The 72,089-nt window shown below is 41.3% G+C and overlaps 1 protein-coding gene across 7 annotated transcripts; it reads right to left on the bottom strand.

Annotated features, from left to right (window-relative positions):
- Nucleotides 1-31,271: 31,271 nt before the first annotated feature.
- Nucleotides 31,272-61,738, bottom strand: DDX6 (DEAD-box helicase 6). Of its 7 annotated transcripts, none has more exons than XM_065883327.1 (14): nt 61,672-61,738; nt 58,405-58,879; nt 55,046-55,109; nt 53,977-54,081; nt 43,813-43,942; nt 42,763-42,909; nt 41,539-41,633; nt 39,959-40,081; nt 39,347-39,475; nt 37,860-37,976; nt 34,616-34,679; nt 33,717-33,818; nt 33,054-33,236; nt 31,272-31,995 (listed from the first exon to the last, which is right to left on the bottom strand). In XM_065883327.1, the coding sequence occupies exons 2-13, from the start codon at nt 58,602-58,604 to the stop codon at nt 33,061-33,063; spliced, it is 1,452 nt and encodes a 483-aa protein (XP_065739399.1). In that variant the 5' UTR covers nt 58,605-58,879; nt 61,672-61,738; the 3' UTR covers nt 31,272-31,995; nt 33,054-33,060. The 7 variants fall into 7 exon arrangements, with proteins under 7 accessions (XP_065739399.1, XP_065739400.1, XP_065739398.1 ...); XM_065883328.1 differs by having other exon boundaries at nt 33,058-33,236; nt 61,672-61,717; XM_065883326.1 differs by lacking the exon at nt 61,672-61,738 and adding an exon at nt 61,456-61,516 and having other exon boundaries at nt 33,058-33,236.
- Nucleotides 61,739-72,089: the final 10,351 nt, after the last annotated feature.

Genomic DNA, 72,089 nt, shown 5'->3' with positions numbered 1-72,089 from the left:
CCACCATGAAACTAAGTTCAGTTGCCCCACTGGACAGAGGAAGAGGGGGCCTGGAGGATGAAAGATGACCAAGGGCAAGAGAGGCCCACAAGCCACCTGCCATTCCCATCCTTTCCACTGAGGACCATGCGTGTGAGTGAAGCTACCTTGTTTCCTCCAGTCCCAGATGAGCCATCCCAGCCAACACCACACAGAACGTAAATGAGCCGTCCCCACTCAGCCCTGCCAAATTACAGAACTGTGAGCAAATATACAGTGGTGGTTGCTTTAAGCCACTACATTTTGGAGAGGTTTGTTATGCAGCAGTAGGTAACTGGAGCCCTCCTGAGTGGTATTTTAGGGGAGTTTGAACTCTGGGGTGAGTTAATTTTTGTCAGCACTTTGAATGTAGAATGCGTCTGACTTATTTCTTCTGTGGCTACTGTTGAGAAGTCAGCTACGAATTGTTCTCCTTTGTAGGTAATCTGTCAGGTGACTTTTAAGATAATCTGTTTGTCTTTACTGTTCTGCAGTTTCTCTAAAACATATCTGGTATAGGTTCCTTTTTATTCTTCCTGCTCAGAAATTGTGCTGATACTACTTCTGCCTTCTCCTCCTTTTTACTCCTACAAATATTTTTTGAGTGCCTATTATGTGCTAAATACTATTCTAAGGGTCGGGGACTAAACAGTGAACAAAAAAGAGAGACTCTATCCTCACGGGGAGGCTATGTCCCCCCTTTAAGTGAGGGACAGAGCGTAAGAATGAAGCTAACGTGCAGAAAAGCAGAGATGAGCTTCGGGAAAAGTAGATCCTGAATGCATGGTTGAAACCTGCCTCATGCCCCACCTAAAAGCAGCCCTACTCATTATATTTTCAGTAATGTTAGCACTGATTGCTCCTTGTTTCTTAAGACAGTTTAAAATGGATTTTTATGTCATTTACAAGTGAAATGGTACTAACTGATATGTATCCCAGCCCAGCCTGACATAGATGTCTGTGAAACTTTACATTCATACCTTCATTTAGTTTATTTTAAAATTAATTCATTTAATATTTTGTTTCTATTTGATCTTGTTCCAAAAAAGATTTAAGACCATTTACAAAGATGGATAAAACACAAAGTAACATAATTTAGAAGTGTTACTGTGCTTATTAAACCTGAAGAGGCATATCTTTCATTAATTTTGAAAAATTCTCAACCGTTATCTCTCAATAGTGCCTCAGCCACTCTCTCTTCTGAAATTCCTGTTAGACAAATGGTGGATCTTCTCATGTTATTCTTTGTGTCACTTAACCTGTTTTTCATAATTTCTATTTCTTCTTTCTCTGGGTAATTTTCTTAGATCAGTGTTCCAGTTCACTATTTCTCTCTTCATTTGTGTTGAATCTGCTGTTTAGCCTTTTTTTTTTTTGAACTTTAAATTTCAGTTACCATTTTTTCATTTTTAGAAGTTCTATTTTGTTCTTTTTCACACTTGTCTATTCACAGTATTTTATTCTTTTCTTATGCTTTTAATGCCTTACATGCATCCAGGCATTTTAATTATATCTATTCTACAATATCTTTAGAGTCTTCATATAACATCTGAAGTTCTTGGGAGTCTAATTTTGAGGTTAAGTTTGCTAACTCTTGCTCATAATGATGGCTTATTTCCTCCTTCCTTCCTTGCTTCCTCCCTCCCTCCTTCTTTTCTTTCTTCCTTCCTTCCTTCCTTTCTTTCTCTCTCTTTCTCTCTTTTCCTCCCTCCCTCCTTCTTTTCTTCCTTCCTTTCTTTCTCTTTCTTTTCCTCCCTCCCTCTTCTTTTCTTTTTCTTTCTTCCTTCCTTCCTTCCTTCCTTCCTTCCTTCTTTCTTTCTTTCTTTCTTTCTTTCTTTCTTCCTTCCTTCCTTCCTTCCTTCCTTCCTTCCTTCTTTCTTTCTTTCTTTCTTCTTTCTTTCTTCTTTCTCTCTTTCTTTTCCTCCCTCCCTCTTCTTTTCTTTTTCTTCCTTCCTTCCTTCCTTCTTTCTTTCTTTCTTTCTTTCTTTCTTTCTTTCTTTCTTTCTTTCTTTTTCTTTCTTTCTTCCTTTCTTCCTTCCTTCTTTCTTTCTTTCTTTCTTTCTTTTTCTTTCTTTCTTCCTTTCTTTCCTCCCTTTCTCCTTTGTTTTGTTTATTTTTTTGTAACTATGGATTGCAATCTTATGTTCAGTAGGGCTTTATCCTTTGGAATCCCATGTGATCTGGGTTGAGAGCATGATATTCCAAAGTTATTTTGTGATTTTGCTTCTTTCAAGGACCCCAACAGTATCACACACTATGAAAAGTTTTTTTATCTTATTCCCTTGATGCTGGATCCCATTTAAATAACCATGGTAGTAGTGTAAATTCAAGTCCCAAACATGAAGCACAGAACTGTGTTTAGAAATTCTAAAAGGGAGAATTTCATTTCCTACCCAGAGCCCAAGCTGAGACATACTTCTTTGCAGTTTTCCTGGGCTAGGGAAAAGGTGCTTCCCTAGATCACCTTTTCACTGAGGCTGTAACTCTTTGAGGATTCTGGATCTAGGTGAGGACTCACCTCCACCTTTCCACTTCACAGCCCTTGGGTAGTATTAATTACTACCCTGCAGGATAATTTTATTTCTGTCCCTTGGTGAATCCTCCTTTCTCATGAGATCGGGTATATATTTAAAAGGATCTTTGTATTTATATGTGGAATCTAAAAACAAAAACAAAAACCTCACTGTGAGATCATGGAAAATTTATATATTGATCTCTGCCCCCAGTTCTTGGCACATGGCTCCTAAAACCTTTGTAATTTCCTAAGTGATAAAAGCACTAGAAGCATCTTTTGTTCCATTAAAATGCCCCTGAATGGGTTCCTGGAGGCTCCTGGATGGGGGTTGGTCATCAGAAAGACCAATCAATGATTAGAAGCTTGGAATTTTCAGCCCCACCATCATCCTCCAGAAAGGAGACAGGGGCTGGAAATGAAGTTAGTAGTTGATCATTCCTACATGAGTATTCCTCCATAAAATCCCAATAGTAGGGGGCCTGGAGAGCTTCCAGTTGGTGAACACACTGGGAGGTTCTTTAGCAAATTAATTAAACCCAAGGCGGGGTGGTCATTGGAACCTCATATCTATAGCCAGTTGGTTGGAAGCACTTGCCTCTGAAGTGTGTGTGTGTGTGTGTGTGTGTGTGTGTGTGTGTGTGTGTGTGGTGGGAGCAGTCTTGTGGGACTGAGCCCTTAACCTGTGGGATCTGATGAGGGGCAGTGGGCAGAATCAGTGAAAGGGATAAAAAAAGTACGAACTGGGGGCTTCCCTGGTGGTGCAGTGGTTGAGAGTCCGCCTGCCGATGCAGGGGACACGGGTTCGTGCCCCGGTCTGGGAGGATCCCACAAAAAAAAAAAAAAAAAAAAGTATGAACTTCCAGTTATAAAATAAATAAATCATGGGGATGTAATGTATAGCACAGTGACTATAGTTAATAATACTGTATATCTGAAAGTTGCTAAGAGTGTAGATCTTAAAAGTTCTCATCACAAGAAAAAAAATTGTAAGTATGAGTGGTGATGAGCATTAACTAGACTTATTGTGATGATCATTTCCCAATATATACATATATTGATTCATTATGTTGTATACCTGAAATTAATATAATGCTATAGGTCAGTTATCTCAGTGGGAAAAAAAAAGGATCCTTGTTACATTTTATCCAAAGCTTTAGGCAATTGTTGTGGGAGTGTTGTGTTTTTTTGTTTTTGTTTTTTTTTCAGTACATGGGCCTCTCACTGTTGTGGCCTCTCCTATTGCGGAGCACAGACTCCAGACGCGCAGGCTCAGCGGCCATGGCTCACAGGCCCAGCCACTCCGCGGCATGTGGGGTCTTCCCGGACGGGGGCACGAACCCGTGTCCCCTGCATCGGCAGGCGGACTCTCAACCACTGCGCCACCAGGGAAGCCCTGTGGAAGTGTTTTTGATATTTTCCAAAACAGAAGTCTAGATTTTTTTTTAACTCCATTGTCTATCATTCCATTTTTAAAAAGTAATGAAAAATATTAATTTCATTTACTGATATTCTTCTTCTCTTTAAAAATAACTCCTTACATGTTCATTGTAGGAAATTTAGAAACATTTAAATAGACAAAATGAAAATATGCTATAATAATACTTCTATCTTGAGGCAATGTTTTGTTATTTCAGGCTTTTTTCTAAGCAGATATCAAGATCTCATTATTTTATAATCTGCTTTTTTTTCATGTAACAACACGTGACGTGTGTTAGTTTTCTACTGCTGTGTAATAAAGTACCACAAAGTTCGTGGCTTAAAACAACACACATTATCTCATAGTTTCTGTAAGTCATAAGTTTGGACACAGCTTACCCGGGTTCTCTGTTTCAGGTGTTGGCTGGGGCTGTGGTCCCATCAGAGGCTCAACTGGAGAAACATTCCCTTCTAAGCTCCCTCAGGTTGTTGGCTTATGGTTGTAGGGTCCCCATTTTTTGCTGGTTGTCAGCCAGGTGGCACTCAGCTCCTTGAGAGTCCTGGTGGTCCTTGCCACATGGCCCTTTCACAACGTGGAAGCTTCAAAACCAGCACTAGAGAGAGAGTCTCCAACCCTGAGATGGCCTAGACGCTCTTTCGAAGGCTTTCGACTGGTTTGGTCAGGCCCATCCATCCACGATAACTTCCCTTTGGACTACTTCAGAATCAACTGATTTGGGACCTTAATTACATCTGCAAAATCCCTTCACCTTTGTCACATTCTATTGGCTACAAGCAAGTCACAGGACCTACTCAAGGGGAGCGGATTACACAGGGTGCGAACATCAGGGGGTAGGAAACATGAGGCCCACCCTAGGGTCTGTCCACCACAATGTGTTTAACTTTCCATGTCATTATGTATTCTACTTCCAAGTAATGTTAACAGCCCCGCGACATTCTATTATATGGATGTACCGTAACTTATTCAACCAATGCTTTATCACCAGACACTTAACAAACATAAACATTTAAATTCATTCTTTTTTTTTATAACAAACAATGCTAGAGAGAACGCCTTTGTACTGATATCATTATAAACAGTAGTATTCTTTCCTCAGAGTAAATTCCTCAACATGGAATCGGAGGGTCAAAGAATTCACCAAAGGTTAGGCTTTTGATACAAATGAACTCACCTTCTGTATAGCAGAGGACAATTCCCATGCTGTAAAGTGAAGCAGCAGTGGTTAGTGGTGGTAATGGCCTGGGTGCGGTACTCGTTCTCACTTGAAAGTCAAATAATGCCCACGCTCTGGAAAGTGTGTGCTTGTGGTTGCACGACCTGCCTCGTAGAAGCTGGGGAAGGGTTTGTGTCTACGGTCTCACACATTCACGTGTCTTGATTGTGGGCGAAGCTGAGACTGAGAGCTCTTGGTGGCAACAGCTGCAGCTACGCGACTGTCCCCAGCACAGTTCACATCTGCCCGAGGCCCCTGGTTTGTCTATATTCACCCAGAACGCATGTGACTTCCAGTGGTGCGAGCTGCCCTGTAAGGTGCCCCAAAGAGCATTCCACCTGTCCCAGAGAGGAGCCCAAATGTAATAACTTCCCAGCAGGCTGGGTCCCCAGATTTTGTGGGGCCTGAAGCTTAAACAATTTGGAGTCCTTCTTTAAGAAAAAGAATCAAATTATGAATACAAAGCTAGGTGCAGAGCTGTTGAGGGGCCCTGGGGTAACATGTCATTGACTTGGCAGGAAATCCACCGCTGCTGACCACGACTAGGTTTGCCCTGCCTGGAGTCCAGTTTTGTTTATTTCCAAACATCTTAAATGAGACATGTTTCTTTCTTGCCTTTTGTAGGTGTATTAAAATTTAAGAATTGAGCAGGACTTCAATAAAATAGTCATTGGGGGCAAAATTTCTCTAGTTTTACCCTTCTCTACTCAAATCACTAACATTCACGGCAGGAACACAAAAGTTTTTCAAACCACACTAGCCTTGTTTGCAGTGCGGAGTCTGGTGTGATGGGGAGGGTGAAGGGGCAGTGGGAGGGGAGAGGGATTCTTCTAGCATTTATTGAGCCTGTACCAATCACTGTTCTAGGTGATTACATTGTCTTATTTCACCCTTTTGCCTGCCATGGTGCAGACACACTTGGGGGCTCAGAGCAGCTCCTATTTAACGGAAAAAGATGCCAGGACACCACAAGTTGAAGTTCAACCATGAAACTGTTAGCAGAGGAATTTTGGCATAAAACCCGCTGCACCAGTCAGTCTCCCAACAGGAAACAGATGGCACATTCAAAATAGGATAATTTGAGGAGGGTTTATTTACAAAAAAAGACATGGGTGTTGGGGAACCACAAGGATAGGGCAGTAACCCAAGTTTAGCAGCAGCCAAGTATTGCCATCGAGACTGGAAGGGAGGTTGGGGGGAATAGCTGCTGGTGTCCACAGGGAGAGAGCTGTGCCTCAAGGCCACGGGGAGAGAAGACGTGGTCATTGGTTGTGGAACACAGCCAGCTCACAGAGAGGAAATAAATAACCTGACCTCAGCTCCTCTCTCTCTCTCTCTGATCTCCTGTGGGGCTCCACCAGGACACTCAAGACACAGGATGTGGACCACACAGATCAGCCTCCTGGGCCAGAGGCAATGTCAGGGGGTGGGTAGGGGGTTCTGGATGAGCAAACAAAAGGTAAATGTCACAGTCCACCCTTTTGGCCCTTAGCATCCACTCTAGACCTTTGTTCATGGGAAAGGCTTGTCTCTCCAACACAAGGGACTCATAAAGTCCCACCAGCTACTGTATCATCATGGGATGACACCAGCTAGTCATGCTCTAGCTGAAATCACTGGTGTTCTTCAGATAAGGTAAGAAAAAGAAACAGTTGAGGTTCATCAAATGTCCTGCTACATCCCCATCTCTATAGCTGACCCCAAGGCCAAGGTAATCTTAGCTACCTTCTTACACCTTCCATTCTCTGTTTTCCTTAACCTCTGCTGGCACCTTTCTTGACAGGGTTCTTTACCTGATGTGATGACCGAAATCTTCATTCTTGCAGATTCTGAGTCCCTGGCTACCTTATTTTGGGGGTTGCCACAGTTTTCCATTGACTAGGACTATTGGATGAAGGGGTCCTTCAGTGGTGCCTCTCATTCCAGACACTGTCTTCCCTGCCCCGATTCAGTAGCAGCCACTCCATTTCACCCCAGTAGCCAGGATCAATCACTCCACCCAGTACTGTGACCCCTTTCTTGCCTGTTGGTTCAGTGACATGTGGAGCACCAGATGAGATGGGGTGGTTTCAGTCTCTGATTCATCAGAATCATGACTGTGTTCCTTGGTAATGGCTTTTCTTCTCTGGGTACCAGGCTCACCAATCTCAAGATTGTGGGGAGACAGGAAGCAAACATTTTTCTAGTGGGTTATTAGGAATAATAGTGAAAGGGGAAAAAAAGGGGGGGAATTCCCTGGCGGTCCTGCGGTTAAGACTCCATGCTCCCAATGCAGGGGGCACGGGTTCGACCCCTGGCAGGGGAACTAAGATCCCGCATGCCACACGGTGAAGCCAAATAAAATAATAGTGGAAGGGGCCGTTCTCACATCCACCCTTGGTTCTTAGACCCACGCATCTTGCCTACAGGGAAATGGCCCCATATATTGGCCACAAGTTTAAGGCATATACTGTATCTTGCAGGATGGCATCCTACTCTTGGAGGATGCTGTCTCTCAGCAGATAATTCCACCATCTCATCAAGGCAGACTCTTCCAGGGTGCTCAATGAGACCAGGTGCAAATCATGAATCTCACTGTAATCAATAAACAAGGCTGGCAGTCAGTGCAAACCTCCCTGAAAGTCATCAGAACCATGGTCATAAAGCAACACAATTAATCATGTCAAGGAAGAAAAATGCACAACCCAAAAATTGCAAGATATGCTTTATTCGGGGACCTTATTGAGGGCTATAGCCTTTCAGATAGCTTGGAGGAACTGCTCCGAAGAGATGAGGGAGATATAGGCGTTTTTGCTGAAAAGACAACAACAACAGCATGTAGTTGAACATAAAAATATTACTGTTGGGCTTCCCTGGTGGCGCAGTGGTTGAGAGTCTGCCTGCCGATGCAGGGGACACGGGTTCGTGCCCCAGTCTGGGAAGATCCCACAGGCCGCGGAGCGGCTGGGCCCATGAGCCATGGCCGCTGAGCCTGCGTGTCTGGAGCCTGTGCTCCGCAACGGGAGAGGCCACACAGTGAGAGGCCCACGTACCGCAAAAAAACAAAAAAAAAAACCACAAAAAAAAACCCCAAAAATATTACTGTTAATCACAGAAAACAGCCATCTCAATGATTTTAGTGCTTTTCTCTATATGGGAAGATGCAAGAGTCTGGGCTTATGGAAATTATTCCTTACTTATGCATCTTAACTGTCTAAGGTCATGTAGGGTCAGGCCATTCATGTATGGCTCTTCTCTTGCTCTCTGTACATCTCCTGCTCGACCAGTCCCTGCTTCACTCACATGACTATCCAATCCTATTAATTATAGAGCTTAATCAGTAAGTATCTACATGCTTGCCCCCTGCCCCAGCCTCTGGTTTCCCTGGTAACTGACGAGCCAATCTTACGTCAATTCCCCTTATAAATGGTAGCCTCCTTCTCCCCCGAGTGTTGAGGATTACAGCTATGGCCTGCCTCCTGCCTGCCTCCTGCCTGCCTCCTGCCTGCCTCCTGCCTGCCTCCTGCCTGCCTCCGGCCTGCCTCCGGCCTGCCTGCCTGCCTGCCTGCCTGCCGTACACAGTAGGGTGTCACTCCAGGACTTTTGCTTCAAACATGTAAGATCCCTTATCCAATAAACCATTGATGTCTCTGTCGCTGTCTCCGGGTTCTTTCTTCGGTCTGCAGGCTGGGCGACTACAAGGCTTGCAAGCCTGCAGTGTGGAGCCCAACAATTGGCAAGTCAGCCTGGAGGCCGAGGAAACTCCCTTGAGCACTGAGATGTCAGGAAATAGGGACGGGGAACAGAAAGTTGCGGGGACAATCCCATCCACTAGTACGCGGTGCCCTGTGGCAGCTGACTACCATGGGAGATGTCTTTCTCTTCCGTTATACTGATGATATCCTGCTCAGCTCAGAGTCTAGTTTTAAAGTAGCAGCTGCATACTGCTGGTTCATCTGACTGCATGTGGATGGCTGGCAAGGACCCGGATTAGCTACAAAATACAAGCATACTCCCAACCCACCACCCCGAAACAATTACAGACACAGGCTTTAGTGATATTAGCTCAGGTACGGGCTTGTAAGTTGGACGTGGCCAGTTACCCAGAAGGGTTTGGCTGGGGCCTTTTGCAATGGCAAAATAATAAGAGTACCCTTGGGCTTCTGGTCCCCGCTATGGAAGGGGGCAGAGCAATGATACAGTGTGATGGAACAACAGCTATGGCCGTCTACAGTGTAGCACAACAGGTAGCAGATCTTACAAAAGGCCTACTCGAGTTGTCGAGCAATGCAGAAAACCACTATTCTGCTCTAGAATGGCTGTGTGTGACATACAGGACCCCCATGGACATCAATCGCGACAAAGGAATCCACTTTACTGGCCATGAGGTTCAGGAATGGGCTGATATAAATGCCCAACACTGGCTTTTCCACCTGCCCTACAACCCCACTCTTGCCGGGCTAATTGAAAGGACAAATGGACTACTTAGTCAACCACTGAGATGGATACTCTCAACATGTGGACCAGAGGCTAACTCAAGCCCTACAGACTACAACTGGACATCCCAGTGCTTACTCTATGTTAACCTGGAGGCAACTAGTCAGCACAACCCAGGTTCGGCTGCTGACCACCGAAGGGCTGTTGTCAAACATGCATCAGGAAAATCACTCCCTTTTGTCCTTGCTACAAGATCTACCCCCAGGAGAACACGTTACAAAATGACCCTGGAACTGGCAGGTAAGTCTCTAGTAGTTTGGACTTGCTGCTCTGTGGGGACTAGGGTTAGAAAGGCACTTACACCTGTCTTCTTCCTGGCCCCACCTAAGGCTACGAAGGTAATTAACCCGGGCCCCCTACGGGAGAAAGGCACCATTACAGTAAGCCTGGGGTCTGTTGTTATAGCACCTCTCAGCTTGGCACTGGCCGTGGGGACTGAGGGCGGACAGGCGGTGTGGTACTGCAGGCCAGGACGAAAACCACAGGCAGGGATGGTGTTATCTCAGGGTGCTGTTACTGCCTGGATTTTGCTTAATGGTCATGATCGTCCCTGTATTGTGCCTGTTAAACATCTTACATTTTGTCCCTCGTCTGAGCAGAGGGAATCTGTTCATGGACTGGGTGACAGTGGCTTCACTGAGAAATGAGTTCGGTTGCTGGGTCTACAGCAAGATGCCATTGTCCTCTGCTTTTGGACTTCCATGAAAAACTAACCCAATAAGTGCCTGGCTTCCTCTTTGTACTCTTTAGCTGCTGGTGTCTGTACTGCCTTTGCGGTATCTGGTTGCAGTGCCCCCTACATACCTGACCCCAGGAATATCGCAGGAGAGGGGGAACCAAGATCGTAAGGGTCAGCCAGGGTGTGTAGGGGTGGAGTGTACGGTCAGGCCATTCAGGATGGCTGTTCTCTTGCTCTTTGTACATCCCCTGCTCAACCAGACCCTGCTTCACTCAGGTGACTATCCAATTCTCTTAATCATAGGGCTTAATCAGTAACTATCTACATGCTTGCCGCCTGCCCCAGGTACTGGTTTCTCTGGTAACTGACAGCCGACATTACGTCAATTCCCCTTATAAATGGTAGCCTCTTTTCCGCCCTCTGCCTGCCAGTTCGCAGTGGAGTGTTGCTCCAGGACCTTTTGCTTCAGACGTGTAAGAGCCCCCATCCCATAAACCATTGATGTCTCTGTCATTGTCTCCAGGTTCTTTCTTTGGTCTCGAGGCAGGGCAACTACAAGCCTTGCAGGCCTGTAGGGTGCAGCCCTGCAGGCCAGTATCCTGTCTTTCTCCACCCCGAATTCCCTTCAGGGCACATGGTCAGGCCAGCTACAGTGGCTGATGGCTTGTGGGTGGGCAATGTTCATTGTTTACTGGAATGGCAGGCAAAATATTTTTGTCTGCAGTCATTGTTCCATGGTTTGACCAAGGATCAGTGCCATGCAAAGGACACTAAACACCTCAGGCCGATTCCAGGCCTATTGGAATTGACCTTTACGACACAGGCACAGTCCTCCATTACCAGGTCATGAGGAACTCCCTGAGGCCATAGGTCTATGTAGGCAGCACTTGAAAAGGTAGCAGTAACTTAGTAGAGACCCTGTGATCATCTAGCTGTGGCCACAGATCCACATGGTTCAAAACACTGGATGACTTTTTAGGCTCTGTGGCTCACTGTGGTAACTGCACTTACCTGTCTCTGAAGGTTAAACACCTGTCCTTTGCCACTCAGTCTCCATTATTTCCACTGAATTTAGGGAACCCAATTCCAACACCCCCACTGTCTTCTCCAGCAGCTGTGATGGAGTTCAAGGATGCTCATCTCATCTCACCAATTCATTTCTTAATACCTCAGTGAAAGGCGCGTCTTTTAGCCTTCACAGGTGGTACAGGTAGGGAAGGCTGAGCAGGTTGCATCTAACAGATCCATTCTAATTCATTCATTTCCTGGATCCTTAGGATTCCTTTACTGATGACCTTATGCCCGGGGAAGACCTGGCATTTCGACCTCATTAATTGTAGGCAGGTGGTTCTCACAATCAACTGAAGGGCTTGTAAAACACAAATTGCTGGGCCCTTGCCCCCATAGTTTCTGATTCAGGAGGCCTGGGTTGGGATTTGAGAAGCTGCAATTCTAAGAACATCCAGGGAAATTCTTAAGAACCCCTGCTGTAGGTCACCAATAAGTCCAGGCTTTAATTAGGCAATTTAACAAACGATAAGTGCTACTCGAGTTTGTTTCAGCCAAAATATTAGGTGACCGCACCCATGTGGTGGATGGAGTTTGACTCTATCAAGCCTTCTATTTCCGTCCCTTCTAGTCCTATGTGTTGGTAATTCACTCCCATGTGTATCCCCCTAGGTTCTTGCTAATACAGATTAGCAAGAACTTGTAACTCTTTGATGTATATAGGGCTGTTCCTCTCTGAGTGGGTTACCTTAGGGTCTCATCTTGGGCCTGGAGGCGAAGAGAGGTGGTGCCTGAAAAGACAGCTTGTGAGACAATCAGCTATTGCGGATACAGACTTTACGTAAAGAGAAAAGTTTACTCCTTGGTAGGTGGGATTGAGCAGGGTTGGGAAAGTTGGAGGTGATGTATTGAGGGGAATTTGGAGCCTCAGAGGTTTACTTCAGACACTAAGAAACTTTATTCACCCTGCAACATTAGAATCTGCAAATGTCCCCAGCCCAACCTAATTCCAAGAGAGACATTAGTTTCAATAAATGAAACTAATGTTCTTACCGTTCTATAACTTTACTGGAAAATCAGCAATTAGCTCTCATCCACACTAACTGTAGATTTTTGAAAGTGGTGACAGGTACATAGGTACCAATGTATAGAGCTTGTTTGAATCTTCATTACATTTTCTCGACAGCCGCACACGGGTAAGGTATGGGACATCCCTTATTCCTTTGGTCCAGACAGCTCTGAGCCTGCTGTCAGTGCGTACATGTGGAGTTCCCGTCTCCTTCCAGATTTCTCTGAGTACCGGAAGGGCGTCCTTCTTGAAACCCACTCCGTGGACGTCCTTGTGAACGTTGATAGTGTATTCTCTGGTTACCACCTTGTTGATGGCGGACCGGCCCTTCTTCTTGTCACCCTTCTTTGCAGGAGCCATCCTGCCGGGCCATAAAACAAACTTCTTACTTTAGAATAGACGTACTTAGTTCTTTAGTTAGTTCTTTACTTATGCTACACGGCATGCAGGATCTTAGTTCCCAGACCAGGGATCGAACCCAGGCCCTCTGCAGTGGAAGCGTGGAGTCCTAACCACTGGACTGCCAGGGAATTCCCTAGAATAGTTTTAGATTTACAGAAAAGTTGCAAAGGTAGTACAAAGAGTTTTCATGCACCCCACACCAAGTTTCCCCTATAATTAATAGCTTATTGTGTTGGCCAAAAAGTTCATTCGGGTTTTTCCCTTGCAGAAAAACCCAATCGAACTTTTTGGCCAACCCAATACATTTGTATGGCACATCGGTTGCAATTGATGAACCAACACTGATACATTATTAGTAACTAAAGTCCACCCTTTAGTTACTAAAAGATTTCCTCAGTTTCTCACTTACGCCCTTCTTTGTTCCACGAGCCCACACTGCATTTAGTTGTAACACGTCCTTAGGCTCCTCTTGGCTGTGACAGTTTCTCAGACTTTTCTTGTTTTTGAGGCCCTTGGTAGTTTTGAGGCGTACTGGCCAGACATTTTTAGAATGTCCCTCAATTTGGGGTGTCTGATGTTCTTCTCATGGTTATATTGGAGTTGTGGATTTGGAGGAGGAAGACCACAGAGGTAAAGTGCTGTTCTCATGACATCATATCAAGGACACATATGTCATCATGGCTTTTTACTGTTGATCCTGACCAGGATCACCTGGCTGAGTCATGTCTGTCAGGTTTCTCTGCCATCAGGCGATTCTTTTCCTCTCCCTTTCCATAATGTCCTCTTTGGAAAGAAGTCACTATGTACAGCCCACACGTAGAAGAGTGGAGAAGGTTCAAGGTTTCTAGCCTGGTTTATGTATGCCCAAATGCCCCATCCCACATCTCAGGGGCTCCTCCCTCCCTACCAGTTTTCTGTAATGTGAGAGACCTGGTAGGTTGTGCATTCCAACTGGTGCTGTGGCTCCATAATCCTTACCATCAGACCCAGGTCTTGGTCTTCAGCTGTCTGTGCCCTATGACTACATATGACTCCTTCAAAGCTTCCCTTAAGGCCTTCTGGTTCTCTCTGCATGCTCTATTTTTTCTTAAGAGCTTTACTTAGGTATAACTGACCTACAATAGATTGCACACATTTAGAGTGTTTAATATTTTAACATGTATACACCTGTGAAACCATCACAGTCAAGATAATGAACACATCTATCACTCCCAGAAGTTTCCTCATGTAACTTTATAACCTTCCCCTCCTTCCCACCTCTTCCCCAATAGGCAACCACTGACCTGCTTCTTGTCCCTGTAAGAGTGCATTTTCCAGAATTTTATTGTTTATTTTATTTTTTTTTAAAAATTAAAATATAGTTGATGTACAATATTGTTAGTCTCATGTATACTACATGATTACCTGACACTTGCATACATTAGGAAATGATCACCATTGTAAGTCTAGTAGCCATCTGTCCCCATACAATGTAATTACAATATCATTGACCATATTCCTTATGCTGTATATTCCATCCCATGGCTTATTTATTTTATAAGTAAAGATTTGTATCACTTACTTCCCTTCACCTATTTCACCCTTACCACCTTCCCCTCTGGCAACCACCAGTTTGTTCTCTGTATCTATGAGTCTGTTTCCGTTTTGTTTTGTTTTGTTTCTTAGATTCCACATATAAGTGAGATCATACAGTATTTGTCTTTCTCTGTCTGACTTATTTCAGTTAGCATAATATCCTCTAGATCCATCCATGTTGTTACAAATGGCAAGATGTTTTTCTGGTTGAGTAATATCCCATTCACCACGTTTATCCATTCTCCTATTGACGGACACTTAAGTTGCTTCCGTATCTTGGTTATTGTAAATAAGGTTGCAATGAACATTGGTGTGCATATATTGTTTTGAATTAGTGTTTTTGTTTTCTTTGGGTAAATTACCCAGAAGTGAAATTGCTGGATCATGTGGTAGTTCTAGTTTTAAAATATGGGGGGAAACCCCATACTGTTTTCCACAGAGGCTGCACCAATTTAAAATCCCGCCAACAGTGCACAAAAGTTCCCTTTTCTCCACATCCTCGCCAACAATTGTTATTCGTTGTCTTTTTGATGATAGCCATTCTGGCAGGTGTGAGGTGGTGTCTTATTGTGGTTTTGATTTGCATTTCCCTGGTGATTAGTGATGTTGAGCATCTTTTTGGGTGTCTGTTCTGGCCATCTGTGTCTTCTTTGGAGAAGTGTCTATTCAGGTCCTCTGCTCATTTAAAAATTTTAAAAAAATTTTAATTTTGGCTGCATGGGGTCTTAGTTGCGGCACGTGGGATCTTCATTGAGGTGTGAGGGATGTTTTGTTGCAGCGCGTGGGCTCTTCATGGTGGCGCACGGGGTTCTCTCTAGTTGTGGCATGCGGGTTTTCTCTCTAGTTGTGGTGTGCAGGCTCCAAAGTGCGAGGGCTCTAGTTTGCGGCATGCAGGCTCTCTAGTTGGGGCGCGCAAGATCAGTAGTTGTGGCGTGTGGGCTTAGCTGCCCTGTGGCATGTGGGATCTTAGTTCCCTGACCAGGGATCGAACCCACACCCCTTGCATTGTAAGGAGGATTCTTTAACACTGGACCACCAGGGAAGTCCATGCCCTTTTTTTTTTTTTTTTTTTTTTTTGCTGTATGTGAGCCTCTCACTGTTGTGGCCTCTCCCGTTGCGGAGCACAGCCTCCGGACGTGCAGGCTCAGCGGCCACGGCTCACGGGCCCAGCCGCTCTGCGGCATGTGGGATCTTCCCGGACCGGGGCACGAACCCGTGTCCCCTGCATCGGCAGGCGGACTCTCAACCACTGCGCCACCAGGGAAGCCCCATGCCCATTTTTTAATCAGGTTGTTTGTTTGTTTTTTGATGTTGTCTGAGTTCTTTGGTTTGGATATTAACCCCTTATTAGATATATTATTTGCAAATATCTTCTCCCATTCAGTAGGCGACCTTTTCACTTTGTTGATAGTTTCCTTCGCTATGCAAAACCCTAGTTTGATGTAGTGTCATTTGCTTATTTTTGTTTTTGTTTCCCTTGCCTGAGGAAACAGATCCAAAAAAATGTTAAGACCTACATCAAAAAGCATACTACCTGTGTTTCCTTCTAGGATTTTTATGCTTTCAGATCTTACATTTAAGTCTTTAATCCATTTTGAGTTTATTTTTGTATATGGCTTAAGAAAGTAGTCCAATTTGATTCTTTTGCATATAGCTGTCCAGTTTTCCCAACACCATTGATTAAAGAGGCTTTTTCCCCACTCTATATTCTTACCTCCTTTGTCATAGATTAATTGACCATATAATCGTGGGTTTATTTCCAGGCTCTCTATTCTGTTCCATTGATCTGCTTTTGTGCCAGTACCGTACTGTTTTGATTACTGTAGCTTTGTAGTATAGTTTGAAATCAGAGAGATAATACCTCTAGCTTTGTTATTCTTTCTCAAGATTAATTTGGATATTAGGGATCTTTTGTGTTTCCATACAAATTTTAGAATTATTCTAGTTCTGTGAAAAATGTCTGTGGTAATTTGATAGGGATTGCATTGAATCTGTAGATTGCCTTGTGTAGTATGATCATTTTAACAGTATTAAATCTTCCAATCCACGAGCACAGTATATTTTTCCCTCTGTTTGTATCCTCTTCACTTTCTTTCATCAACATCTTATATAGTTTTCAGAGTTAGATTTATTCCTAGGTACTTCATTCTTTATGATGCAACTATAAATGGGGCTGTTTTCTTAATTTCTCTTCCTTTCTTTCTTTTTTTTTGGCCTCACTGGATCTTCATTGTGGCGTGCAGTCTTCTCTCTAGTTGCAGTACGAGGGCTGCTTTCTAGTTGTGGTGCATGGGCTTCTCTAGTTTTGGCCTGTGGGCTTCTCATTGCAGTGCATGGACTTAATATCCCACATGCTGTGGGGCAACTAGTTCCCCCACTAGGGATTGAACCTGCAACCCCTGCATTGGAAGGAGAATTCTTAACCACTGGACCACGGGGGAAGTCCCTTAATTTCTCTTTCTGATAGTACATTATTAGTGTATAGAACTACAACAGCTTTCTGTATAATTTTGTATCCTGCAACTTTACCGAATTCATTTTTGTTCTAATAGTTTTTTGATAGCATCTTGAGGATTTTCTGTCTTGTCACCTGCAAACAGTGACAGTTTTACTTCTTCCTTTCTGACTTGGATTCCTTTTATTTCTTGTGTGATTGCTGTGGCTATGACTTCCAATACCATGTTGAACAAAATTGGCGAGAGTGGGCATCTTTGTCTTGTTACTGATTTTAGAGGAAATGACCATTAAGTATGATGTTGGATGTGGGTTTGTCATATATGGCATTTATTATGTTGAGATGTATTCATTCTATACCCACTTTGTTGAGAGTTTTTATCATAAATAGATGTTGAATTTTGTCAAAAGCTTTTTCTGCCTTTTGAGATGATCATATGATTTTTATTCTTCAGTTTCTTAATGTGGTGTATCACATGGATTGATTTGCAGATTTTGGGTTTTTTTAACTGAAGTATAGTTGATTTCCAATGTTGCATTAGTTTCGGGTGTACAGCAAAGTGATTCAGTTATACATATATATGTATGTCTATCCTTTTTCAGATTCTTTTCTCTTATAGGTTATTACAAAATATTGAGTATAGTTCCCTGTGCTACACAGTAGGACCTTGTTGGTTATCTATTTTATGTATAATAGTGTGTATATGTTAATCTCAAACTCCTAATTTATCCCTCCCCCCGATTTGCAGATTTTCAACCATGCTTGCATCCTGGGATAAATCCCACTTGATCATGGTGTTTGATCCTTTTAATGTATTGTTGAATTTGATTTGCTAATATTTTGTGGAGAATTTTTGAATCTATGTTCATCAGTGATATTGGCCTGTAATTTTCTTTATTTTGGTATCTTCAGAATTTTATTTTTTATATGGATGATACAGTATGTACTCTTTTTGTCTAGCTACTTTTACTCATCACTGCTATTTTGAGATTTGTTCAGGTTGTTTTGTGAATCAATAATTCATTTTTATTGCTGAAAAGTATTCCATTGTTTGGGTATATCACAATTTGTTTAATCTATTTACCCATCGATGAATAGTTAGGTTGTTCCCACTTTTTGGCTATTACCAATAAAGCTGCTGTGAACATTCATTTACAAGACTTCATATGGACAAACACTTTTGTTTTCCTTGTGTAAACATGTAAGAGTAAAATGGCTGGATCATATGGTAGGTGTATGTTTATTTTTGAAAACAGACTGGCAATTTCTTAAATAGTTGTACAACTATACATTCCCACAAGCAGTGTAAGAGAGTTCCAACTGTCTTTTAGATATTAATATTAGTCATTCTAATAGATGTGTAGTAGTAACACATTTAATGTGATTAATGAAAATGTTAGGTTTACACCTGTCATTTTGCTACATATTTTCTATTGTTCCATCTGTACTTTTGTACATTTAAAAATTTTTCAGCCTTTTGAATGAACTGAGTCTTATTTATGATTCCATTTTATTTCTTTTTTTGGCTTATTAGCTATAACTCTGGTTATTTTAGTGGCTGCTTTAGTGTTTACAGCATGCATCATTAAAATGATCACAGTCTACTTTCAAGTGATATTATACCACTGTAAGTATTGAATAAGAATCTTACAATAGTATGCCTCCATTCCTTCTGTTCTGACTTTCTGCTATCATTAGCATATATTTTCCTTTTACATGTGTTATAAATCCCACACTACATTTTTATTATCTTTGTTTAACAATCAATTACCTTTTAAAAGTATTAAAATACAAATTAAAATATCTTATATGTTTACCCATGTAATTACCCTTTTCAGTGCTTTTTATTTCCTTTGTGTAGATCCATATTTCCACATGATATCATTTCATTTTGGCTTTTCCCTTTAACATTTCCTACAATGTGGGTCTGATGGTGATGAATTCTTTCAGTTTTTTATGTATGAAAATTTCTTAAGCCTTTATTTTTGAAATGTATTTTAATGAGTATAGAATTCTAGATTGACATTTTTTTTCTTTCAGTGCTTTAAAGGTGTTGCCCTACTGTCTTCTGTTAACAATTCTTTCTACTAAGAAATCTACGTCATTTTTATCTTTGTTCCCCTGTACATAATGTGTCGTTTTTTCTGGTTGCTTTTAAGATTTTCTATTTATCATCGGTTTTGAGCAATTTGATTATGATATACCCTGTAGTTTTCTTCATATTTCTTGTGCTCAGAGTTCATTAAGCTTCTTGAATCTGTGGGTTTATAGTTTTAATCAAATTAAAGATTTGGGGACCATTATTTCTTCAAAAATTTTTTCCATCCCTCCCTCTTCATCTCCTTTGGATCCAGACACCTGTTACACAGATATTAGGTCACTTGAAATTGTCCTATAGCTCACTGAAACTCTGTTCATTAAAATATTTTTGCATTTTGGATAGTTTCTATTGCTATATCTTCAAGTTCATTAATCTTTCAAATCTGCCATCAATCCCCTCCAGTATGTTTTTCATCTCAGTCATTGTAGTTTTCATCTCTAGAAGTTTGATTTTTAAAAAATGTTCTTGTCTAGCTAATTCTAATATCTGGGTCAGTTCTGACTTATTGATTATTCTCTATATTATGGGTCCTATTTTTCCTGCTTCTCTGCGTGCTTTCTTGTTATTAATAAGCTGCCAGACATTATGAATTTTACTTTGGGTGCTGGATTTTATATATATATATATATATATATATTGTGTGTGTGTGTGTGTGTGTGTGTGTGTGTGTGTGTGTGGTACACGGCCCTCTCACTGTTGTGGCCTCTCCCGTTGCGGAGCACAGGCTCCAGACGCGCAGGCTCAGCGGCCATGGCTCACGGGCCCAGCCACTCCACGGCATGTGGGATCTTCCCGGACCGGGGCACGAACCCGCGTCCCCTGCATCGGCAGGCGGACTCTCAACCACTGCGCCACCAGGGAAGCCCGATTTTTAATATTTTTATAAATATTATTGAACTTTTTTTCTGGGAAGCAGTTATTTGGAAAGAGTTTGATCCTTTTGGGTCTTGTTTTTTAAGGTGTGTTAGGTGGGAGCATATCAGTACTCTAAGTCTAATTATTACCCATTACTGAGGCAAGACCTTTCTGAGTACTCTACCCAATACCTCGTGAAGCATGAGGTATTCCAGTCTGCCCGGTGGGCACAGGCAGTATTCCCAACCCTGTGTGAGCTCTGGGCACTGTTCCCACTAATCATTTTGGGTGGTTCTTTCCCTGGTCTCAAGTAGTTTCTGCACATGCTTGGGCAAATCAATACTCAGCTAAATACTCAAGGGGGACCCTCTGCACATCTCTGAAGTTCTCTTTCTGTGCAGCTCTCTTCTCTCTGGCACTCTGTCCTGTGGTCTCCATCCTCTTGCTCTTCTCAGAATCTCAGCTCTGTTTCCTCAACTCAGGTAGTCTGCTGGGCTCCACTTTGGTTCCCTTCCCTGCATCGTGGCTGGAAAACTCTCTCAAGGCAGTAAGTTGGGTGATCGTAATCATAGGGCTCATCCTGTCTTTCTCATTTTCAGGTTTCACTGTCTTTCATTGCCTGGTGTCTAGTGTCTTAAACTGTTGCTTCATATATTGTCCATTGTTGGCTGCTTTAGGAAAGGGAGTAGATTTGGCCACCATTGCTCTGTCTTGGCAGGAAGTGAAAGGCAGAAGTCCTCTTCTCCCACCCCCACTGGCAAGTTCCTAATTGCATGTTTATAGTTTTTAATTTTTCTTCCCCTATATGGTCTATGGCCCTATATTAGCCAGAGTTCAATCAAGGAAGCAGAACTACAATGGATATTACAGAATGAGTAATTATTAGAGGAATTAGGCTTTACTCCAGTGGTTCCCAGTGTGTGCTCCCTGGACCAACAGCATCAAGCATCAGCATTACCTGGGGATTTGTTAGAAATGCAAATATCTAGGCCCCACCACAGACCTAGAAGCTCTGGGGGTAAGACTCAGAAAGTTGGTTTCAGTAAACCCTCTAGGTAATCCAGATGCCTGTTGAAGTTTGAGAGCCACTGCTTAACATAATTGGAGGAGAGACTGGGGAAGTAATGGTCCAAATGAGGGTGTTAAAAAACCAGGGGAAAAATCACTAATTGGCTTTCTTAATCACTAGTTTGGGTGAACTAGTTAGTGCTTTCAGGGAAGTCTGGAAGTGAGACACATCAGCTGCTTGAACGGGATCACACAGGCAACTGGGATAGAAGACCATGGAAGGCTGTTGTCTCTTCATAGCTACGCTCTGTGAATTCACAGCCAAGTGGTCTGGCAATAGGTCTGGGTTGCTGTTGGTCAGCAGAGCTAGCAATAAAGAAAAAGAGCTGGACATAGAGCAAGAACAAGGATGTACAGCAAAAAAAAGAGCAAGGGAAAACTGGAACTTTCTGGCATCTCTCTGTCTCTCCTCACCTCTGACCATGATGACCTTCAGATTGTAATGCCTGCTGCTTCCGTTTCACCTCCCAAATCTTGTGCAAATTTTCTTTTGGCCAACTCTGATCCTGAGCCAAACAGGGAAGGGGATTGTGGGAAATTTAATTTTAGCTTAGTCAAGTTAATACACTACAAATCTACCAAAGTCAACTTAACAAGACAGGAGATTCTAGGAAATGTAGCTCCAGATTAGCTAAATGGACAATTAAAAAACCAACATTTCATCCCACGTTAATATGACATTCAGTCACACCTCTTTTACACCATATTTAACTTCCAAAGTAAAAAATCTGCAAAGTCATGCATCTGATTAACATATTCCTGTCCATCAAAAGATTAAAAGCGTGCTAATCATCTCCCAAAAGAGGACACACATTCCTATATGTCACTTTATTTTCAGGTGATGTTCAAGCCTTTTCTAGTGGGTCAAAACCCTCTTTAATATCTATAATACATCTTATCTTAGACAGTAGGAGAATGAGATGAGGAAAAAAGAGAAGAACTAGTTGATACATACCTTACAGATTTATAATAATATAAGGAAGAAATACACATAACTATTATAGTCCTCATTTCTACAACTAGTCATGTGGCCGTAAATGCTATCTATAAATTCCTTCTTCCTTCCTCCACTACCCATTCCATATTTCCTTTGCCCTCTGCAAGTACCTTGGAGAGTCCTGATTCCTTGCCTGATGGAATGACCCAAACCTTCATTCCTGAAGAGTCTGGACTATTACTAATCCAGCCTGCACTAAATTGTTGTAGTTTTCCATTAACTTTTATCACTTTATATGGTAGTATTAAGAGCAGCCCCAGGAGATCTACTGCACTCCAGACAAAGTCTTACTTACCTCTTTGTGTAATCACAACCCAATTTCCCCTTTCAAATTAGGATCAACAGTCACAAAGCTGCCCAATGGTTGGTTAGCATGAGAAGCCCAAAGTAGACAGAAGCCTGGTGTGGCAGGCTCACTTTCGAGTTTAATAGAACTTCTGCTGAGTTCTCTGGAGGAAGCATTTCTCTCTTGGGAATTAAGACCTCTGGGCCAGCAGAACCCAAAGTTCCCTTATGACTTAATGAGTCAGGCAATGTCCAATTTATCAAGTGTAACTCAGGTTGCACAGTGACTTGGTAATGCCTGGTGGTCAAGTTCAGTTTCTACTAAGGCCCAAGAGCAAGCCAGAAGCTGTTTTTTTGTTCTGTTTTCTATAAATTTATTTATTTATTTTTGGCTGCGTTGGGTCTTTGTTGCTGTGCGCGGGCTTTCTGTAGTTGCAGTGAGCGGGGACTACTCTTTGTTGCGGTGCACGGGCTTCTCATTGCTGTGGCTTCTCTTGTTGCAGAGCATGGGCTCTAGGCACGCGGGCTCAGTAGCTGTGGCATGCGGACTCTAGAGCGCAGGCTCAGTAGTCGTGGCACATGGGCTTAGTTGCTCCGCGGCATGAGGGATCTTCCCGGACCAGGGATTGAACCTGTGTCCCCTGCATTGGCAGGTGGCTTCTTAACCACTGTGCCACCAGGGAAGTCCACAGAAGCTGTTTTTCAAAAGGGGAATAGTTTTCTGCAGAAGATAGCATAGCTTTTCTCAAAATCCTAAACGTCTGTGCTGTCATTCACCTACAGGAGGCGGCCAAAAGCTCTGTACAAGTCTATCTGCCACAGACACTTTGAGATCATTGGATCTGCTGGATCGTAAGGCCCCAGTGTCAGAGCAAACTGTACTGCAGCGTGGACCTGCTGCAGGGCCTTCTCTTGTTCTGGGCCATTGTTAAAAAAGACAAAAATTCAGATTTCTCAGCAAACGACTTGAAGTAATACACCCAAATAAAGTATATATTGCCTTCAAAATGCAAAGAGGCCCACTAGGCATTGTATCTCTTTCTTAGTGGTAGAAGGAGCCAGATGTGGCAATCTGCCCTTTAGCTAGAAAGGGATATTGCAACATGCCCCAGTTTATTGGACCCCTAGGATTTCACTGGGGCGGGCAGGTCCATGATTTTTTGGTGGAATCTATTTCCTGTCCTCTGGCATGCTTGAATTTTACCAAAGTATCCAAGGTAGATGCCGTATCCTGCTATAATGTAGTGGGCCAGCGTGATGATAGCCTGTAGAATTCAGTGATGATCCGTCTCTGTAGACCAGCTAGAGAGGTAACAGAGCCCTGACACAGACCAATAAAGCGTGTTGCTGGTCCTGCCTGCTGAAAACCAACTATCTCATACAGTCTTTACTATCAGGTCTAGAGAAAGAAAGTGTTCACTGTATCAGTAGCTTTATACCAGGTGGCAGGGAATGTGTTGATTTGTTCCAGCAGAAAACACACACATCTGGAACAGCAGTTGCAACTGGTATCATCACTTAAGTTTATGATAATCCACTGTCATTTCCCACAATCCATTTGTCTCCTGCACAAACCAGATATGTGTGTTGAAGGAAGATGTAGTAGAAACCACCAATCTTTTTTTTTTTTTTTAGTATTTATTTATTTATTTTGGCTGCGCCGGGTCTTAGTTGCAGCAGGCGAACTTAGTTGCGGCATGCGTGTGGGATCTAGTTCTCCAACTAGATGCGGGATCGAACCTGGGCCCCCTGCATTGGGAGCGTGGAGTCTCACCCACTGGACCACCAGGGAAGGCCTATAAACCACCAGTCTTGCATCTTTTAAATCTTCATTGGTGGCACTAGTCTCTGCAGTGTCTTCAGGAACGTGATATTGGGTTTTGTTCACTACTTTGGTAGTTAGAGGCAGTTCTAGTGGCTTCTACATAGCATTTTCTACCATAATATTATTCCATGGGTCAGGGAACTAATTTGGTGATTTTGCCTGTTGCTGAGGGTGTCAATTCCCACTACGCAATCTAGACCTGGGTTTGGGGACCTAATATGTCAACTGTGATATGGACCCAAGCCAAAACTCCATGGATCACTTGACCTCCATAAGCCTTTACTCTGACCTGTAGCATTTTGGGTCCCCAGTAGTCCTCAAAAGTCTAGTTATTCCCTCTTCCCCAATATATAGTCACACTAGCAAATGGTCACAAGTCCTTTTGAGGAAGGCTTCGTTGTTATTCAAGAGGCTCTGCGTCAGCTGTCTCGCACCTGGAAACTTCAGATATCAACAGACTGGCTCAAGTCAGAATTCTGTTCATCAGATCCAGAGATTTTCTGTGTATACAAATCAAGTAAAACTTTAGAAGGCTGCCATCTATTTCAGTCCTAGGGACACAGTAACCAATTAGCTAAGGACAAAGCTACAGATAAGGGACCCTCTTCAAAACTCCAGGGGAGGCCTTCTTGTTCTGTTTGTATGTTAATTGCATGTTCATATTTTTAATCTTACATATGCAATTGAGGCCTTTTCTTTTTCTTTTTTTTTTTAACCCTGTGCCAAAGAATAAGTTTTAAAAGGCCTACCACTTTTATGTGTGTGTGGGGTTGGTGGACAAAAGGTACAAGGAAGTTATTATTTTTTTTATTGAAGTAAAGTTGATTTATGATGTTGTGTTTCAGGTATACAGCACAGTGATTCAGTGATATATATATCTATAGATATAGATATATAGATAGATATACTCTTCCAGACTCTTTTCCCTTATAGGTTATTACAGAATATTGATTGAGTATAGTTCCCAGTGCTATACAGTAGGTCCTTGTTGGTTATCTATTTTATATACCGTAGTGAGTATATGTTAATCCCATTCTCCCCACTTTTCCCCTTTGGTAACCATACATTTGTTTTCTATGTCTGTGGGTCTATTTCTGTTTTGTAAGTAAGTTCATTTTTATCTCTTTTTTTTAGATTCCACATATAAGCATATCGTATGATATTTGTCTTTGTCTGGCTTACTTAGTATGATAATCTCTAGGTCCTTCCAGGTAGCTGCAAACGGCATTATTTCATTCTTTTTTATGGCTGAGTAGTATTCCATTGTATATATGTATCACATCTTTATCCATTCATCTGTTGATGGACATTTAGGTTGCTTCTGTGTCTTGGCTATCATAAATAGTGCTGCTATGAACATAGGGGTGCATGTATCTTTTCTAATTATAGTTTTCTCCAGATATATGCCCAGGAGTGGGGTTGCAGGATCATATGGTAACTCTATTTTTGTTTTTTAAGGAAACTCCATACTGTTCTCCATAGTGGCTGCACCAATTTACACTCACACCAACAGTGTAGGAGGGTTCCTCTTTCTCCACACCCTCTCCAGCATTTATTATTTGTAGACTTTTTGATGGTGGCCATTCTGACCGGAGTGAGGTGATACCTCATTGTAATTTTGATTTGCATTTCTCCAATAATTAGTGATATTGAGCATTTTTTCATGTGCCTTTTGGCCATCTGTATGTCTTCTTTGGAGAAGTATTTAGATCATCTACCCACTTTTTTTCTTTTCTTTTTGCGGTACGCGGGCCTCTCACTGCTGTGGCCTCTCCCGTTGCGTAGCACAGGTTCCGGACGCGCAGGCTCAGCGGCCATGGCTCACCGGCCCAGCCGCTCCGCGGCATGTGGGATCTTCCCGGACCGGGGCACGAACCCGTGTCCCCTGCATCAGCAGGCGGACTCTCAACCACTGCGCCACCAGGGAAGCCCCAGTCTGCCCACTTTTTTCTTTTTTTTTTTCTCTATCTGCCCACTTTTTGATAGGGTTGTTTTTCTGTTGTATGAGCTGTTTGTATATTTTGGAAATTAATCCCTTGTCGGTCATATCATTTGCAAATATTTTCTCCCAGTCCGTAGGTTGTTTTATTGCTGATTGTCACAGCCCCTTGATTTCCCTATGCCTCGTCCTTTACCTGCACTTAATCCCGTGGTACTACCAGTGAAAATTTGAATTGTGATGCCACTGTATACCATGAATTATTCATGTTCCATCCCATCCACCAACCCCCATAAGGAGGTTATCACTGAGCTCATCAAATATAACTAACCCAATCCCAGAATCTCATTTTAAGAGTCTGTTTCCTGGCGCCACTTCTGGTACCAATTACTCTGTCTGGGTCCCAACAAGAAACAGATGGCATAGGAAAATTTGAGGAGAGTTTATTTACATCTGGCCTATTTACAAAAGCATGGGTGTAGGGAAAATCTATCAAGGGGAGAGGATGGTTACCAGAAAATGGAGGGAGAGTGACAGACTCAGCTGCAGAGATCTCCAGTTGAGAAACAAAGCAGCTGGAGGCATCTTACGGATAGGGAATTAAAGGAACACAAACTCCTACCTCACTTTTTCTAATTTCCTGAGGGGGAATCCCTGGTGAGCAAACCCAAATGGGAGCCGGAGAGCAGAGGAAATATTTATGTGGTTCATACAGGTCAATCTCTGGAGACAGTAAAGTGAGGGAGGGTGGGACAAATCCAGAGGCAGAGAGATAGCCGTACGCTGTTCCGCGATTGGATTAACAGGATAATGGAAATACACCTAATGAACTAGGAACAAACTGCCCACACAGCATCTACAAGAAAAATTGATCTTCGGCCAGACTGTACACATCCATTCTTTGCTCCTTAGATGAAAAAGTTGATGGCATGTCTCCCTACATTTCTTCAGTGTATTGTAGTGAAAGAACTGAATTTACAAATTTCTCGACTGCTGTAGCTTCCTGTATTTTGAAATCAGGTAATGAGTCCTCCAATTTTGTTCTTTTCCAAAACTGTTATGGCGGCTTGCCTCTCCATATGAATTTTAGAATTATCTTGTGGCTATCTTGTCAAAAAGCTTGCTGGGACTGGAAGGAAATACTCTGAACCTACAGATGAAACTGGGGAACTGACAAAAATAGAGGTGTCATATTCATGGATTGGAAGACTATGTCTTCAGGCCTGATTTCTTTCATCAGCGATTTTGCAGTTTTCAGCATACATGTCTGGAACATTATTTTGTTATACTGAAGTATTTCTTTTGGGGTGGGGGGCGAGGATGCTGTGTCCAGTTTTGTGTCTGGATTTCTCCAATTATTTAGGTCTTCTGATTTCTTTCATTAGTATTTCTCAGTCTCAGAATACAAATTCCATTCATATTGTTAATTCCTAAGTAATTTCTGTTCAACTTTCTAAAATATCTGAACAATTCTAGGAGGTGACTGACTACTAGCAGTCCCCCGGGCATACTGTGGACCAACATCTCTCTCCTTTCCAACTGATTATCTGTTCTGTGTTTAGGCTATGAAAACAGTGAAATGCAAACGGTGGGACAATGAATAAGGCTGGACAAAGGTGCTCACATAATTTATTCAGAGGAGTAGTGCTGAGAATCCTACTGCTTTACCAGAACGTGAGTTATTTAAGTAAAAATGATTTCAAAGGCAAGTATTCTTAAACCGCACAGCCTGATGCTAAAGACACACCACACACACATCTGAAGTTCCAGTGGGCTTTTATTGTGATAAAGTAACAAAAATCAAGATTTTATCAACCAGCTTTTAACTTTATAAACTCAGCAGACACTCTGGTCCATATATGTGTACATACAACATAACACATTCCAACAAAAACAGCCCCACTGGAACATTTGCCAATTAACAGAAAGCCAATTTTCCCTTTCCCCAAATGTTTTCAAAATTGAGTCCCCACTGTTCACTTCTCAGTGGAACTGGTCCCTTGTGGCTAGGGACATTAAATTCTATCCCATTTTATACTAAACATTTTTTTCAAGTTTTAATTTTGTTTCAAAAAAGGGACTAGCGACTTGGTTTTCTCCAGGGACCCTCCCTCACAACCACTGGGTAAAGTACAGCAGCCTGTACCTTAGCAACCCAACCCTACCCCTCCCTCCCCCCCACCCAGTATTGTCTACTGGAGAATTTAAACACACTTCTGTTGGAATCTGTCAGCTACGGAGGGGCAGAATCCAGGTGCCAGGCTAGCGCCCTCTTACCTCATGAACTGTTACAACCTTTGGACACTGAACTCTTTACCCCAAAGATGAGTTTTTAGATCAGAAAGGAGAGTGGGTTTTCTTTGGAAGTTTTAAAAAACTACCTTTAAGGATATAAAGTACAACTATAAGCTCACCAAAGTCCACTTAAGTTCACCAAAGTTGACTGACGTCAGCTCCCACAAGGCCAATAATTTTGCTTGACAAAGGTTATTTTGCCAGAAAATGATTCCACAATAACAGCTTAAGAGACACAGAACGTTGAAAAAAGAGCAAATTAAAATAACATGGCTTAATCCCCAAGAACTTATTTCATCTTTTGTTACTCATCTATAAGGTCAGGAGTGTGACTAAAGGCAGTTACTGATGAGGTTATGAGCTTCCAAAGTGTTTCTAAATCCTTAGTGCAGATACCCTCCCTTTTGGGGCAAAGTAACCTCCCTCCCACCCCTATTAAAAAAAAAAAAAATCAAGTTATCAGAATGAGATGTTTTGATTCCAACAATTTACACTCAAGGCTTTGTGCTGGGTTATCTGGTTCTAACCCAAGCATGATGGTCTCTAACACAAAGCACATGGCAAAGGAAAGATGCTCCCATCTCATTCTGAAAACAAATATCGATGACCAGTTGCCTCCCCCCTCCCCCCAGTCTTTGGGGCCAACCCATATTATGATGCTGGGACCAACTTGAAAATAATTTAGAGATTGTATTTAGGTTTCTCTCTCCCTTCTTCCCATGGAAGATCATTTTAGAATAAATTTATTCCATTCCATTACTAAGGGAAAAGGCAAGAAAGTTTCTCCATCGGAATGTAAGGAAAAGAGAAGGACAGAGGCAGCCAGCTATGTAACAGTCCACAAACCATTACACAACTATATAACCACTGGTTAAACCAGGTGCTGAATGTAATTTAAATATTAAAAATTGGGCAAATAGTTTTCATCCAAATGAACCAGTGGAAAAATATTATCATTACTTAAACACCCAATACTGCAAGGAACACAAAAACAACTTCCAATAGTAACAATGCTCCTTATTGTAAGGGCGATTAAAAAAAAAAAAAAAAAGAGACTAGGCTTTGACCTAGTCCTTTGAGCATCTTTCCATTTAACAATTCCTATTCAAGAGACAAGCACCAAAACTGGACAGCTGCCTCTATAAGACTGTGTCCAATAGTGGTGTCCCAGATAGTTTTAAGTGCCACTCCTCATCAGAGGCTGTACTTCAGTAATACTTTCCATTTAAAGTCTGTGCTTTTAGAGGGACCCACAGGCACGTGGCACCAGGCAGAGCACAGTCTGATGGCAAACAAGACCGCGCTGCTTAGTCACCCACACTCTAGCGAGACACAAAACTTCATTTATGAGCGTTCCTTGTTTTTCTTCTATAATGAATGATTCCTCTTATCTCGCCAGAGGTGGGGGAGAAAGAGAGAGCTGCATCAGTACAAGGGCAAGATTTTTGGTCAAAAGTTGATGCCTTTTCAATTCCCTCCCCCCACCCCTCCCCGGAAAAAGGTTACTTCCTTAAGTAGGCCTTGTATTTAGTAACCAACACTGGCTGGATAGACACATGTGGCTTGGCTACCAGATAAATGAGTTATTCTTTTTGGGGTTTGTACTGTGCAGCTCTTGCTACAGTTTTTAAGGAGTTAGGGCTATGTCTGATCAGGAGGCATCTGCAGGATTTTGATCCTCAAGGAATTCTGGGTGTCACAATTTTGCTTAGAAGTAGGCAGAGTCAAAAAGCAACTCTGAATAACTGATTTCTTTTTCCAGATGAGTTAAGCATGAAAGTTTATGCAGGACACATCTTGCAATATTTTAGGGTTTTGGAAAACAGTGGCATATGGAAATCAAATTTTTTTAATTTTATTTTTTCCTTTTTTTAAAAAAAAAATCCTAGATGCCTCCTAATTGACCTAGTACACTGGGTTAAAAGGGAATTAAAAACATTAAAAAAAAAGTTCACTGGTTTTGCTTCATCTCACTCCTTTTGCCTGGAGATCAGGCCAAACATCAAGCATGTTGGGAGGGGCACAATTTAAAGCAACACTATTGACTGTAATGCGTTTGCCAGCAATTTACAATGCAAAATGACAGATAATTCTTGTCACAAAGCAAGAGGATGGCAAGCAGCTTTCTGTAGCATCAAGGTTAACAGCTCTCAGGGGTTGCCCATTCCTGCAAGTTTATGTATCAAGGTGGGCAGAGGGCAATACACTTACACAGTACAGGAGAAGATCCACAGAAAGTAAGCCCCAGAACTGCTAATGTCACCACAGCTGGTACTGGCTAATATTCTGAAATGCAAATCCATGCTTTATACATATACTGCTCAAAGAAACTGCCACTCAATCAAACTGCCACACCGCAAGGCAAATTAGTCTTTGTCCCCTTTTGCTGAGCTTGAAAAGTTTCTCAAACTTTTAAAAAGGGGGGAAGAAACATTATCAGAGAGAGTGTCTCAAAAATAACATCTTGAATTACAGGTTTCTGAAGCTTCCTTGCTCTCTCTGTCAGGCCTCCTCCAAAGGTACTATATGAGACAAAGTGTGGCAGCAGTGATCCCAGACTTCTGGGTCCCTTTTCCAACAGAGAATGTCCCTGTAGAGGTCTGTTCTCTACAGTAAAAAGCCAAAGTACTTTTTAGAATTTAGTGTTGCGGAAAACTGAGCCCCTCTCATCTTTAGCTGCTCCCATAATCAATCTAATCCCCTTAATCCCAGCAACCTTCATCCAAAAAAAAAAAAAAAATATATATATATATATATGTATATATATATATGAACCCAGAAAAAAACCTATTTACAAAGTTTATACAAGTATACACACCCAATTTTCTATGGGACACGCTTTGCCACAGAGGAAAGAGGGTCAAAGGCTCTGACATGTCTACACATCAAGTGCCATAACTGCTAATGGAGGTGTATGTAAACCAGTCTTTAGTGTTCTGCTATAGAGCACAAAAGGCTTGTCATATGGCTCCTGCAACGATAGACTGCTCTTTCCTTTGGGAGCGACGATGTTGCATCTACTCGGCCCAGAAGAAATTTTTACTTGGGGTTGTTGTTGTTTTAAATACATGTATTTACAGTGCGGATGAACTGCAGTTGCACATCAACTCCTCCACATAAAGAAAAAGAAAATGGTGTTTAACATTACTAATACGTTTCATCTTCCAGCCCTGGGCTTGAGTATCGGGTAGAAAGGGAAGAGAGAGACTTCAACTTGAAACCAAAACGGAAAGACAAAAATTTTAAAAAGAATGAAAAAAGAAAAAAAACACTACTACTGTTGATTCCTTGGGCTGTGTCTGAAAGATGATATTCTGAATGGTCTCATAGCATAAGGCACTTTGCACAAATAATAAGCTCTTCAGGCTTAAAAAACGGATGAGTAACCAGGGAGAAGTTGAAATGCACTCAAGAGTCAGCTGTTGGAGAATTTTGAAATCGCAGACAAGCTTGTGTTCATCAAGGTTCTTCTCTTTTTAGGGTTTCTCCCCTTCTCTTCTTTCTCCTCCTTCCTTGTCCCCCTTCCCCAGAAAACATTTTTAAAAAACCAGCAGTTAGTGCAACTAATGTTCAGTCAGCACACAGTGCAAACAAGTGGAACAAAAAAGGTAAATTCCTTTTTAGCTTTTTTCTCTTCACCAATTAAAAGAAAAAATGTCTGAGCTCTTTTAAGTCTTCATAGTTCCAAAATAAAAGAAGATGAAAAACCCACAAAGAGAAGAGCATCCCCCCAAAATCGATGTGTCACAGATCCAAACGAGCCTTCTGTAGTTTGTCAAAACCTAAAGAAAAAAGAAGCCTAAAATTAATGCCATGAAAGCAATATGAACTAGGATACATAGGTGTTCACAATCCCCATCCCACTGCTCTCTATAACAGCTTCTACTGAGCCTGTCTGCCTACTATAGAATTCACTCAGGATTAAGGAATTTCTGCTATGCATCCCAGAGACAGAATGAAACCCTGAAAGTTCTGGTAACAGGCAGCAGTCTCTATGACAGTTAAAAAAAAATTTTTTTTTTAAACCGTACATGAACTCAACAGCCTGCCAATGTATTAGCAAACATGGGCTAGTTTTATATTTGTCCAAGGGTTTTGTGTTTGACATTTAAATTAGGATAAAAAGGTTAAAGTGAAGAGAGTAATTTGAAAAACCTAAAAATAGTAACAGGTAGAATGTTCACTGCTGATTTGGAAACTATCAGCTCTCAAATTAAATCAGAGTTTCCTTAGAGGAACGTAGGCTGTTTTAGGGGTTTTTCCCTACGTTAAGCCTTGTTTCAAGCATTTCTACCAGAGCCCAACAGTCACCAAAAGATGAGAAACCATCTGCAGGAAACCAGAGTGGGCATTTATCTTATTTATCTTATGCCCATAAGATAACTATCTTATGACAGTTATCATCATAACCTGATTACACCTTTAGCAATAAAATTTTACAGGTAATTTAACATAATTTATTAAGGTTCCCATTAGAAATTAAGAGTGAACACTAACAGAGACAACCGAGTGATAAAGAGCAAAAATATTTTCATATTCAAAATCGCTAAGATTCTTTTTTGTTTCCATTATTTTAGAAGTCTGAATTTGTCTTAAGTACTGCTCACGTACTACATTACTTAGGAAGACTATATTCAAGTGAACTGCATTTATGGATTCGCCAATAAGATCACAATTACAACTTCAAGATACTTCCTGTTTACTGTCATTTATGCCAAGAGGTATTTCATCCTTTACTGCTAATTATTATCGTGGAACATCAAATTTCCCCCAGGAAAGAGGACCTTGATTTCCTTTCTTTAAACATTATGCTCACTTTGCTATTTTGTCGGGTACACACATGCTTGTTAAGGTTTCTCATCTTCTACAGGCTCGCTGTGGTATTCTGCCACATACAGGCTCTTGTCAATGTTACTTGGGATAGGTTTGATTTCTGTTCCCAGCTGCTCCTCAATACTTTTCAGGTTGAAGCGATCATCATATGTGATCAAGTTGATGGCTAAGCCAAGATGACCAAAGCGACCTAACAAAAAACAATTTTAATTAATGAAACAGTTAAACATGGGAATCAGTGTGCAAGTACTAGTCTATAAGTGGCAAATCCATACAGGATTTATGTTTTGGTTCAGTGCCCTTCTGAGTATACGAACTCACACACACGCTACAACGTCAGGTTTCACAGCCTCAAGTAGCACTGCTATTTTACCTTTGTCAAATGAAAAAACGGGTGCTCATTTCTGTCAAAAATTGCCAGAATATACATACTAAGCAGTACAGTTAGAGAAGTGAGCTTCTCATTTGTGAATCTTAATTAAGCATAAAGTTATTTTAACTTTTTAAAATAAGCGTTCTGGAAGAGTTGGCAATTAATTTGATATATCAAACAACTAAATTAGTTTTAATTCACTGTTCTAACTGCTACCACACTCTACAAAGGAACAAAATTTAGTGATTAAACTTCTCAAACAACTTCCACAAAGAACATCTCCTTCCTTTTCCTCACCTGATCTTCCAATACGATGGAGATAGGTCTCTGCCAGCTTTGGGAAGTCAAAGTTTATTACCACATTCACAGCTTGTATATCAATACCTCGGGTAAACAAATCTTAAAAAAAAAACCAAAAACACAAAACTCCATTATATCCTTCAATTTGGTGTCATAATACTCTTTAACATATATTTCTAATGTAACCTAAGCTTCATTCACTTCATCAGTAATTCAAAAGCATTTGCAAATTACTGGCATTATCTGTCACGCACATTACCATAAGCAGCTTTCTGCTCAACAAGTTACCTTTTCCCAGTCCTGTAACAAAAGTTTTAAAAAAATGGTCTAAGGTGACTGTGCAAATCAAGGATGACTGATAAGCTATATACTCATAATTATGAGTCTCAGGAGTCTAATTTTCTTCAGTCTATTTTTGAGTATTTAATCCAAGGTTAACAGAGAAAATTATTTTTAAAAATTTTGTTGTGTAATGTAGAATATTTCTAAAAAGACATAATCCTCTAGCAGTAATTATTTCTGCTTTGTTTAGAATTCATTCATCCCCTTCTGCTAAATGATTTATAAGAGGCCTGAGGTAAGCTAATATGCAAGGCTATCCCTTCTAATTCTTTTCTAGTCCCACAATTATTATGCTAATTTAGACTTTGAAAAATACAGGTAGGGGGCTTCCCTGGTGGCGCAGTGGTTGAGAGTCCGCCTGCCTATGCAGGGGACACGGGTTTGTGCCCCGGTCTGGGAAGATCGCGGAGCGGCTGGGCCCGTGAGCCATGGCCGCTGAGCCTGCGCGTCCAGAACCTGTGCTCCGCGATGGGAGAGGCCACAACAGTGAGAGGCCCGCGTACCGCAAAAAAACAAAACAACACAAAACTGTGTAAACGAAACAAAATACTTACCAGTGCAAACAAGATTGCGGCATAAGCCATTTCGGAAATCATGAAATACACGATTCCGATGTTCCTAGGAACAAAGCAATGCATTTGATTTGATTAAAACTCACACAAGCCCCCAAACTGCCACGATTTTTTTCTCCTACCCAAAATTCTTTATACCCAAATTATTTTTTACATGAATGAGAAAGGAGCCAAATTCAATACACATAAATTAAAAACAAAAGGTGAAAATAATTAACCATAGATTAGTTTCCCATGGGAATAAATATGAATACATATGTGTATGTTGCTTATTATCTCAATTCTTAAAGGTATTTTTTGGGCTTCCCTAGTGGCGCGGTGGTTGAGAGTCCACCTGCCGATGCAGGGGATGCGGGTTCATGCCCCGGTCCGGAAGGATCCCACATGCTGCAGAGCGGCTGGGCCCATGAGCCATGGCCGCTGAGCCTGTGCTCCACAACCGGAGAGGCCACAACAGTGAGAGGCCCACGTACCGCAAAAAAAAAAAAAAGGTATATTTCTTTTTTGCTGGAGTGGATTTTTAGTGATAATTTTCACCATACTTCTAAAATATTTCAAACAAAAGATGCCAGAAGTTTGGCTTGACCAAAACATCTACTATTTACCTTTTCAGTTATTATATACAAAAGCTCAAAATAACTACTTTCCAATTAAAAAACAAAAATGAAAACATACACTGACTCTAGCAAAAGCAATAAATCTAGCATCTGGTAAACTGGTCTTTTTTTTCAACACAATGTTCTTCCATTCTGAAATATTCTCTTCAACTTAATACATTCATTTCCTATGACAATTTTAATATTAGGGGCCTACATGAAGGTATCTGATCCATGACACTAAGCTTCTTTGAAAACCATATGTGAGCTGATTAAGTTCTTAACCCGTTAGCCTACAGAAACTGCTTTCTTATGAAATTTCACAACGTCAGCACAAACACAAAATGTTGTCTTGTGATAGTTTTGAATTTATTTTCTGTTGAATTAAGTTCTGAAATATAGATTGTATCCTTTTCTAAAGGCAAATAGTAAAAACAGATGTACCTGAGGAGGTACACAGAAAAATCAGAACCTTCTGCAATGATGGAAATGTTCTGCATCTGTACTTTCCAAAACTGTGACTGCTAGTCACATGTAATACGGCACTTCAAACGTGGTGTGACTGAAGAATTAAATTTTATTTTTTTAACATCTTTATTGGAGTATAATTGCTTTACATATCCCCTCCCTCTTGCGTCTCCCTCCCACCCTCCCTATCCCACCCCTCCAGGCAGTCACAAAGCACAAGCTGATCTCCCTGTGCTAGGTGGCTGCTTCCCACTAGCTATTTTACATTTGGTAGTGTATATGTCAGTGCTACTCCCTCATTTCATCTCAGCTTACCCTTCGCCCTCCCCATGTCCTAGAGTCCATTCTCTACGTCTAGGTCTTTATTCCTGTCTTGCCCCTAGGTTCTCCAGAATCTTTTTTTTTCTTTTAGATTCCATATATATGTGTTAGCATACGGTATTTTTCTCTTTCTGACTTACTTCACTCTGTATGACAGACTCTCAGTCCATCCACCTCACTACAAATAACTCAATTCCGTTTCTTTTTATGGCTGAGTAATATTCCATTGTATATATGTGCCACATCTTCTTTATCCATTCACCTGTTGATGGACACTTAGGGTGCTTCCATCTCCCGGATATTGTAAATAGTGCTGCAATGAACACTGTGGTGCATGATTCTTTTTGAATTATGGTTTCCTCACGGTATATGCCCAGTAGTAGGATTCCTGGGTCGTATGGTAGTTCTATTTTTAGTTTCTTAAGGAACCTCTACACTGTTCTCCATAGTGGCTGTATCCATTTAAATTCCCACCAACAGTGCAAGAGGGTTCCTTTTCTCCACACCCTCTCCAGCATTTATTGTTTGTAGATTTTTTGATGATGGCCATTCTGACCGGTGTGAGGTGATACCTCATTGTGGTTTTGGTTTGCATTTCTCTAATGATAAGTGATGTTGAGCATCCTTTCATGTGTTGTTGGCCTTCTGTATTACTTCTTTGGAAGTATCTATTTGGAAGTGTCTATTTAGGTCTTCTGCCCATTTTTGGATTGGGTTTTCATGTTTTTTTTGCTATTGAGCTGCATGAGCTGCTTATATATTTTGGAGATTAATCCTTTGTCAGTTGCTTCGTTTGCAAATATTTTCTCCCATTCTGAGGGTTGTCTTTTCATCATCTTTATGGTTCCCTTTGCTGTGCAAAAGCTTTTATGTTTCGTTAGATCCCATTTATTTTTCTTTCCATTTCTCTAGGAGGTGGGTCAAAAAGGATCTTGCTGTGATTTATGTCACAGAGTGTTCTGCCTATGTTTTCCTGTAAGAATTTTATAGTGTCTGGCCTTACATTTAGGTCTTTAATCCATTGAGTTTATTTTTGTGTACAGTGTTAGGAAGTGTTCTAATTTCATTCTTTTACATGTAGCTGTCCAGTTTTCCCAGCATCACTCATTGAGGAGGCTGTCTTTTCTCCACTGTATATTCTTGCCTCCTTTATCAAAGATAAGGTGACCATATGTGAGTGGGTTTATCTGTGGGCTTTCTATACTGCTCCATTGATCTATATTTCTGTTTTTGTGCCAGTCCCATACTGTCTTGATTACTGTAGCTTTGTAGTATAGTCTGAAGTCCGGGAGCCTGATTCCTCCAGCTCAGTTTTTCTTTCTCAAGATTGCTTTGGCTATTCGGGGTCTTTTGTGTTTCCATACAAATTGTGAAATTTTTTGTTCTAGTTCTGTGAAAAATGCCATTGGTAGTTTGACAGGGATTGTACTGAATCTAAATTTTAAATATTGTTTAATTTTAACTTATTTAAATTTTACCTGTTTTAAATTGCCACCCGTGGCTAGTGATTACTGTATTAAATACTAGCCCAAATCTAAGAATACGGAGAAGGAAGGGAATAAAATCTCACATTTCTATTATGCTTGGCAACTTACAAACTACTCATTCATACATAATCTCAATCTTCCTGACAACCTTGTGAGGTAAGAATATGTACTATTAACCCTGTTTGTAGTTAGAAAACCTCAGAGAGGTTAAAATGAATGGTCCTTTGCCTGCTAAGGAATAATTTATTCTTAAACTCACGGCATTTGGAAGAGCATTAAAACAAAACAAAATCCAAGAAATACTAAGAAAAAGGTTTTAAAAATAATCTATACAAGTTCAAGTTTTATACTCACCTGCCTCATTTTAGCATGGATATAGAAGCAAGAATAACCCAGTTGAGAAATCTTCTTGGCTAGCAATTCAACTCTCTGAGAGGAGTTACAGAAAATGATCGACTGGTTTATCTGAAGCTGAGCACAGGGGGAAAACAAAAACCTTCATGAACTTTGCCAAATCTTGAAAATATCATCTAAGACTTAGAATCTCATGATACAAGAGAGATGCAAAACTGCAAAAATTTTAAGTACTATTGCATTTACATAGTAGTTGAAGATAATTTTTATTGTAGAGTAAGTTTTATTGTAGCAGAGTATTTTTCATAAGGGCCGCATAATTGCCAACAGGAGTAAAACACAGCCAATTCTCATTACTTGAGGTAGTTACGTTCTATACAGTTACTGGAAACACTGAATTACTGAATATAGGACCACTGCTTCCAGGGGAAATACAGGGTTAGGTTCCTGTGAGGGACACTTAACTTCTTCATCAACGGGTCAACAGATAACCTTGTTTTATGTGTGTTACTGGTTTTATTTTTTTTGGCCCTGCCACACAGCTTGCAGGATCCTAGTTCCCTGACCAGGGATTGAACCCATGCCCTCTGCAGTGGAGGCACAGAGTCCTAACCACTGGACCACCAAGGAATTTGGTTTAAACAGTGTTACTGTTTAAAGACACCTTATTTACTCATGGCCCACAGTTCTGTAACTCATGCCTTTATGAAGTTTATCTAATACATTATCTCTGCAAGGCACATCAGTCTTCTTGTACTTAGGAGCGCTGGATAACACTTCAGCACTATGCCTAGGGGCCATTTAAAAGAGTGAAATCAACAGAAAAGCACAGAAATGTGGGAAACGTGGCACTAAATAGACGGTGAAAAGGGTGCTCATTTATAGTATGAGCTGAAACAAGAAAGCAGGGGGAAACTGCACGAGGTCTCAAATTTTTCACGTATGTCTGCAAATGACGTCAAGAGCACCTGAGTACTGACTTTGGGGTGACAAGGAAATTTTGGCAAATTTGCAAAAACAGAATCTGCCTACAACGGAACAATTATAATTACTGAGAATAATGAGGACTATCTGTAATTAAGGTCAAATTATTTTAGAATCAAATTAGAAGTGCCTGTGACTTGACAATCATACAGTATCAGCTTCAGATCAACAACTCAAACTACCTTTAGGAAAAACTAAGGAATATTTTTTACACTGAAAATGCTGAGAGGGACTTCCCTGGTGGTCCAGTGGTTAAGACTCCGTGCTCCCAGTGCAGGGTGCCCGGGTTTGATCCCTGGTCTAAGAGCCCACATGCTGCAACTTAAAAGATCCTGCATGCCACAACTAAGACCCGGCACAGCCAAATAAGTAAGTATTTAAAAAAAAAAAAAAAAAAAAAAAGAACGAAAAAGAAAATGGTGAGAAAACTGATACAACTGTTTGTTTTACTGAGGTTAAGTAGTAATGGACAACATTCAGCCGCTGAAGCCTAACAGACTTACCCTGGAGAAAAGTGTGTTGAGGCAGTGTACTTTTTGGCGCTCAGTTACATATGCGTAGTACTGGGTTACTCCCTTCAAAGTTAGTTCCTCCATCAGGTTAATCTCATAGGGTTTCTGCAAATGGGAATTCTGAAAAAAAGAAGAGTCTCATATTTAAATGAAAGCAGAGTCTATTTCTTAAACTCAGAATATATCCTCATACATTTCTGCCTGATAAACTCTTACTTTAAGGAATGGAGCCCTCTTTAAAACGTTATTATCTGTCATGGAAGAAGTAAATTACCATAAAATGGGAGATATAACATTCAGATATACAGCTAAGTTACTATTTTGTACTTTAAATATAGAATTATGCTGTAATCAATTTATCTAGAACCAATGGCTATGTCAGTCTGACACCAAAAGCTAAGTGAACAAATAAGAATCAAATTACTTTTGTATCTTAAAAATATCAGTTAATTTATGCACAACAAACCTTAATTGAGCAGCTGAAGAAAAAGCCCCAAACTTGAAATCAGTGTAATACAGACTAGTAGTAAGATGTAATTATGGATAAAGATATACTCATGGACAACAGGATAGTACTGCTTCCAAGTACAGGTTTATACTCACCATGAACTTCTGTACACTAAGAGGGAAAGTAGCAGAATATAATAAAATCTGTCTGTTTTTAGGTAGCGTGAGAATAATATCCTCCATTATCTGCACAAAATCCTGTGACAGCAACTTATCTGCCTGCAGTACAAAGAGAAGACGATCTTAAACACAATGAAATAATGTCTAAGGTCTTTGGTTAATAAGACATCATCCAGCAAGTTCACAGAATGCTCCTGGTTGTAAACAGTAAGTCCTCTACAACACTGCATAGTCCAAAGGCACCAAGACACATTACCAGTGATTCAGAAGGGGAAAAGTCTGTAATACTCATCTTCCAAGGAAAAAAAGTCCCAGACAGATATAATCCTTGTTCCCATAACAAAATTTTAATGTGACTTCCATTACAGAGACATTATAGTATAGTGGTTAAAAGTACAGGCTACAGAGTCAAACTACCTGGGTTTAAAACTTGTCTCCTTATCAGCTATGTTGGGAGGTTTCTTAACCACTATTTCAGTTTCCACAATTTAAAAGTTAAGATGTCTTCTTACTATAGTAACTACTTTATAGAATACCTATCTTATAGGATTCTTGCAAAAATTAAATGAAAAAACAAGTAAAGCACTTGGTGCTAGCACGCAGTAACTAATAAATGTGCTCTCATTACTCAAAGATAAAAACCTGTTCTGAATAGATCATGACGAAACTGCTCTAGTAATCTAAAACACAGACCAAACAGGAAAATAACTTTAAAAACATCAACACTGGTTTCATATATGTATAAAACACTGCTAGGTCCTAAGGATGCAGAGCTGAATAAGTTCTTAAAAGGCACTTATAACCTGGTGAGATAACACATTATAACAGGGACGAAAAACCAAACAATACAAAGTTGTATGTTAAATGAGGGGTTAGAGACATTACATGCTTCTTAAGATGAATCACAGAATGGAAAGAGATTTTGAATGAACTTGGCTTTGAGATTATTCAACAACTTCTCTCACTGAAAAATAAAAACCTCGCTTTACTAAGAAAAAGACACAAGGCTGATTTAGTCCTATAAATTCCTATCATCTGTTGTTTTTAAAGGGTAAAGCATGTTTTATAAGCAAATTACTTTGAACCGACAAGAGTCATGCATTTATTAAAAGGTCATAGGGACTTCCCTGGTGGCAGAGTGATTAAGAATTCGCCTGCCAATGCAGGGGACATGGGTTTGAACCCTAGTCTGGGAAGATCCCACGTGCCGCAGAGCAACTAAGCCCATGTGCCACAACTACTGAGCCTGCAAGCCACAACTACTGTGCCTGCGTGCTACAATGACTGAAGCCCGTGTGCCTAGAGCCTGTGTTCTGCAACAAGAGAAGCCACCGCAATGAGAAGCCCACCCACCACAACAAAGAGTAGCCCCCGCTTGCCACAACTAGAGAAAGCCTGCTCGCAGCAACGAAGACCCAATGCAGCCAAATATTAAAAAAAAAAACAAAAACAAATAAAAGTGCATAAACACGAAGAGGTTATGCTTCATTCACTGGCAGTTATGAACAAAGTCAGAGTAGTACAGAATAGTATATTTCCAAATGAAGAGACATTACCTCATCCAATACTATCATCTGGACATGATCAACTTTTGCTACTCCTTTCTTGATAAGATCCAGGATTCTCCCAGGGGTAGCTATCACGACATGCACTACACAAGATTAGAAAACATATTTTCGTTAATTTTAGTTGGGGCAAAAAGGATATAGTAAAGGTTTATATCATATATTTTATCAGAAATACTGCTGTAGAGGCAGGAATAATACAAAGAGGCACAGATGTGTTTTAGAATATGGATTTCCATTCCATCTTTGGTTGGCTAGAGAGTACTTGTTAGTTTCACTGCTACATGGGGGTGGGGCTACAACTTCCCAAATCACCTGCTCCAAATAAGGGGCATACTTCCTTGTCTTGGGGCAACCCCCAAGGAAAAACAAAAGGTATGCCAAGCTTCTGATACAGTAGCTTGCCTTTAATCTAGATCAAGGGTCTTCCGAAGACTGTAATAAGGATCAAATAAAATAATCATTTTAAATAACAGGACAGCACAAAGAATATAGTAATTAAACTAATCAAACGATAATCATATATAAATGTTGACTAAAATTCTATGTATAATTTTATATAAGTGGATTTCATTCTTGCTGTTTTCTTTTTTCACTTAATAATGTACCATGGAGAACTCTTCACTAAAAAATGAATACAGGTCAGCTTCACTCTTTAATGGCCGTGTGGAATTCCCTTCAGACTATATCCAATGTATTTTAGCCAAACTCCCTTGACATTCAGGTTGTTCCAAGTTTTTCAGTACTACAAACCATGCTGTAGTAAACAACCTTGCATTTGTCCAATTATTTCTTCAAAAAAGATTCTTAAAAATATACATTTATAATTTTGAAATATAATGCCAAATTGCCCACCACAGAGATTATATCAATTTATACGCCCATGTTGCAAGACAGCCAACTTCTCCACAAACTCACATTATTGGTTACTTATCAGCCTTGCCAATCTGAATTAACCTTGTCAATCAGATAGGTACATATCACTTTACTGTTTTTATGTACAATTTAAAAAATTAGTAAGGCTGAATATTCTTTCAATTACTAAAACAATTTGTTTTTTTTGCTTGAATGAAAATGGTCATTTCCTTTATTCATTTTTCTACTGCAATGTTTGTTCCTTATTAATTTAAAAAACAATTTTAATAAGTTACTGAAAGGAAACACCTGTGTGTGGAATTTCAGAGAGCCAGCCACCTTACATCAATCATTTCCTACCTGTATCATCAAGCCTCATTATGTCATCCCGTAAATTGGTTCCTCCTGTGGTTGCCATCACTTTAGCCCCTCCCATGTGTTTGCTGACCTGGATGCAAATTTGACTGACCTGTAGAGCAAGTTCTCTAGTGGGAACAATCACCATTGCTGGAAAATAACAAATAACAGAGAAAACAGAAAAAAAACAGCATATATTAAGAGTTTAAGAAGCTACAGAAATATTTCCCCTTGGAATTAAGACACTCAAATGAATAAATTTCTTAAAAAAAAAAAAAAGAGAACCTATTATAGTGTTCCAGATTTAGACTTTTCCTCAATAACAATGCTATACAATTCTTGTACTCTTCTTATTTACAAACCCTTGAAGGGTTCTTTGAGTGGTCAATTATTAGCCCAAAGTTCATTAATATTTTAGTAAGAGATTCACTAGTCAAAATACCCAAATAAGAAACTCTTGCCGCCCAGTTCTATTTATATCATATAAAAGTAAGTAACAGAGAGATGGCAGAAATAATAATTATAGATCAAGAAAGCTGGGGAAAAAAACAGCTGAAAATTTAAGAAAAAGCTTCAGAGATGAAAACTTAACTCTATTAGCTTACTCTGGGTACAGTTATGGAAATTTACTAACTGCCTAACCTCTTAAAATCCCCAAACCACAAGGCTTTAAAGAGAAAAAGTTCATGTTTCTACAAGGAACTCTGCAGACACACAGCTGTCACAAGAAACATTTCAGTTCCATAGTTTGTAAGTATCTATGTCAGATAATTTAACTTCTCAAGATCTTAGCTCTTCCTATCTATCTATAGGACGATAATCTTATTTTGCCTATCTCACTGGAATGTTGTCATAGCTGTGTAATATGTAAAAGAACTTTGAAAACTAGAAATCTCTTTAAAAAAAGTTAGGAATCATTTTTACAAGACAACCAGGCCAAAAACCGTGAAAAGGACAAATACGAATTCCAGATTATTTAAGTTCTGACTAAAAAAAAGATGGTAATCGCTCCAAGATTTAAATTGCCATTTACAGTTTAAACAAACAACTAACCTTGTATATTGTCCTTCTTCAGGTCTAGCCGTTCAAGTAAGGGAATGAGGTAGGCACCGCTCTTGCCTGTTCCGTTTTTTGCTCTAGCTAAAATATCCCTACCAGATAAAGCAATGGGAATGCTCTCCTCCTAGAATAGATAAGACAATGCAAATTACTTGTGAATAAAAACAGTACATAAGCAAATTCTTCTCTAAAACACACTGAAAGTATACATAGCTCTTTGGTATTATTTGGAAGTATTTTACAAGAATAAGTAGAGACCAAATAAATTAGCAGGAACAGTCCACGTCACCATCAGTATCAACTGACATTTACCAGAACTGCTTATAAAATACATACTCAAGTGGGGGCTTCCCTGGTGGCGCAGTGGTTGAGGGTCCGCCTGCCGATGCAGGGGACATGGGTTCGTGCCCCAGTCTGGGAGGATCCCACGTGCCGCAGAGCGGCTAGGCCCGTGAGCCATGGCCGCTGGGCCTGCGTGTCCGGAGCCTGTGCTCCGCAGCGGGAGAGGCCATGGCAGTGAGAGGCCCGTGTACCAATAAAAAAAAAAAAAAAAATACATACTCAAGTAATAAAAAAACTGTATATGTAAGTCTGCATGTGCAAATGTGTTGTCTAAGGAAGCTGCGCATCAACAACCAAGACGAGTAACTTGGGCTAACATCATGAATACATAGAGGGAAAAAAGCAAAGGACATTTCACAATTAAAAACTGGAGGAAAAGACAGCACAAACAATATTCAAAGGAAAGACTGTAATAAGATATTCGGAGACTAGTAAACCAATTTGACCACAATGAAAAATTGTAGGTTGGACAATTTATCCCTACACAAAACAGGAATCAGCTGGAAAAGTTTAACCTCGGGTCCTATTTGATTTTTTTAAAAATCGTATTACATAATGTCCAATGTCTGTCTCACAGCCAACTTCTGTCCTGAGATGTGCTCAACTGGAGTCTCAACTCTATTCCAGTTATCTTGATCCATGGCCACATTACCAAGGCTGACTTCCCATTTTCATATTTGGCTTAGTTTGTCATATGTGTTTTGAAGAAGATAGTATTTATTAGGACAAATTTCCTAGACAATAGCAAAGGATTCCTAACGATTACTAAATATTAAATATACATATATGGAGAGAAATTTAAAAAGTAAAACAGGTATAAACAGAGAGGAAGCAGAACATTTCGATTTCTAAAACTAAACATTTTAATTTCTAAAACTAGAAAATTAAGAAAATAAATTAGGAAAAGAGATTCACAATCACTAAAATAATTAGATCTTTCTATGCTTGAGCTAATGACCAAAAAAAGTATCTCTAGCACTTTAAAACTATTACTGAAGGACTTCCCTGGTGGCACCATGGTTAGGAATCCGCCTGCTAATGCAGGGGACACGGGTTCAAGCCCTGGGCCGGGAAGATCCCACATGCCTCGGAGCAACTAAGCCTGTGTGCGACAACTACTGAGCCTGCGCTCTAGAGTCCGTGAGCCCCAACTACTGAGCCCTCGTGCCACAACTACTGAGCCCCAACTACTGAGCCCTCGTGCCACAACTACTGAAGCCCATGCGCCTAGAGCCCAGGCTCCGCAACAGGAGAAGCCACTGCAATGAGAAGCCTGCACACCGCAATGAAGAGCAGCCCCAAAAACCAAAAAACCAAAAAAACCCCCACACCGTTACTGGAGAAATAGCTAAATCATAAGCATCATGACTTTCATTTCCCACCATGACTCTTATTCTAGAACCCCAATCACAGGGGTCAGATGGGTTCCTTATGGTCAGAATAACTAACACAGCTGCCAGAACAACTGCAAAAATTATCCAGTCATAATACTCTATTATCTTGTTCCTACAGCCAGCATTAAACAGTCTGCTTATTATGTATGGTAAAGCAGGTCAAAGAAGAAAACCTTGGTTTTGACCCTTTGGTCTTGATCTCTGCCCTCCTACTTTGAGTCAACTCTATTAATCTTTTGTTGTCCTGAAGGCCCGTTATCCCCATGAGTTCATTCTCTTCTATGGTTTTTAAACAGGCTACCTGCATACTACTCAGTTCTACAGCAGAAAAAAAGGCTAGGTAGTCTCCCAGTGACTTCCTGAATCAGGTTCTTTAAAAGGATAAGACTTCTGGAAACCATAAACAAGACGAAAAGACAGCCCTCAGAATGGGAGAAAATATTTGCAAATGAAGCAACTGACAAAGATTAATCTCCAAAATATACAAGCAGCTCACACAGCTCAATATCAAAAAGACAAACAACCCAATCCAAAAACGGGCAGAAGACCTAAATAGACATTTCTCCAAAGAAGACATACACATGGCCAACGAACACATGAAAGGATGCTCAACATCACCATTAGAGAAATGCAAACCAAAACTACAATGAGGTATCACCTCACACCGGTCAGAATGGCCATCATCAAAAAATCTACAAACAATAAATGCTGGAGAGGGTGTGGAGAAAAAGGAACCCTCATACACTGTTGGTGGGAATATAAATTTATACAGCCACTATGGAGAACAGTATGGAGGTTCCTTAGAAAACTAAAAATAGAACTACAATATGACCCAACAATCCCACTACTGGGCATATACCCAGAGAAAACCATAATTCAAAAAAACCACATGTACCCCAATGTTCACAGCAGCACTATTTACAACAGTCAGGTCATGGAAGCAATCTAAATGTCCATCAACAGAGGAATGGATAAAGAAGATGTGGTACATGGGCTTCCCTGGTGGTGCAGTGGTTGAGAGTCCGCCTGCCAATGCAGGGGACACGGGTTCGTGCCCTGGTCCGGGAAGATCCCACATGCCGCGGAGCGGCTGGGCCCGTGAGCCATGGCTGCTGGGCCTGCGCGTCCGGAGCCTGTGCTCCCCAACGGGAGAGGCCACAACAGTGAGAGGCCCGCGTACCGCAAAAAAAAAAAAAAGAAAAAGAAAGAAAAAGATGTGGTACATATATACAATGGAATATTACTCAGCCATAAAAAGGAACGAAATTGGGTCATTTGTAGAGACACGGATGAACTGAGAGTCGTACAGAGTGAAGTCAGAAAGAGAAAAGCAAATGTCATATAATAACGTGTATATATGGAATCTAGAAAATGGTATACATGATCTTATTTGCAAAGCAGAAAGAGATTTGGACGTAGAGAACAAATGCATGGATACAAAGGGGGAAAGGGGTGGGGAGGGAGGGACTGGAATTGACACATATACATTATTGAAACTATGTACAAAATAGACAACTGATGGGAACGTACTGTATAGCACAGGGAACTCTACCTAATGCACTGTGGTAACCGAAATGGGAGGGAAGTCCAAAAGGGAGGGGATACCTGTATGCGTATGGCTGATTCATTTTGTTGTGCAGTGGAGGCTAACAAAACATTGTAAAGCAACCATACTCCAATAAAAATTAATAATAAAAAAAAAGATAAGACTTCTGAATGAAGACAGGGCAGAATTAGATTGGGGGTATCCTAATTCCTATTTGGGGTTTATCTTTTTTTTTTTTTTTTTTTTTGCGGTACGTGGGCCTCTCACTGCTGTGGCCTCCCCCGCCGCGAAGCACAGGCTCCGGACGCGCAGGCCCAGCGGCCATGGCCCACGGGCCCAGCCGCTCCGCGGCACATGGGATCCTCCCGGACTGGGGCACAAACCCGCGCCCCCCGCATCGGCAGGCGTACTCCCAACCACTGCGCCACCAGGGAAGCCCCTGGGGTTTATCTTTTGACTTAAAGGCCATTCACTGACTTCTATTCCTCTACTCTGACAGGACTTATGCTCTACAGAAACTGTTTAAGGACAGGACTTTAACAAAGTAAGCTAGTCTGTAAGTTAAGATGCACTGTATTTCATCTCATATGGTGATCATTATGATTAGCAGTCAGGAGATCCAGTATATCCACACCGTCTCTTACTACTGTTTCCTGGGAAGATTAAGTAATATGAAGCAAGAGAATTCAAGTCCGACTCACACAGCTTTGAAACCCAAGAGGAAGTCATGGGGAGCAGCCAGGGAGAAGAGGAAGGAGGAAGGAAGCTAAATAATTTTTAAAAACTTACTGTGATGGACACTATGCTTAGATACTTAACGTTAATTATATCCTTTCAAGTTAGGTACGTTTTGTTTTACAAATGACAGATGGATCCTCAGACTGTTTTACTGAAGGTCACAAAGCAAGAAATGCTAGAACCAGGATTTGAACTTCGGTTTGCAAACAGAGAAATCGGTACCTCATATACCAGTAAGTACAATGTACAGCCATTTTGGAAAACAGTCTGGCAGTTCCTCAAAAAGTTAAAGAGTTACCATATGAACCAGCAATTCTACTCCTAGGTATATACCCAAGAGAAATGAAAATATCTCCACACAAAAATTCGTACACCATGGGGCTTCCCTGGTGGCGCAGTGGTTGAGAATCTGCCTGCCGATGCAGGGGACACGGGTTCGTGCCCTGGACCGGGAAGATCCCACGTGCCCCGGAGCAGCTGGGCCCGTGAGCCATGCCCGCTGGGCCTGAGCGTCCTAAGCCTGTGCTCCTTAACGGAAGAGGCCACAGCAGTGAGAGGCCCGTGTACCACAAAAAAAAAAAAAAAAAAAAAAAAAATTCGTACACCAGTGTTCAAAGGAGCATTATTCGTAACAGCTAACAGTGGAAACAACCCTACAACTGAAGAATGGATAAACCAATCTGGTATAGCTATACAGTGGAATATTATTCAACAATAAAAAGGAATGGAGTACTTATACATGCTACAATATGGATGAGCCCTAAAAACATGCTAAGTCAAAAAAGCCAGTCACAAAAAAGAGCATATATTGTATGATTCCATTTACACGAAATTGTCCAGAATAAGCCAATCCATACAGACAGAAAGTAGATTAGTGGTTGCTTAGAGCTAGGGGAAGATGAAGGGTGATTACTAAAGTTTCTTTTTTTCTTTTTGGGGTGATGAAAATATTCTAAAATTGACTGTTTTAGTTGTGTGACTGCACAACTGTGAATATACTAAAAAACAATGAATTGTATACTTAAAATTTGTGAATTGTGTGCTGTGTGATTTATACCCTAAGGCCACCAAAAACAAAACAACCAAAAACAAAAACAAAACCCACCAAAACCCAAAAAAACAACACAAAAAACAGAAACCTTAACCTTAAACGACCTTAAGGTCTGATTCTGCCACTTTAGCTCTCCAAAGTCCATGTTCCACTGTAAGGTCTAGGGACTGAGCCACTATGTATTTACTGTGTTTTTATAACCCTACTATCCATCCATTCTCCTTTCTTAGCAGCACCGTAACTTTGAGGAATTACATCCTCCCCACCCCAACTTCCTCAGCTGTATGGAGGACAACGACTGAAGCCAGGCCTGGCTGAATGCTCCCTTCTAAGAACTGAGATTGCTATAGTGCATCCTATAACGATTTACAGCTTCCTGAGCCCTTTAGGGCTGCCCTGGTTCTTGGCCCATGCCAAGTGTGTTTCTCCAGACTTCTCCCTAATCTTGTGAATTCCTGATATTCAATAAATTTCCTTTTGCTTAAGTTTACCCAAGTTGGTCTCTGTTGCCTACAACCAAAGAATGGGATACCTTCCAATTTCCTAGTACTGAGAGGCATTTTACAAAAGTATAGTACCTGAAAAGGCTCCAAATTGCCCAGATAAATGCTTTTAGAGTAGCTGCTTCTTCTTACTTCCTAGGACTAGTTGAATTTAAGAACCTTAATTTCAGGGGAAAAAAATATGGGTACTGTGGAGGAGGTAAGCAATGGTGACAACATCTACTGCTACCCAGAAAAAAAGGAGACGGAAGATAGTAATTTCAAAAAGAACATCTCCACCTTAAGGAACACACCCCAATTTTACCATAGTAACCAATGAAGACATGCATTTAAAGACTTTGAGAATTTAGGAAAATAATTCTTTTGGCAATCAATCCATGTTAGCAGGAGGAATGAATTATAAAAGAATTAAGAATGCTCTAATTCTTAACTATAAATTTAATAAACAACCAATTAGACTTGGTTAACAAAATAATTTGAGATTCCTGACTTGATATGAAATTTGGTTGCCAAAAGAAGGAACTTCCATGTTTCCCTCAATAATGAACTACTTGCCATTCCATCATCTTCTTACCTAAAAAGTCTTCAAAAGTTGTGCCTAAGGTCTGGAAGCAGCAAGAGCTGTCACCAATCATCCCCATGTTAATGTAAGGTTTCTCAATGTTAAGCAGAATAAGACAGACTCTTAGGTCCTCCAAAGAAGTCTCTACTCCTGTAAAGCTAGGCCTCAGAATGGCATGGTTATGCTACTGGGCACAGCATTCAGACCAAGAACTAGAATCACAGATGGCTGTACCAAAGAAAAATGTGTGGAAGCAATCTGTAGTATATCTGGTTCCAGCCTGTCAGTGTAAAATTGTATCGTCTCAAAAGATTTTAAGTGCCTCATTTTCTAATAATCTTATAGCCAAAGTGCAACTAAGTCAGATCTCTTAAAAAAGATTCAAATGTATATGACACCCATCTGGTCAAGAGGATTTTATATCTGGAGAGAAAAAAAAAATGCCTGGATCAAACTGTAAAACTAAGTACTATAAAGACAATAGACACGTTTTAGGAAAAGAAAAAAAAAATAACAAAAAAAAAAGTTAGGAAAGAAGGTAGACAAGAAGAATGCCAGTCACGAGGTTGGATTTTACTAGAGGACTTCTAGATTTCTTTTGGTTCTAAAGTCTTAGTATTTATGGTTTGTTACACTGAATGATTCTAAGAAGCATGTTATCTTGTGTTTTCCATGGATCCTCAGGCAAAACAATAGTGCAGGAAAAAGCAATGTGAATGATAGTCTCAGGTATACAGAATAATACTTTATATTCATACTCTGCTTGCTGTTTCAAAATACACCTTGGAGCATTGTGGATTCGGTTCTAGATCAGTGCAATCAAGTGAGTCACACAAATTTTTTTGTTTCCCAGTGCATATAAAAGTTATGTTTACACTATACTATAGTCTATTAAGTGTGCAGCAGTATTGTGTAAAAAAACAATATACACACCTTAATTTAAAAATAATAACCATCATCTAACAACACAGGGTTGCCACAAACCTTCAATTTGTTTAAAAAAAAAAAACAAAACCAGTAAAAACCCAAACGCAGTATCTGCAAAATACAGTAAAGCAAAGCACAGCACGGTAAAACGAGGTATGCCTGTACACAACCTTCGATCCTCACAATAAAACCCTGTGAGGGAGATCATTTCTACTTTACAGAAAAAGCTAGATGGTAGACTGGCTAAGTGGCTGGAGAGTTAACTATCTATATGCTATACAAAACTGAGAATGCAAATAACAAAGTGAATTTTAAAATTTAATACAAAGGTGTGAAACAGGAGTCAGCAAGGGTCCATTAAGAATTAACTCTGCCAAATGAACCAATCTCCTTTTTTGATAAAACTACTACATAAAATAAAACCCCATAACATTTATTGGGCATTTGTCACCTATTAGCCACTGCAATAAGGATACTAACATGAATTACCTCACTTAATCTTTACAACAACCCCACGGTATACACTATTATATCAATTTTATAGGTCAGAAAGCGGAGGCTTCGAGACATTTAAATAATCTCCTTAGGAGTGGAGTTGGGATTCAATCCGCGCAGCCTCACCGCAAAGACAGTGCTCTACAACACTTCTCTAGACGAAGTTCGCTTACAGATATCCATTAACCATAATTCCAACAAAGCAATACAACTGAGGGCCTATTTCCTGCCATGCACCTTGCTAAGTACTAGAGATACAAAGTTGAATGATACAGTAGAAAAGTGCCCATAAAATGTTTCACTCCTATAGATAAAATAGATTAACATGAACTATATTATGGAAAAGTAGATTCCTAAATATTTTTGATATCTGCACTCAAATTGCCTGATGAGGTATAACTTTATCTTGATACTTTCTCTAACCACAACAAACTCCTTTCAGTTTGTCCACAAAGGCACACTCTCATCCCCAGGCAATCACCATTCCAGTGTTCCCCATTTGGAACATGGATCACTTCTTCCAGGTTGTTCCATCTTCCCTAGTAGCTACATATATGTGCAATTTCAACTACATATATGTGCCCATTACATTACACTGAAATTACCTGTACAATAAGCTGTCCTTTCCACCAGACTCAGAGTGCAGGAACCCTATTTATCTTGTTCATCATAACACCCTCAGGGTCTAACACTTTCTAGGTCACTTGATACATGTTTGTTCAATGAAAAAGTACTCAATGATGTCACAGAGTTTGTCCTGAGTACAGCTTGGATTCAACAGCTTCAACTTAAAAATGTGAAGACAACAATCACATTTATCAAATCTGTACATGTATAACACATGTTTAGGTCTACAGGCATGTATGTGTATACATACATATATTTCCCTGCTCTTTTCACTGAAAGAGTGCACCTACTCCCCACTAATTAGAATCAGAGTTCCTTGGAGAAATAGCTGATTCTGAGGCTGGGGAAGGGTGGCTCTACAGATAAGCTTGACATCGTGATATACCAAAAAGGAAGTGCTCAAGAAAAACAAAGGGAGAAGGGAAGGGTGAATAGGTGGAGCACGGAGGTCAGTGAAACTACTCTGTATGATACTATAATGGTGGATACATGTCATTATACATATGTTCAAACCCACAGAATTTACAATACCAAGAATGAACCCTAATGCAAACTATGGACTTTGGGTGATAATGTGTCAACACAGGTTCATCAGTTGTAACAAATATTGCTCTTGTGGGGAATGCTGATAATGGGGGAGGCTATGCATGAGTGTGGGCAGGGATTTATGAAATATCTCTTTTGCTCAATTGCTATGAACTTAAAACTGCTTTATAAAATAGTCTATCAGAGGAAAAAAACGAAAGAGGCACATTACAAACACAAAGGAACCGGCCTGAAGGAGCTCATGCTGGCCAAATACGGGACAATTCGAGCACAAAAATACCATTAAAGGGACTTCTCTGGTGGCACAGTGGTTAAGAGTCTGCCTGCCAATGCCGCAGAGCAACTAAGCCCATGAGCCACAACTACTGAGCCTGCGCTCTAGAGCCCGTGTGCCACAACTACTGAAGCCCGTGCGCCTAGAGCCTGTGCTCCGCAACGAGCGGCCACCACAATGAGAAACCTGTGCACTGCAATGAAGAGTAGCCTCCCCTCACCACAACTAGAGAAAGCCCGTGCACAGCAACTAAGACCCAACACAGCCAAAAATAAAAAATAAATAAATACATTTATATATATAAAAAATACCATTAAAAAAAATTCATGAGTCCACACTGATAATATATAGATACATAAGGAGGAGTTAGGGGGAAATTTTTATGAAGAGTAGTATATCTGCATTGCCTTAAAATGCTCCCCAAAGACTGTTTGTTAGTTTTAAGGTGGTGGGGGGGAGCAATAATTATACAGTAGAAAAATCAAGACACCACTTTGAAAGGGTAATCAAAATTAAAATCACCCTTGAGGAATAGATGAACACTATACCTCCAAATGTGACTTCTGCAGTATTCTGGCTAAGAATGCATAACTTGAATCTAATCACATGGAAATATGAGACAAACCCAAAATGAGGAATGTTCTACTGGAGGAAAAAAAAAGGAAGGGGGCCATATTTTTAACATGTCAATGTCATAAAAGACAAAAAAAGAACAGGGAAATGCTCACTACTAAAAGAGATGTAACCATTATATGCAATACCTGATCCTAGGATGAATCTTGTATGGAAGAGAAACAAAATGCTTTAAGACAAAATCTGGGGGCCAGTTAAAAATAAGACTACAAATGACAGATGAGATAGAAATACTGCATTAAAGTTAAATTGACTGAACATAACTGGACTATGATTATTCAAGAGACTATCCCTATTCTTAGGAAATACACACTGAAATATTTAGAAATAAAGCGCCATGATTTTGTAACTTACCATTTAAAGGTTCAGAAAGTGTGTATGCCTGTGTGTACATATATATATATGTGTGTGTATATAAACTGGAGAGAACTGTTGTTTCACTGTATCATTCCCGCAGATCAGAAAGTGTGTAACGCTTAACTCATAACATTATACATATGATAAAAAAGGGGAAACATACCTGAATAGGAGACGGCTTTTCCCAGCCCATTTCAAAAATTCCCATCAGCAACTCCCGTTTCAAACAGTAATCTTCAAACTCATTTCCTTTTGTGGAGGTCACATCCTGGTCAAACAAAAACAAACAGCATCAGAAGAATGAAGTACAATTGGGTTCCTTTGGTAATTAGCATGCTTAATAAAGTGTTTGAGAGACTAATTCTTTAACCCATTTAAAATATAAATATGCGCAGATTAGTTCTGTCTTGATCTATAGTTCAACTGAAAAATAACCACTCTTTTTAACACACACAAGCCATTTAAAAACTATGTTTTGGGGAAAGACCAGCCACCCTGTGGTCATTTTTCTCTAAGGACTGATGGAATACTGTTATTTCTATATAAGTATCAAACCACAAGATATGAAGTCAAACCCTAGCTCCACCATTCACTGCCTACAAATATCCTAGTCTAAACCAGGGTTTCTCAAGTCCAGCACTATTGAAATTTGGGCCAGAAAATTCTTTGCTGTAAGGGGCTGTTCTGTAGCATCCCTTCAGCTGTGATAACCAGCTATTGCTCCAGCTATTGCTAAATGCTTCCTGGGGACAAAAATTGCCCTTGGTTGAGAACACTGGGCTAAGAGAACTAACCTCTCAACTTCAGTTTTCTCATCCACAAAATGTGGACAATACCTACCCTGAAACTTACTGTGCTGCTGGAAATGAGAATTTTGAGAAAACGCCTTGAAAACCATAAAAGCATTCCACAAAAGAGATAAAATATATATACGTATAAACACGATATTTAATATATAAATTATATATTAAATACTGTATATATAATAATAATTATTGTATTGTATACTGTATATTAAATATTACATTATATATTGCAATAATGTGTATACATACACATTATTACTAATTCCTCCAAACAGTGGAAATTTTGGGCAACTCGTCATACATGAGTTACACAATTTCAACCACTTCAACTTACTTAAGAGTAAACACAGTGCCTGTTATCATTAAATAACTACTTCACTTTTAGAGTTTCAGGATTTTTCCACTTGAATGTTACAACCAACTTACCGAAGTTTTGATTCTTAGATCCTTTGGAGGGAGTTTTAAAGTCTTTTTCCAGTCATCACCAGGTCTAGAGAGAATACAGTAAAATTGAAGTATCAGAATTCACAGCATTAGTATTCTAAAATACAAAGATAATTCATCTCGATTATAATTCTAAAAAGCACACTAAGTTGAACATATTGCCGTTTACTTAAGAATACAGGTAACAAAAGAGATAAACTTTAGAAAAACTGTTTTCTTACAAAGCACAACAATCTAGGGAGAATTTTAAAAAATCAAGAATAGAAGGGAGTAAGGTATCCATCCTCTTAAGAAAAGCAGAGTTGTATACAGTCCAACCGTTTTCAAAACTAGTAACCCATATGTTTTGTTTGACCTATATAGTGTGTGTGTGTGTTTTTTGTGGCCTCTCCCGCTGCGGAGCACAGGCTCCGGACGCGCAGGCTCAGTGGCCATGGCTCACGGGGCCCAGCCGCTCCGCGGCATGTGGGATCTTCCCAGACCAGGGCACGAACCCACGTCCCCTGCATCGGCAGGCGGACTCTCAACCACTGCGCCACCAGGGAAGCCCATAGTGTGTGTTTTAAATTAGTGGCCAACATTAAAAAATTAGGAGATTTTGTGTAAAAGTCCAGATTCTGGATTTTCTTGAAAAAATCTGGAAGCTTTAGTAACACTGGTTCCAAATTTCTGCATGGCAACAGTTTGATAGAGCTTAGTAAATGGAGTTTAAAATCAAGTGGTTGATGCCTTTTAATAGGGCAAGTATGCTCTAATCTGGCAGTCCCCTATAGGCATCTGAGTTTGTAACTCTTGGTGACTAGTTAAAGCCAAGGAATCTATAAAGTTTCAGACTTGAGTTCAAGCCCTGACTCTTCTACATATTAGTTCTATGACCTTGCAACAGTTACTTTTCTAAACCTCCATTCTCTCATATATAAAATAGGATAAAATTACATAAAATAATTTCTATAAAGCACTCAGCACAATGCCTGGCAAAAGAAGAACTCGATATTAGCTGTTAGTAAACATCTCTCTTAATCTTTTTTACTGGGGATGCCTGAAACCACGAAAGAAAATAACAAAGAAAACGTAATAAAAAATTTTCTTTTTGGTCAGGTAAAAACTTCAAATAATATAACATCCAAAGCATCTAAGAGAAAAAAGACTATCAATAAAGCAGACAATGCTTTCAACTGTGTCTTTAAAATAAATAAGCTTTCACTGATTTAACTGTAACAACTCATATAATTAGAGCACCTCAAACATCTCAAGAGTCTTGATTTAGAAAGATAAGCACATTATTTTACTTAAAGCTAGGTCCCACATAATCCAAGATACTGTAACACAGGCAACTATTTGCTACCAATCCAAGGGTACTAAAGCCTTTCACCCCAGTCTATACCATAGCAAAGTTTGGTATAAACAAAAATGTCAACTGAACATCATAGTAAGCCAGCTTGCCACATTGCCAAATTCACTAAATCGTGGATAAAAATGCAGGAAGATACAACGCAAAATCTGCCTACAAAAAAAATTTATAATCTCAGGAGGTTAAAAACAATTTTTAACGAGAAAACAAGTGATAGAGATAGGTATTAGAAGAGCTCTGAGCCATGGGATCTAGAAGTCTTCATAGAAGAGATGACATTTAAACTGAGATTTAAAGATCCACAGAATTGAAAAAAAACCATTAATCCTAGGAAAAGCAAAAAAAAAGGTAAAATCCACTGTTGTCTCAAATCTGATTTCAAGTAGAAAATACTCTCAAAATGAAATGAGGGCTTCTCTGGTGGCGCAGTAGTTGAGAGTCCGCCTGCCGATGCAGGGGACACGGGTTCGTGCCCCGGTCCGGGAAGATCCCACATGCCGCGGAGCGGCTAGGGCTGTGAACCATGGCCGCTGAGCCTGCCCGTCCGGAGCCTATGCTCCGCAACGGGAGAGGCCACAACAGTGAGAGGCCCGTGTACAAAAAAAAAAAAGAAATAATGCAGCTTTATGTTTCTATCATTAAGAATTAAAAATAGCCTAAATATTGCTAGCCTATTCATATTTTTTCAAGACAAGCTGCAATTTAGAAAATATTCTTGATTTCTATACTAATTAAAATATTCATCTCAAAAATAATAGAGGGCTTCCCTGGTGACGCAGGGGTTGGGAGTCCGCCTGCCGATGCAGGGGACGCGGGTTCGTGTCCCGGTCCGGGAGGATCCCGCGTGCCGCGGAGCTGCTGGGCCCGTGAGCCATGGCCGCTGGGTCTGCGCGTCCGGGGCCTGTGCTCTGCAGCAGGAGGGGCCGCAGCAGTGAAAGGCCCGTGTACCGCAAAAACATAAAAATAAATAAAACACTTAAAAAATAATAATAAAATAATAATAGAATATGTATTAATGCCAAATCTCCCAGTGACCAAACCAATTCTGTTGGAAGTTAGGGCTATTTTTCTTTAGTAAGTACTTTTTAAGCATGGAAAAGATCTAGGTTATAATAAAACACAAGCTTTGGTTCCTTGAAAGAGTTTTATCATCTTATGAAGATTTCTAGAGGTTAAATCAACTTACATGGCTAGATTTTTAACAAAGACAAATCTCAAATGGGTCAAGATTCTTGAATGTTAATTTTCTATTAACTGATTCTTTGGAGTCATAGTTACCACTCAAATACTTTAAAGTGTACACTTAAAGATGATAGCATACACACTTTTAAATTTAAAAGAAAAAATATTCTGTAGTAAGATGAGGCTCTTACGTTTTTAGAAGTCGTCAAAGGGGTATGGGACTATTCAGAGATGTGTTTATAGGAGTTCAAAATCCTGAGTTCCCTATGACATAAACTGCTTGTTATTTTGTGTGCGTGTGTGTAAGAGGAGAAAGTGTATTTGGAAAGTAAATAAATAGGGCAGAAAAGCAAAGTGTCATAAACTAAAAAAAAGTTATGGATAAATTTTCTATGAGTATGTTTGAAGTTCAGAAGGCTGGGCAAGTCGTTAAATTTAAAATGTGAAATTGGCTAAAACAGCCATTCAAACTAGGATCAGGTCAAGTTCTAACACTAGGGAAAAAGCCATACTGGCAAAAACAAGAAGAATCTGAGCTCATTATGAAAGCCAGACATGTTTCAAAAAATAGTCTATACAAAATTAATATATATTATTAATCTGTGCCAGTCTGTTACTTAATAAACCTGAATTAGTTATGAAAGAAATAGTCTTCTATTGCAAATACCTGCTGGCCATAAAACGAAGTCATCTGTCCTCTATTTGCAATCAAAATGGTTAAACTAAGGTATACACAAAGTAGTCAACAACTAACAAAATAAATCTCCTTGGTCCCCCAAGTGTGTTTATTATTTATTCTAACACTTACTTAATAGTGGTGGTCATACTCTGTGCTTGCTGCTGAGTGCCATTATTGATTGTGTTGGTGTTTTTCAGCTGGTTCATCTGTTGCTGTGTCTGTGTGCCCCCTCCTCCGGGGCCACCACTGGGCTTCACAGGGCCCCTCAGCTGACCATTTTGACTGGACAGACCCATTATAACAGGGTTCTCTGTTCTGGCCGTGCTCATGCTGTATTAATTGTAAAGATGTCTCTTTCAAACTTCAAAACTTTTGAAAGTCAGTAGAGAAACTGTAATAACAGTTTATTAGGCTCTCCAAAACGAAGAGATAAATATAAGTCTTGCTCAATATATGAGTCCTTTATTGCAATGCAGGCAAGCACCTGTAAGTCTCTGAACGGTAAGCAGCAGTAACTTGCTCTCATGCACGGAATCAACTCTTTATTTTTTAATAAAGCCCTCTAACAAGGTTGAGTTATATATCTGAATTCGCTCACTTCAGTCTGAAACAAAGAAAAAAGTTAAATTAGCAAACAGCGTAAAATTAGAAAAAAACTTTTTTGTTTCCCTTTTAAAGAACTCCTTTAGAAGAACTCTCTTCTTTTAAATTAAAGAATTAAGAATACAGCTGCACTGAGACCAAATCACTAGCCAAGCTAGGAAAAACACAAAAAGATGAACTGCCTCAAAAACCAAACCTGCACCAAGACCCATCTCAAACATTTTAAACTGTCAGTTCAAATCAACCCAGAGAATACAAAGTAGAAAGATACTGTGATTAAGTTAGCATTAGTTGTCAAATGACAATCTCTTCCCTTGTTTCCTCCCTGATGAATTCTCTGAAGTCCCTGCCACCTCTTAAAGTCAATGAGTCATTACATTCAATTGCATTACAACTCAGTGAAGTATCGCACAACTTAATGTAAATCTACAAATGAACAAGGCAAGACAATTCATTAATTTTTTTTCTATTTCTGACAACTGAGAATCCTTGAAGAGTTGAGCTTTTGACTTCACCTTATGCTTTAAGAAGAACACATTGCCCTTGTGAATTTCAACGACAGAAGTTAAACTTTATAAAGAAAAATACATTTTCTTTTTTTCCTTAAGTTTTTGCCCTTTAAAACAGTAACTGAAGCATGTCAAGGGATATAAATATGTCTACCTGTCAAAATCTTCTGCTTGAAAAACAGCCAAGAAACCTTTTAGCTACCTTAATTAAATCTGAATACTAAAAAAAACTGCTACGTTTTTAAACATAACACTTTTCAAAGTATATCCCAACTTGAAGTAGCATTTTTTTAAATTACAAAAACACAAAAAGGAAATTAGCTGTGTTAAAAAAAAAAAATCTGTTAAAGGGTAAAGATACTAGTACCTTTAATCAAACTTTCCAGGAAACCCAGAGTACTAATTGTTAACTTAAAAAATTTTTTAAATTATTCCCCAAATAAAATTATTTTTAAAGGAAGTACATGAAAACGTAATTGAAAAGCCAGGGGGAAAAAGGCCAGAAAATAAAGGGCTGCTCTGTTTGCTTTGTTCTTTAACTCCTTTACATTTCTTACCAAACATAAACTAGCTTATTAATTAGCGTTTCTGCCATACACCAAGGTTTCTCAAACAATAAAATTTTTTTTAAAAACCTCTTTGATGTCTTTTTTTTTAATTGAAAATAAAGTTGCTCACAAGCAAATCCTGATTATCAGGTACACAAAGCTGTATATTTCCAAGTCTCCCAGAAGCTGAGTGACCTCTTAAGCAGAGGGTGGTTAAGAGCCATCCAATTTCACTGCAAGGTAGTAATTGGTTTCCTGTATTGACAGGTTTATATTATGATCAGCGATATCACCTACTTCATACCAGAAGACTTACTTATTTGCAAACACTAAGAGGATGAAGGTGGCAACTTCTAAAAATTAAATGGTATCATTACTGTCCATCATGCACGTTAAGACCTCATACCTCCCTGCATCCAAAATGCGACTATGTGATAACTGCTCCCCTCTCAATTAAGCTAAAACCAGCACTGCAGCTCTACGTCTCAGGAAAAGAAATATTCCTCCTACCCCTTCCCAATTTAGATTTGCAAGTTATATTTTCTACATTTTCAAAAATACGAACGAAACAAAGACGAGTTGGGAGGAACCCCTAGCGGAGTTAATTACAGCACTTCCCAGATTGTAGTTAGCAATTGACAGTTTCACACCCAAAACAGTATCGTCATCTCCAAAAAGACCTTTTGTGTGCGAATGCAGCGCAGTTTCTCTAAGCTTGGTCTGCAAGTTGGAGTGACCGTTCTATTTTGAAGGGGCGAGGGGACTGTTGAAGAGAAAGGGGAATGAGCGATAAGGGAAATCAAGCCAGTGATTTGAGCCCTATAACCGTAGGCAAATAATTTCTTGTTTCCCTACCCTTCAACACCCCCCCACCACCACCAAACCCACACACTTCGAGTCAGCTCCCTGGGCCCATAAACACAAATGGGTTGGGGCCCTGAAATCGTATCTGCGCAACAAGAGCAGGGAACCAGCTCCGCGGGTAGGAAACAATAGGGGCTCCCGCAAAAGGCCCCAAAGAGAAACCCTTAAGTCAGACGGTCCCTCCTTTCTCCATGACTCTGGGGCTCCATAATCACCCCCTTGCTTTCGACCTGCAAAGCCTTACTCCGTCAAGCAGCCGGTCCTCTTCGAAACCCAGCCTTCCGCTACTGCATATTCCTGCCGCCCCCTATAGGGCCGCCTCGTACCCTATAACCTCCACGATCTCCCTAAGTCCTTGCCGCCCCCTACGATCCCACCTTCCCTCGTCTCCCACAAAGCTCCTCCGAGGAATTCTCCCGCTCCTCCTCCGGACCCCGCCGGACAGAACAGTGCTCTATCCCACTCCTCCCGGGCGCCCCCGCCCCACAGCTGCCGCCCGCCTTCCTCCCGCGGGCCCGAACAGGCCTCAGGCCTCCGCCTCAGAGCGCCCCCCACGCCGGCCGGGGGAGGGGGTAACTCCCCGCAGCCCCCGCTGCACCGCCGACCTCCAACCCCTCACCTCACCCCACTCCTCGCGGCTCGGGCCCGAGTCCTACCACTGAGGCCACACCCGCTCTGCACCCTCGGTCCTTTATTGTTGACTCGAAGCTCCCAAAATGGCGGCGGCTCCTTCCTCCTCGGAAACCTCCGCCCGCCCCCACCCGGCCCCTCACTTCGGCCGCCCCCCGCCCCGCCCCCCGTCCCGCTCCACTCCGGGGGCCTGGGGGCCAGCCTGCCGGCGCTCGCCAGCTCCCCGAGCCGCGCAGCCCTACCTCCGCCGCTGCCCGCTCTCAAGGCGCCGCCGAAGCCGCCGCCCGGGCCGAGCTAACTCGGCTCCCCGCCCCCTCCCTCGGCCGCAGCACCCCCGCCCCTTAGCTCTCCGCATGGCTGCCGCCGCGACTCCTCCTCCGCGCAAGATGGCGAGGGCCCAGCTGCAGCCGCTGAGCCGCGGCGCCTCTGCCTCTCCTGCTTCGTGGCAGGGGAAATCCGGGCCGAGGAACCTCCCTGGAGCGAAAATGGAGGGTAGTGCTTTCCCACCGACTGGGGGCCCGCGGGGGCCCAAGTTGAGGGAAGTTGAAGGGAAAATACGGGTCCCTTTCTGAAGAGAAAGGAGGGCTGCTTTTTCCACAGCTGAGGAGAAATGATCGGGGAATGGTGGCTGGGAAGAGTACCCCCAGAATGGATGTCGGGGGCTTGGGACCCGAGGAGGATCTGCTTATTCCTGACCAAGGACCGGGTAGCGACTCGGGGACGGGAGAGCTGACCTGACATCTCCCGCGGGCCGGGGAAGCTGCTGCAGGACCAAGGGGGTCGCGTCCGTTCGAGCCCCGCGCCTCCGTGCAGGAACGCGCGGAACCACTGGTCCGGAGGCGCCGGCACGCGCCCGGGTGTGGGAACCGGAAGGGGGGCCGGCCGGGACCGGTGCGGTGGGGAGAACCGGGGAGGACGCGGGGCGGACAGGGGGCGCTGTGCGCGGGCGGGCAGGGGCGGGGGTGGAGGACGCTGTAGGAGGATTGCGCGGGGGTGGGGTGCTGGGTAGCGGGGGTGCGACCCGGGCCGGAACCCGGAAAGCGAGCTTCGGGAAGGGAAGTGGGAGACTGGGGCAGCGATCCTTCTCTCTCGGCCCCAAAGCTCAGTCCTCAAAGAGAGGGAACCAAGGAGGCCGAGCCCCACCCCCCGAAGGAAGGAAACGCTGCTAAGGAGTCAGTTATAATGGTAATAGGAGTTGTGTACGGAAATGGGCAATCAGAGGACCGAGGGTGATTCTTTCTCCAGCCTGACCCTCATCAGAAAGACACTTATGTATTTGTTACCATAAATACTTTCCATATCCTAATGTCTCCGTTTATCCTTAACAGAAATAACAGGAATGCAATCTTGTTCCAGGTAAAACAAAAATCGGAAGTTTGAAAGTTATCCAGGTCAAGGGAAAATAAAAACCTGGGTTTCACCCAGTTGACAGACAATATACAGGGCAATGACGGGACCATATGCTGACAACAGAACTCCGACCCACAACCTCTGCTGCAACCAACACGGGAAGCCAAACCACAGCCTCTGCAGTGATCAGCTTAGAACGGGCAGGAGTCGGCCATTGACTGCCAGCTTCCCAAATTTTTGCCCCTGTTACCAACTCGGGACCAATCAGAGAAAGCCAAATATGTTTCCCCCCCCAACCAATCACGTTAGACGCCCGGCTTCTAGTTAGCCCGCCTCCAGCTTCCCCGAGTTAACCTCCAATCAGAGCATACCCTGAAGCCTACTCCACCCACCCCCTTTTTTTTTCTTTTTTTTTTTTTTCACTGCCGGCCTGTAAGTCCCAAGCTGAGTGAAGGTGGCTGCCTCCCTTGCTGTAGCAAGCTTTGAATAAATAGCCTTTTCTCACTTGGTGGTCTTTGTTTATTTACACACAGCCAATGGAAAGGTGGTAGAGAAGTGTGAAAAGGCTGTTCTTGAGATTTAAAAAAAGGTTCCTTTAACAGTTTTTGAATTAAATTTGTAGCATGGGGTCTCCCACCCAGCTTTTTAAAAACCCACTCATCTAAGGGAATAACCGGCATCTTGTGCCCATCCTGGTGAGAGAATGGCTAAGTGGTTCTTTAATAAAATGTTGAGGTATGAGGCCCCACTGCCTTTCCATGTAGCAGGAATGTGGAGGGGAGAAGGGCAAGGAGTGGGAGGGAGAGGAACCTAAGGATTTAAAATAGGCCACAGCCTGCCTCGGTCTCTTTCCCTAGACCACTAAAAAAATGAGACCAGCCGAAGGAGAAAGGTTTGTGTTCAGAAATAAACCTTCAAAGGGGGCCTGGTTGAAGTCATGACAAAATCCAAAAGTGAGGAGGCCACCAAAAGTAGAATATGGTATAGCTGCCTATTCTTACCTAGGAATCCTGCCAGGGCTAACACCTTTAAAGATTCTGCATAATGTTTTTATAAGATAGTCAGATATCCTTCCAACTGAGTTATTTATGTCAGCCCTTATCAGTTTTCTGGTGAGAAGTATGGATGGTATAGAATTAAACTATGAAAACTTGGATCTTGGTTCAATTTTAGTGATTGATGGATCCAGTATTCAACTATGTCAATACCTTTTTTTCTCCCTAGTTCAAACAGATTAACAAGAACGATAGAAAATATGACACTTTAGAAATACAGATGAATTATTTGATAATACACACAGTATCCTTATATTTATAAAATGTAAATTTAAAAATATTACATAAATCCAGCCCTTTGACCTTATTGAATATAATAGTTTGGGTGATTCGTGGTAAATATGGTTTCTGGAGAGTGTGCTATCCCCAGTGAGGTCACCTAATAACTGTAGTAAAGTGTTTCCCAAAACATCTTGGTCATTTTCATTTTGTTTTTACTCACTCTCACTTCCCCCACCCTACTTTTTTTGAACTATGAAGCTGTTAGCTAAAGTGTGAGGCCTGGATTGTTGGCTGGCTCCTAGAGATTCTGTCTGTAGGAAAGATATCTTAAAAAAGAAAAAGACTCACAAATAGAGTTGAGGTTTTCAGTATCTGTTTAAAACACAACAGGATTCGTGTGTGTGTGTAAGAATGAGATGTGACTAAAAAATACTACTTGGAATTCGATCACAATAAGGGTCCTCCCAGCGAATGTTGTTTGCCAGCCTCACATCCTATCCTCAGTTACTTAGCTAAAAATAACTAGAAGGAAAAAAAAAAATCGCAGGTTAATTTACATTTGATTTCAACTTCAGTTTATAATATTTAAAATCTAGAATTCTGAGTAATTTGAACCTGGAATATATACATCTGTGATGCTATCTTAAAAACCCAAATATTTTCAACAGCCTAAAATAGATTTCACACTTTTGACGTTCTGCACGTTTTTTTAAAGGAAACATAATAGCTTTTTTTTTTTTAAACTCAAACTACAAGCAAATGTGTTCATTACCTAGAAGAAAAAAAGTTCGCCACACCACATCCTCAAGAAAATGATTATGTCACACCTGGCTAAGCTTTCTAGTACAGCATTTCCCCTCCTTCACAACTGGCGCATAATGTTCTGATTTTCCAAAAGAAAGTTCAACAGATAAAGTTCTTTTCCAAATATGCCTGAGCAACATCTGGTAATTACTAACCAAGACTAAAGGCTAATGAGCCCAAGGAGCCAAGTACCATTTTCTTTGGATTTCAGAGCAGGTAAAATTTGCCTCTTCAGTTTATATACCTGAAGAAAATGAAGCAGCGTCAGCCTACTGAGGGCTTAGTAAGACATCCTCAGAGAGGTGCAAGTACTACACTGAAGTTAATGCCGACTAAGCAGATGTCTTTAATCGCTGAGAGACCACACCGGGCACATTTTGTTGGAATAAATGTTCCACTTCCAGAGTAAACTCAAGTTGAAAAGTAGGAAAGCAATATTACAAATAAGGAGGGAAGTGAGTGGGTTAAACACATTTTCCCCAAACTACCAGGTTTGGTTCGCAGAATTTATCTTCCCTTTGACAGATAACATCTCCCCCTTCCCAGGGTACCACAACCAGCTAGCTAAGCTCACTAGGTGTCTTTTGGCCTCATCAGGTCCCAGCATTATTTGTGCTCTGGTCATCATTCAGAGAATTCTAGCTATTCATTTTGCCTCTTCAGTTTTCCTTACTGTGCACCAGCAATTTTAATTTTCATTAATTTGAAAACAACGTGGGCTGGGAAGACACTGAAATCTGGAAACTAGTTCTTTATGTTTACATTTAATTTGGTCTACTCAAATCAGGAAAGAACTGACACCGTCCCCATTGAAGATGGCTTGGTGCTCTTGGGTACTTTCTGAGTTAGGTCAGGGACAGTTGCTAATGAGTGATGTTGATGGGGGTCCCTGACAATCCTGTGGAATTGTCGTGGTGTTGGTATGTGTATGGTGCCTCCTTTGTACCCAACACCTCGAAATAAGGTTATATTTCTGGATAACCTTTTCTGCAGGGGTAGCAACAATCATGACAAAGTGCCCAGCCCCGCTTTCCAGCCAGTAGTCAATCTGCAGAGCCTTCTATTGATCCTTGAACATAGAACTGTGATCTTAGGTACGATCCCTGGAAAGATAGCTTAGAGCTGAGGAGTGGGCAGTCTGCAGTCCTGAGTGCCATGGGTGGGTTAAGTCACATCTGTGGCTACCAGGACAAGACAGGGAACAAAGGAAGAAAAAAGTATTTCAGTGCAGAGGTCTCCTCAGTGACCGTCCTAGATCTTTATCTGCTTGATAAATTTTAAGGTTACTCTTTATCACATCAACCACCTCCTAAATAACCCCTTAGTATCTCCCAGTTCCTTTTTACCACATGGAGTCTACATTCCATTGACAGATTGGGCCTGTCAGTGTGCCTATCCAATCTGATTTCCCACTCTCCCTCCAATGCCCAGGACCCATTCCCTCACCTTCCATCGTTTCCCTCAGAAACCCTCTCATCTCCTTTCCTCGAGGCCCATCTCAAGCCCATTCAAACCCAGCAGATTCCTACAGGCTCTTATCTTCCCTCCTTCCCACTCCCTTGTTCCTGCCCAACCAGAGCTCAGGTTCTAGAGTCAGTCAGATCTGGGTTCAAATCCCAGTTCTGCCACTTGTTAACTCCATAAACTTGGGAAACTTTCTTAACTTCTGAGCTTCGGTTTCCCCGTTTATAAAATGAGGACCTAGAGCTCTGTGAGAGTAAATGAGAATTTGTATAAATCACTTTTTTTTTTTGGTGGTACGCGGGCCTCTCACTGTTGTGGCCTCTCCTGTTGCGGAGCACAGGCTCCGGACACGCAGGCTCAGCAGCCATGGCTCACGGGCCCAGCCGCTCCGCGGCATGTGGGATCTTCCCAGAACAGGGCACGAGCCCGTGTCCCCTGCAACGGCAGGCGGACTCTCAACCACTGCGCCACCAGGGAAGCCCTAAATCACTTTTTTTTTTTCGTTATGCAGGCCTCTCACTGTCGTGGCCTCTCTCGTTGTGGAGCACAGGCTCCGGACGTGCTGGCTCAGCGGCCATGGCTTATGGGCCTAGCCGCTCCGCGGCATGTGGGATCTTCCCGGACTGGGGCACGAACCCGTGTCCCCTGCATCGGCAGGTGGACTCTCAACCACTGCGCCACCAGGGAAGCCCAATCACTTTATTTTTGCAGTTGGTAGATAGCACTCAAAAAAAATTATGTGGTGTTGCTATTATTATTTTATCGACTTTCATCTGAACCTCTGCTTTTTCTGTCAGATTAGACAATCTGTGGTTGGCCAATTCTTTTCCCCCAGCCTCTATCTCCTCTTACTTCTTCAGCCTAGTGCTTTACCAGCCTCAGTAAACGAGAGCCATGCTCTAATTTCACAGCTTCTGCTCCAGAAAAGTTGGTGCTGGAGAGAGCCCTGTAACCAGGCTGATTGGCTCAACAAGAAATTCCTGCTCCCATACCTCAGCTGAGCCCTTTCCGAGGCCCTCGAACCTCTTTCTGGTAGTTCTCAATCAGGGCTGTTCATTAATAGCAACACAGGCACTTTTGAAAACACCAGTGCCTGGGCCCCATCCCAGAGGAGTTAAATCAGAATCTTTGGGGCTGGGGCTCCAGCATCATTTTTTGTTTTAAGGCTCCCAGGAAGAGCCTAATATTCAACCAAGGGTGAGAACAGCTGTCGGACAAACTGTTTCCCACGGAAGCATTCCAAATATTTTCTTCTATCCATAAGCCCACCTTCAAATCAAAGATGTTCCATAGAAGCTTCACTGACTTTCCACCTCCCTTGACAGACTTCTGTTGATCCTGTCTTGGAGGATGAAGTATCACACCTCCTATCTAAGACTATATTCACCTTTACATCTATCCCTTTTTAAATAAAACATTCTATCGGTAACCCCCTTTCCCTTACTTTTTTTTTTTTTTTAATTTATTTATTCATTTATTTATTTTTGGCTGTGTTGGGTCTTCGTTTCTGTGCGAGGGCTTTCTCTAGTTGTGGCAAGCGGGGGCCACTCTTCATCGCGGTGCGCGGGCCTCTCATTGTCGCGGCCTCTCTTGCTGCGGAGCACAGGCTCCAGACGCGCAGAGCTCAGTATTTGTAGCCCACGGGCCCAGCTGCTCCGCGGCACGTGGGATCTTCCCAGACCAGGGCTCGAACCCGTGTCCCCTGCATTGGCAGGCAGACTCCCAACCACTGCGCCACCAGGGAAGCCCTCCCTTACATTTTTGATATCTCCCTCTCTACTGGTTCTTCCCCTTAACCTGAAACTGGATTCCTGCCCAGGTTTTTCTCGATTCTAAACAACAAACAGAAACAATCTTCCCTCACTCCCATTACCTGCTGAGTGAGAGGTGGGGAGGAGCTAGCATTTACTGAGGGCCTCCTAGGGATTGGCACTATGCTAGGTGACATCCTAGCATAAATCCTACACATTCTTGCTCTGGGGTATTACTTCCATCTCTATTTCTCCAATATTACTACCACTGTCCCGATCCAGGAGTTTTTTCTCTTGCTTGGACTATTTCAGAAGCTGCCTGGATTTCCTGCTTCAACCTCTTCCCCTCTCTAATGCACCCTATACACTAGCGCCAGAGTAATTTTTGCAGTCATATCACTGTTCTGTTCAAGACTCTTTAATGATTCTCTATTACCTACAGAATAAAACTGAAATCCCCTCATCTCTCTTCACACTAAGTAGGAGGCCCCTAAACCTCCTCACCCCAAACCCCATGAGTGGGAGGTTGGGCCTGCTGACCTTCAGATCACTGCTGAGATAAGACCATTTTGGTGATTTTTTTTTTTCTTCTTGTCTTTCAGTTTCTTGATTCTTCTCATCGTTCAAGTTTCAGCTTAAATGTTACTGCCTCTGAAATGTCTTCCCACTAAACATGCTTCTTTTTTGGCCGTGCCATGCGGCTTGTGGAATCTTAGTTCCCCAAGCAGGGACTGAACCTGGCCCTCAGCAGTGAAAGCCTGGAGTCCTAACCACTTGACCACCAGGGAATTCCCCTGGCCATGCCTTTTAAAGTAGTCCCCTTCCCCCGTCTCTTTACCCCCTTAAGCTACCTGAAATTATGTTGGTTACATGCTTATTGCCTGTGCCCTCCCAAGCAGCAAGCCCAAATTATCCATTTCTAGCACTGGGTTTCGCTGATTCAGCCCCCTGGCTCCTTTGTGCTTGGCCACCACTTCGAGCTCTCTCCTTGCTGAGGTGATAACAACTTGGATTGTCCAGAGCAGTCTGGGTTTAATGCCTGGGTTGTTCCACGGTAATTATTAATAGTGCTCCTGTTTATTCTCAAAAGCATCCCAATTTGGACAATAAATTATACAGTCACTGTTGTTTAAAGCCCTGTATCATAGCCATTTGTACACATGTCTTATTTCTAAGCTCAATGAGGACAGGAACAAAGTAATGTTCCTATTTCTTTCACCAATAACACCTAGTATTTTGTATAAATATAGTAAAAGCCCAGGAAGTGTTTGTTGAATAAGACTGGATGATATATTAGAATGAGATCATGTATGTAAAGAGTCTAGCACAATATCTAACACACTGTAAGTGTGTTAGGCTAAAAAAAAGTCCAATAAATGTTACTTTCCTTTGCCCCCAGTTGACTCCAAATGTCATGTCTCCCAAGCTCTTTGATTATAGACTGTGCCACACCATTTAGTACCCTGGTACATACTAGCTAGTTTGCTTTTATTGAGTTTTTTGTGATCTTATTTCTTCTACTAGACTGGAAGCTCTTTGAAGTAAGTATCATGTCTTATAATTCTCCATTCCACATAACAAAACTAGTTCATATTTATAAATTGGTTGATGACTGAGATGCTCAATACTTATTGGCTGGTAATCTGTAGGAAAGAGTGAAGTGATGACAGTGGTAGGAAATATTAGGTTAGGTGCCCACAGTCAGTGGCACCGGGGTCAAAGATCACCTTCCCTATTTGTAGATGCATGCCTCTGTGTTCTTCCAGCCAGCAAAAGGAGGAGCTTCGGATATCTCCATCCTAACAATTTCAGTAAGGTTTTCAGGGTACAGGTTCAAAAGATCAAATAATGGTTATGCAAAAGCACAGTGTCTTTTGGAAGTAGGGGAAGAGTGAAAACTATGCATACTGTTGAGATCTAACTTTGGAATAAAAAGACCTTGAATTCCTAAGCTGTTTAACCTCCCTAAACCTGTTTTCTTATCTGTAAAATCAGGATGATACCTCTGCCTCTGGGGTGATTATGAGAAGAGTTTATGAGAAATACATGTAAAATGCTTAGTATAGGGCCTAACTCATTGCAAGCCTCGATAAACAATAGCTATTTTTATAGTGAGTGATCTAGGCAGCTAAAGGTTTCGAGGCTAAAGGCTGGGTAGCTAAAAATATAACCGCTATCAAATTTTTAGTTAAATCTTGTTTCTAGTGTGAATGACAAGCTGTAATTCTTTACTTGTTCATTCATTCAACTATTTATTCTTTTGTTCATTTATTCACCATTCATTCATTTATTCTATACCAGATACACAATAAATGCTTATTAAATGCTGTTGAATAAGGGTGAGGGGAAGAAAGAAATAGACGGAGAGATTAAGAGGTACAAACTTCCAGTTGCAAAATAAATGAGCCATAGGTGTGAAACGTACAGTGTGGGGAATACAGTCGATAACGATGTTCTTTGTATGGTGACATATTGTAACTAGACTTACTGTGATCATTTTGAAATGTATAGAAATACCAAATAACTATGTTGTGTAACAGGAACTAACATAGTGTTGTAGATCAATTATACTTCAAAAACAACCAACCAACCAAACCCATAGAAAAAGAGATCAGATTTGTGGTTACCAGAGGGGAAGGTTGAGGGAGGAGGAATTGGATGAAGACAGTCAAAAGGTACAAACTCCCACTCATAAGATAAATAAATACTAGGGATGTTGTGTACAACATGATCAATATAATGAACACAGCTGTACGGTAGATATGAAAGCTGTTAAGAGAGTAAATCCTAAGAGTTCTCATCACAAGGAAAACTTTTTTCTATTCCTTTAGTTTTTTTTTTTTTTATTCCTTTAGTTTTGTATCTATATGAGATGATGGATGTTCACTAAACTTACTGTGATAATCATTTCATGATGTATGGAAATCAAATCATTATTCTATATACCTTAAACTTATACAGTGCTGTATGTCAGGTACGAATAAAACTGGAAGGAAAAATAAAGCGTACAATTAAAAATGTTGAATGAATAATAGAGTAATAAGTAATGTGTGGGGATGCAGACATTTTTGGAGATATGCTCTCAGTGATATCTCTGGATGAGTATAAAATGCCCTGTGACCAAGGTCAGGACATCATGCCGGCTGCTGAAGGTGCAAATCCAGGTACTTCACCTACAGAGAACACAACCAAGAATATATAACATTCCTTCAAGTCTTCTAACCTATTACTGACTCACAGCAGATGACTGCCTCCTGCTTCGTGGAAAAAATCAAGGTCACAGAGCTCAGTCTTTTTCACTTTCCCTTCTCCACCTCTAGACTCATCTTCCAGAGAACCTGTCCTTACCTCCTTCCCTGACATCCCTTAGTTAATGTCAGTACGCCAGGCAGAGTGAAGCACTCCCACCTCAGTGCCACCATTGTGCAAATTTCTATGACTGTGCAGATCCCTTGCTATCAGAGTTAATTTGGTTGTAGGTTTGCCTTTCACAATGACTGGATCTATCTATGCCTTATTCTTTGTATGTCCAACACCTAACATAAGGCCTAGCATTTGGTAGGTGCTTGGTAAGTGTTTATTGAAAGGGCTCTTGGACTTCCCTGGTGGCACAGTGGTTGAGAGTCCGCCTGCCGATGCAGGCGACATGGGTTCGTGCCCTGGTCCAGGAGGATCCCGCATGCCGCGGAGCAGCTGGGCCCGTGAGCCATGGCCGCTGAGCCTGCACGTCCAGAGCCTGTGCTCCGCAACGGGAGAGGCCACAACAGTGAGAGGCCCGCGTACTGCAAAAAAATACAAAAAAAAAAAAGAATCTGCCTGCCAATGCAGGGGACACAGGTTCGAGCCCTGGCCTGGAAAGATCCCACATGCTGCAGAGCAGCTAAGCCCGGGCACCACAACTACTGAGCCTGTGCTCTAGAGCCTGTGAGCCACAACTACTGAGCCCATGTGCCACAACTAGTGAAGCCTGCGCTCCCCAACAAGAGAAGCCACTGCAATGAGAAGCCCACGCAC

Source organism: Phocoena phocoena, chromosome 8, assembly GCF_963924675.1.
Source record: "Phocoena phocoena chromosome 8, mPhoPho1.1, whole genome shotgun sequence".
NCBI classification, from domain to species: Eukaryota; Metazoa; Chordata; class Mammalia; order Artiodactyla; family Phocoenidae; genus Phocoena; species Phocoena phocoena.
This window is presented reverse-complemented; position numbering and strand designations above follow the sequence as displayed.

What these genes read in the sequence shown, in the direction of transcription:
- DDX6 (XM_065883327.1), bottom strand. Translation starts at nt 58,604, where the DNA reads ATGAGCACGGCCAGAACAGAGAACCCTGTTATAATGGGTCTGTCCAGT. An exon ending in AATGAGGCTTGATGATACAG is followed by an intron (nt 41,634 to 42,762) that starts GTAGGAAATGAT and finishes AATCTTGTGTAG; the next exon opens with TGCATGTCGTGATAGCTACC. An exon ending in TTAGTGTACAGAAGTTCATG is followed by an intron (nt 39,476 to 39,958) that starts GTGAGTATAAAC and finishes TCTTTTTTTCAG; the next exon opens with AATTCCCATTTGCAGAAACC.